The 72,089-nt window shown below is 35.4% G+C and overlaps 1 protein-coding gene across 1 annotated transcript; it reads right to left on the bottom strand.

The window, feature by feature from the left end:
• Window positions 1-5,344: 5,344 nt before the first annotated feature.
• On the bottom strand, window positions 5,345-45,913 carry FHIP2A (FHF complex subunit HOOK interacting protein 2A). Its single transcript, XM_074233597.1, has 17 exons — window positions 45,722-45,913; window positions 39,730-39,808; window positions 35,118-35,287; window positions 33,329-33,433; window positions 32,872-32,994; window positions 31,658-31,951; window positions 31,280-31,476; window positions 30,294-30,408; window positions 28,456-28,532; window positions 28,155-28,347; window positions 27,774-27,943; window positions 21,036-21,179; window positions 20,006-20,096; window positions 16,654-16,797; window positions 12,159-12,299; window positions 10,837-10,940; window positions 5,345-10,741 (listed from the first exon to the last, which is right to left on the bottom strand). Exons 1-17 carry the CDS (start codon window positions 45,764-45,766, stop codon window positions 10,636-10,638), a joined length of 2,298 nt encoding a protein of 765 aa, XP_074089698.1. The 5' UTR covers window positions 45,767-45,913; the 3' UTR covers window positions 5,345-10,635.
• Window positions 45,914-72,089: the final 26,176 nt, after the last annotated feature.

The raw sequence follows: 72,089 nt of genomic DNA on the forward strand, positions 1-72,089 counted from the left end.
GCATAATGGATAGAGTATAGCTTCCAGCTTTGGAAAACCTGGATCCAACTCCTGTCTTTGACAGATACTAGTTATGGAACCATGGACAAGTCAGGTGACCTCTTGGTGTCTACTTAGTTTTCTATATATCAGATTTAGATTTATAATTATTTAGCACTGTGTGTCAGATATGCTAAGGGCCAGGAATACAAATACAAGCAAAAAGGGAGTCTGCTCTCAAAGAGTTTATAGTCTAATGAAAGTTGACATACATTTTATGTGAACTGAAAAAGTACAACATTGGTGAAGAGGCAGGTGGCAAGGTTGAAAAAAGTCTGGAGTGTTAGGAATTGACCTAGATGAGAAGAAAACATAACTGCCCTGGGTAATTCTACAAATGGAGTTCCAGGAAGGAATTCTTTAGGGGCTAAGAGGGTAAAGGCATCTCTAGCATTAGGAGGCACCTGAGGCAGAGCTGAATCAGGTTAAAAGGCTATAAAATTTACGAACTTATTTCTTAGCTCAGTTGAAGTGCTTCCATCCTAGGAATTTTCTATACTGATCAAACTACTGGCTCAGACTAACATTTTTAAAAAGCAATATTTTCATGATGAAGATTTATAAGTTTTCTTCTGAGGCAGGTTCAAATTAGGCCAATCCAGTAATTCAGAGATCATGAAAATACAATGAAAACAACTTTCTTTAAAATAAAAAAAGCAGGGGGCAGAGCCAAGATGGCGGCATGAAAGCAGCATTTCCCAGAAACTTGTTCCCCAATAAACTCTAAAAGCCATCAAATGATGACTCTAGCCAAAATTTAGAGGGGCAGAACCCACAGAAAGACTGAGTCCCAGTCCAAGATAACTCAGAAGTTCCATGGGAAAGGTGTGTTTCACCAGGACTGGGGGTTGGAAAAAAAGCCATAGCCACAGCTCAGCGCAGTCCAGCCCAGCCCAGCAATCACCGGAAACAATTGAAGGGGAAGTGAGAGAACGCTGCTGCACCAGAATGAGTGTGGAGTGAGGAGCTTCAGCTTCAGAGCAGCCCTGCAGTGAGAACCTGCAGTGGGAATGTGGGGAAACCAGCCTGCACCTCCAGAGCACAGCCCACGGATGGTAAGGGGGGGTCAGGGGTGACTGCAGGGCTCTCCCTGGGGCAGGACTCTGCTGTTTGCCCACACTCAGATCCAGGTTGCAGTTTTGCCTTCCATACTAAGAAAGCAGGCCCCTCCTCACAGCTCCAGGGCAGAGGGGAGTGCCTGTGGTCATCTACATATCAAAGCACAGGCAAGAGAACATAAGACCTTGGAGGAATAAAGGTCCCAGTGGGATGTCCCAAAAAAAACCCAAAGCGGGTGTCCCAATAATACTCAAAAACTCAGGAAGCACCCCAAAACCAGGCACAGGCTGAAGAAATGAATAAACAGAGAAAAAAAAAAGGAACACCATTGAGAAATTCTTTGTATATGATCCCAAGAAGGATCAAAATACACAATCTGAAGATGAGGAAGTACAAGCTCCTGCATCTAAAGGCTCCAAGAAAAATGGAAGTTGGGCTCAGGCTATGATAGAGCTCAAAAAAAGTTTTGAAAATCAAGAGATGCAGGAAAAACATGAAAAAGAAGTCAGGAGCTTGGTCGAGGAGATCCAAAAAAATACTTATGAAAATAACATGTAATAAAAACCAGCATAGGTCAAATGGATAAAACAGTTCAAAAAGTTATTGAGGAGAAGAATGCTTTATAAAAAAGCAGGACTGGCCAGATGGAAAAGGAGATAAGAAAGCTCTCTGAAGAAAACACATCTCTCAGAGGTAGAATGGAGCTAAAGGAAGCTGATGACTTTATGAGAAGTCAAGCCATGATACTTCAACACCAAAAGAAGAAAATGTGAAACATCTCATTGAAAAAAATAACTGATCTGGAAAACAGATTCAGGAAAGATAATTTAAAAATTATTGGGATACCTGAAAGTCATGAACTGGAAAAGAGCCTTGACCTCATTTTTAAATAAATCCTACAGGAAAATTGCCCTGAAATCCTAGAAGCAGAGGGTAAAATAGAAATTTATAGAATGCACTTATCTTCCCTGGAAAGAGATCCAAAAGAAACCCAACCCCCAAGAATATTGTAACCAAGTTCCAGAACTACCAAGTCAAAGAGAAAATATTACAAGCAGCCATAAGGACACAATTCAAATATCATGGAGCCACAGTAAGTATCACATAGGACTTAGCAGAAACTACATTAAGGGCTTGTAGGGCTTGGAATATAATATTCTGGAAGGCAAAAGAGCTTGGAATGCAACCAAGAATCAACTACTCAGCAAAACTAAACATCCTCTTTCAGGGGAAAAGATGGACTTTCAATGGACCAGGGGAATTTCAAATGTTCCTGTTGAAAAGACCAGAGCTGAACAGAAAGTTTGACCTTCAAATAGAAGACTCAGGTGAAGCATAAAGAGTGGAGGAGAAGGGTATAAAATATGAGGGACTTAATGATGATGATGAACTGCATGTATTCCTGCATAGAAAAATGTTACTGACAATATTCATATGAACCTTCTCATTTCATTGAGTAGATAGGAGCTTTTATAGATGCAGCACAGGAGAGAGCTGAATTTGAAGATATAATATATTGCAAAAATGGAATCAATGGCTAAAAGGGGGAATGTACTGGGAGTAAGAGAAAGGAGAGGTGGAATAGGCTAAGATATTTCATATAAAAATAAATATATCTTTTTTTTAATATGGAAAGGGGGGAAGACGAGGGGGAATGAGGGAACCTTCGCTCCCATCAGAAATGGCTCAGAGAGGAAACAGCATACACACTCAATAGGGTATAGGTATCTAGAGTAAAAAAGAGAGAAGGGGGGAAAGGGGGAGGGGGATGTGGGTGATAGAGGAGATAGTAGAGTGTAGGAGAGAATAGTCAGATATAACACATTTTCTTTTTTACTTCTTGCAAGGGGCTGGGATTGGGTGGCCTGTCTAGGTCCATGGGGTTGGGTGGTTGCTGGGTCTCAGGGGTGGTATGTGGGCTCAGGGCCTCTTGGCCCCAGGGCCAGTGATCAGTCTGCTGCATCATTCAGCTACCCTACAGCACATTTTAGAAGAGGGACAGAGTGAAAGGAGAGAGAAAATATATGGCAGTGGGGAGGAATTGATGGAGGGAATCACAATCAGCAACAGCAACAGTGCAAAAATATGGAAATAACTTTTATGATGGACTTATCATAAAGAATGTGATCCACCTGAGACAGAGCTGATGGTATCAGAACACAGAACACAGCACTTTTTTTCCTCTTTCCTCTCCTTTATTTCTCATGAGGGTCTATATTTTTTGGGGGAGGGGGTATCATGTTTGCTCTTAGAGTATTTTAGTAATGTATAAAAAAAAATCACTTGTACAAAATATTCATAGCAGCTCTGTTCCGGGTGGCCAAGAACTGGAAATTAAGTAAATGTCCCTCAGTTGGGGAATGGCTTAACAAAATGTGGTATATGTATGTGATGGATCACTATTGTTCTATTAGAAACCACGAGGGATGGGAATTCAGGGAAGCCTGAAATGATTTGCATGGACTGATGCTGAGCAAGATGAACAGAACCACTGTAGCAGCAACATGGGGGTGCTGACCAACCTTGATGTACTTGCTCATTCCATTAGTGCAACAATCAGGCACAATACTTTATTTTTCTTTATTTTCTTGGATATGATTTCACTTTCATCACATTCAACTTAGATCAATGTATACCAAGGAAACAATGTAAAGACTAAGACTGCTTTCTGTGAGGGATGGGAGAGGGAAGCAAGATTAGGGGAAAAATTGTAAAAAATTCAAAATAAAAATCAAACTAAAAATAAGAATAGCATTTAGACAAAATTTTATCCTCCTTTGCCTCTTTTCACCAAAGGTGTACTGGCAGGGCAACTATGAATCCAACTAAACATTCATTTGTATTTTTTTTTTTTGGTAAGGCAATGGGGTTGTGGCTTGCCCAAGATCACATTGATAGGTAATTAGTATCTGAACTCAGGTACTCTTGACTCCAGGGCTGGTGCTCTATCCACTGGTGCAGCTGCCCCCCAAACATTGTTTTCAATGAACTTTATTGAACATCTGTTATGTACTAAGTACCAAGAATACAAAGAAAGGAAGAAGACATTCCCTGCTCTCTAGGAACTCAGTTTTAATGAGGGAAACAAAATGCAAACAACTTTGTAAAATCTAGTTTCCAAGAGGAATAAATTGAAAGTAATCAATAGATAAAAGGCTTCCATTAGAAGGTGCAACTATTGATGGGACTTGAAGGAAGTCAAGGATGCAGAAACAAGAGTATTCTACAAGAGTATTCTAGGTAGGAGAGAATCAAGTGAAAAAGCCTGGAGTCCAGAGATGGAGTAGTTTTTCAAAAAAAGGAAGTAATGTCAATTGAATGGGGGTGGAAGTGGAGTGCAGGCAGATTATAAAAGGCTTTAAAAGTCAGAGGATTTTGTATTTGATCCTGAAGGTGATAGAGGGCCACTGGAATTTATTGAGGAGAGATGACATAAATTTAGATTTTTAAATCTAAAAATGCTCTCCTCTTCTTAAAGGGAAACCTATCTAGCCCACATAAAAGATAAAATCCAAGCTTCCTTCCTATTTTAATTTGCCAAGATTAAGATGGAAAATATTTTCTCACTTCTGGGATGGTTCATGCAGGTATTATTCTCAAGTTTAGAAATATGTACAAGCATACCTCATTTTACTGTACTTCTCTTTATTGCACTTCACAGATATTACACATCAAGTAAAGTTATCTGTTTGTGCTCATATAGTGCCTGTCATATTTTAGTAATTCTTGCAACATTTCAAATTTTTTTCATTATCACTATATCTGACATGATGAGCCATGATCAGGGATCTCTAATGCTAGGACTCTAATTGTTTTGAGGCACCTCAAAGCAAAGTCCATGGCAAATAACTGTTAACTGGTCCACTGACCAGTCATTTCCCATCTCTCTCCCCCTCTCCTAGGGTCTCCCTATTCCCTGAGACACAAAATTAAAATTAAGCCAATTACAATGGCCTCAAGAGTCCAAGTGAAAGAAGAGTCAATAGATGAGGTAAATATCCCTCGTTTTATTTTTTGTAATGATGGGGGTAACTTTATTGTTATCTTATGAAAATGTGTTTAGTAGCCACCATCTTAGTCAGCAGCCATCAAAATGATAGACCCTCCACCAGCAATAAGACTAACCCCTGCTGAAGGTTCAGATTATCATTAGCATTTAATATCAATAAAGCACTTTGAAAAATTAATGTTATACACATTTTAAAAAGATATACAACCATACACTTCATAGATGATGGTAGAAACATAACTATTCCTATGGAGAAACCAAATTTGTGTGACTCACTTGTGATATTTACTTTACTATGTTGGTCTGAAACGAATTCTACACAGGTAGAGGTATGCCTATAATTATACCTGACAAAAATCAACTATGGAAGAAGTCATGAACTTACATGTCTTTTTGATCTATGCTCAGTAGTTTTTTAATTCAGCAGTACTGATTTCAATCCACATGACTGTTCCTGATCCTTGCTTCACTGACTTTTACAGGTAAGTGGATCTCATTTTACCAATAAAGAGACTTAACACCAGAAGCAAAATGACTTGTTCAAGGTCACATTGATGAGACAAATGGGACTTAAAATCAGGTTCCTTAACTCCTAAATCTAGTTTTCTTTTCATGAAACCATTATTGCCTCTTCCAAGTTCCCCAATGCAGCCTGGCCAATCCAAGCTCATATTTAGGAGCTAGAGTTCTGAGATGTAACTATAAGCAAAAGGGTCACTACGGAGACCTAACTAACCCAGGTCGGAGATTGCCTTTTAAACCAAAATATTACCTGATATCCAGAAAGGTCTAAGCCAAAAAAACCTACTGGAGCTGTTTGGGCTTACTTTTCATCTCAGATTCATTAGTAATTCAATTCACTATTTCTATTTGATAATGCAAATAGATGTACAGTCAATGTCCTAGGAAGAAATTCTTTTAAACTATAACTGCATGAAGGAAGAAGGTCATTAGTCCAGAAAGAGGCAGGAACCAGACTGTGAATGGCTTTTAAAAAGTCAAACTAAGGAATTTTTATTTTTTTCTATTGGCAAAAGTGAGCCATGAAAGTTCAAGGATGTATTGGAAATCAGAAAAAATCAGGAGGCTTTTGAAATAATTTGTGTGAGAGGTATTGAGGTCTGAACTACAGTGGTTATGCTCCAAGTGGACAGAAAATGATGTATGTAAGAGATACTTTGGAGATGGAATTTACAAGACATGACCATTGATTGGATAAGCAAGTCGATGAAAATAAAGATGACTTGTGAACATGCCCCTGGGCAGAAACATGGAATACAGAAGAAAAAGGAAAAAATGAGTTTAGTACTCATCATGGTGAATTTGAGATAAGCGGGTAGAAATACCTAGAAGGAAATTAGAAATGTAGGACTCAAACACAGAAGCGATGAGAGCTACACATATAATGTAAATTTGTTGGATACAGAAAAATGAATTAACTTCATTATTTTATTTAAAGTACTATGGAATAGTCAAATTAAGTATTAAAGACTAAAAAGTTAAGTGATCTCAATTCTGGAATACTTTCAATTTTGCCTCCTATAATATATTTTTAGGAGGCAGGGAAGGAGTACATCAGTTCTGGACCACCAGTGATTTCTTCATTGAGAGATCTTCATTTGGGAGTTGCCTCCATTGATGCATATATGAATTCTAATAAATGCTGTGGTCAAATAAGCAAAAAAAATAAGCAAAGGAAAATATACCTGGAATATGTTGTTCCTATAAATGGCTAGCATGGGCCAGAAACAACAATGACTCAAGCCTTTTTCTGTTTCTGGCAAAAATGAATACACACACAGGCACACGCTCACATTCATACACTCTCTCTCTCTCTCATCCTGCAATTATCTGCATAAATAGCTGGTAAAGAGAGGAGGAGCAACAGTTAAGGGTTTTTACTCACTAATACATAAATCTCTTCTGCTGGAGCATCATCATCATCCCATTCTCCTTTCTATTTTCAAAATCTAAAGCTTTAGTTTGAAAGGTAGGGGTGAAAAGATGTCAAGCAGTCTGAATAAATGGCTGGCTTTGTTTCTTTAAGACTGTTGTATACTGTATTTATTCCATTAAGTTACCAAATCAGAGAATTTTAAACTTAACTGAATAGCTAATCATTGGGCAAAATACAAATACATTTTTGGAATAAAATAGTACTTGGAATGAAGTGACATATTACCATTACAATGTTGTCATATGCAATAAAGAAAATACATAGAAATTAAAATTCCAAAAACAAATACACAGACAGTTTAAATTAAATTAATTTATTTTTTAGAATATCCCTCTTAGTCCTGCATGCACTTGTTAGCACAAAGTTGAACTTTTATCACAATTGTCTTTGTAAAAGATAAAGAACGTACTCTGATCACTGCTTGGGATAGTTTCTTTACTGGATAGCCCCATGACCGCCAAACCCTGGTAATACTGTTGAGTCAGTAATCTATACAAAGTTCAATAGAAAAAATTTACTGAATATCCTCTGTTTAATGTAAACAAAGCAGGAGGCAAACAAAGGGTCTTATTTATAGTAACACTATTTTACAGGGCCTGAAATGATTAAATGATGTGTTAAAGCACTGGATTATTACCATGGCTTAGATATATGGATTCATTATACAACCCAAAATACAAATGCCATGTAATTTTTAAGTTAACATTCCACTGTTTCTTCTATCAATACATAGAAATTTCATAATTAAATGGTAATTTTATATTTGTACAATAGCTTTTAGAAATTATCAATTCATTAAGTAATTCCATAGTTTGTGCCCTGTAAAATTAGGTGTAACAATTTTTACACTAGCAATAGTGTAAGCAAGCTAAGGATTTTGGTCCTTATATATATATATATATACACATAAACAATGTACAACCAGATTGAAAAGCTGTGTATTAACTCACAGCTCCCATATTGCACAGACAGATATATTATGAGAACTATACATAATCACAATGAGGCATTGCAATGGTACTAGGCTAAGACTGATGCTCATTATGAAAACTTCAATAGGGTTTGAAAACAGTAACTACACTGGTGGAGAAATTTATTTTTAAATGTGTACCCCTATTTACATAAATATGCAAAGCTAAAATTCAGTTTGGGATCTGCTTAGGTGATCATCTCAGTTTTTTAGTCCAACACTAGCTATTAACAATCTTTTATTCAAATGCTCACCAATAGGAAATAAAGAACCCTCTCTATATATAGAACAATAAAAACTGACTACTTAGTGCAACTTTCCATTGACAAGTCCAGATCCAACAGAGTGATTTTTTCCTAACTTTCTAAATACGAAAAGTGCATGTAAAAATTAGAAAAAATAACAAATAAAAGCAAAGTATATATCTTAATTGTTAACTTATTTGGAAGAGTCGCTGTATTAATATAACTATGGTTTCTTTTTTTTTTGAAAGGCAAATGGGGTTAAGTGGCTTGCCCAAGGCCACACAGCTAGGTAATTATTAAGTGTCTGAGACCAGATTTGAACCCAGGTACTCCTGACTCCAGGGCTGGTGCTCTATCCACTGCGCCACCTAGCTGCCCTATAACTATGGTTTCTTAAGCAGCATCCATTACAAAAAGGAGTTCTAAAGCTTTCAGCTTGATTTCATGGATTAGCTCGAACACCCATTTCTGAGAGAGAACTAAACTGCATTTGGCTTAAGAGGTAACAGCATCACAGTGACATTGTAAGCACTAAACAATTACATAGCAAACATAAAATATTAATAAGCAAAATTTATCTTTATGTACTAAATTTTATATAATCCAAATTAAATAAACAACTTCTACAATAGATCAAGAATGCAATACTTTGCATGAACTGACTGATAACAATAGCAGACTGAATGCAATTCATTTTCAAAATCTTTTAAAGAAAACTACACATGATGTTAAAATCTATAGTTTTAAAGAACTTGATTATTTTGGGTTGTTTGCAAATTTGGAACATCATTATAGATTTGGATTAAATTACTTAGAAACATATTCTCTTAAAAGGTGGCAAGTCAATTACTGTTAAAAATATTCATAATTGTTTGATATCCTGTTCTTCTCTAATAATGAAAAGAAGCTTTAAGAAACATAAAAGAACAAAAAAATGAAATCAAAGCAAAAGCCTTAAATACACAAAAATTTATAATTTGGTCCTATATAGAGGCAGTGCAGTCTTCATATGTGCTAAGTAATATAGCTTCTTGAAGAGGCAGTGACAGATTCCCTTTAAAGGATTTTAAAGTTAACTTCTTTCCCCCAAATATCTTTAAGTGGACTGGTAACAAAGAAAAAGAAAGTGCAACAGCTTAACTTTAAAAATGTTTACAACAAAAAACTCCTAAACAGACAAACTTAGAACTGATCTTAGTACTAAAAAAATCAATTACATTAAGAAAGGCAAGTGGCAGCAAATACCGCTTCATCCACACAGCACTCAAGACTAGTGCCAATTGGATAAACTGCTAAAGAATCCAAGAGATCCCTTCAGCATCCATTTTACACACACACACACACACACACACACACACACACACACACACACACAGCAATTTACCAAAATCCCTTGATATACAAAAGCAGGACATTGAAAGACTATGATTTTTTTTCCTTCTTTAGAATCCTATACAACAAAGACTTCAATAAAGAAAAATGTAAACATTGAGATGTTGGCAATCTGATTGCTGCTTACTAAAGTGTCTATCAGTCAGTTCTTTGCCTAGAAACTACCATGAAATTCAATAGGATAATAAAATCACAAAACACATTGCCAAGGCACAAAATATTCTTAACTCAATTTCTGTTAAATAAAATTCTTTAAAAAAAATACCGTTTTAGCAAACACAATGGCAAATATGATAAACTGCAACCAACATGAAATCAATCCTTAACATTGCTAAATGAGATTAAAATAACATTTCAAAAAATATGTAATTGATTAGATATATGGTACATGAATTAAGAATTCTTCACTGTACCAAATTCTTTTTCTTATAAAAGACTGAAGTTAATTTGTTCTAAAAATTAGTATCTTCAGGTACCACCTTCTGGTTTTCCCTACCATTTTTCTGTATTGAATGAATTTTTCTTTTTTATGCATGTACAACTTTTTCTGATTTCTACTTTTCTTTCATGTTTTGTTTGATAAGAATTCTGACATCAAAAAGTTACAAAAACCAGTTATTTTCTTTGCTACATATCAAACCAAAAGAACATATGCATTGAGCTTCAGAGTGTCAAAAAGCCTTGCTACCTAAAATGATATCAAAATAAGATCATCGAAGTTATGACATCAGAAATTTTTACAGCTTTTCAAACAGACATAAGAAATGTTTGTTTCCTGAAGTTCCTTTGATTGCATCCTGGGTTTAATGACGTGCAATTATATACAGAACCATCACAATAAAGACAAAACTGTACACCTGTTACCAAGAATGTCCTTTCAATTGTGTTCTCCATGGTTCTGGCCAGTGTAAGGCTTCATCCTTTCTTTTCTGGATGACATGGAGGTTTACCATAAAGCTGTTTCTCATGGTGTTGATGAAGTATGATATTTCACAAAGGCAATTGCTGCTAATTCCTTACAGAACTCTTCTAGAACAATCACACCCTCTAGTAATGTCATGTGATCAATCCTGGCAAAGAGAAAAGAACTAGTGTGGTTAAAAGGGAATCTTCACAAAATAGCAATATGCTTATAAGCTTTCATATGACAACACATATGACTTACATTGGGCCTTCAGGCTCCAAACCAAGTAGTCTTTTTCTGACCAGAAGAAGTTTGGGGGTGAAATCTGGAATCCGTTGGATTCGGACCATAAGGTCTCCAACAACCTGTAACAAAGAAACAAAGGACACCGTGTCCCTCAAATCCCAAGCAGAAGAATCTCCTGGGAAATAAGAGCAGTTCATGGCAATGTAAAGCAGGGGGAATAATGAATGCTAAGGCTAATTTCAGGAAAATTTGGTCTGAATTGGGTTCTGATCCTTAAAAGCTAAGTCTAGATGTAGAAAAGGGGATGATAATAATACATGCTCTATCTACCTGAAAGAGATAGTGAAGGTATTTGGCAAACTTTAAAACAGTGTACAATGGGAGTTGCTATTATAAAGCTTTCATATGACCTACTTAAGATATGGGAGAGGAAAATATCAGTTTTTTACTATAAAAATACCTGTCTGACCAAGTATTCACATATACTCATTTAATGTAAAAAAAGTTAAAACACAAAGGCTTTTAAAGGTCTACTTTCTAATATTCACAAGATCAGAGAATCAGAGTTGGAAGTAACCTTGGGAGGTACTGAATCCAATCCCTTCATTTTTTCAAATGAGAAAATGAAGTGCAGAAGTTAAGTGACGTGCTCAAAGTCACAGACATCATAAGGAGAAGTTGAGATTCAAATCCAGGACTTCTGACTCGCATATTTAGTGCCACAATAGTTTTTTTTAAATCTATAGGTAGAGCATAGTTTCACAAAATCAAAGTCTGAAATTAGCATGGTACAATGGAAACATGGAAAAAATATTTGACTTTAAGCAAAAGGTTCGAAGTCCAACTCATACTTGCTACTCTCAGGATGACCTTGGGGTAAGTCAACTAATCTCTTTAGCCTTTGTTTCTTCCTTGGTAAAATGATGGGAATGGACTAAGTAAGTTCCAAAGTCTCTTCTAGCTTTAAACTTAGGATCTTATGATTAATAGAGCTGGAAAGGACTTTAAGGCTTGTCTGATCCAAGCCTTCATTTTTAGAGATAAAGAAACTCAGTAAAAAGGAGGGAAGTAAATTGAATATACCCATATAGCTATTTAATAATCAAGTCTCAAATATGACTCCAAGTCCAGTGAATATATTATATAAATTAAGTATCAAATTATATATAGAATATTGGAGCTAGAAAAAATTTTGGAGTAGTGAATGTAAAATCATTTCAAGGAATATGTATAAAATTTCCTTTTGCATGTACTTTATTAAATCTTTTTTCTTTAATAATTTTAACAATAGGCTAGCACTTCTATAGATTCCATATAACATAGTATTAATCACTCACCCTGACAATAACAGAAAAGAGTGATCTACAGCCAGAAGCCAGATTCACATAGGGATCCAAAAGGTATTCATGTATATGAGGATGAGGGAAAAGAGAAAGCCTGGATAACACTGATGTTACTTGTAAATTTACATCATATGGCTGTGAAAAGGAAAAAAAAACAGAAAGAGAAACATTTTAAGTCATTTTTCTTTTATTTGATACCATTCTGCTTAATTTACTGCTCAATCTAAGTTCACCAGGAAACACAATCCACTATCTTACTTTTTCCATTATGATATTCTACAACCAAAGGCAAACAGATCTACAACCTTGGTCAAAAAATTTTAATCCAAAAAAAAAAAAATCTTAGCATAGATTTTTTTTCATATGTTACACATATACAGACACAAAGATATAACTAAGATACTTTTTTTTTTAGGCTTTTGTAAGGCAAGCGAAGTTAAGTGGCTTGCCCAAGGCCACACAGCTAGGTAATTATTAAGTGTCTGAGGCTGGATTTGAACCCAGGTACTCCTGACTCCAGGGCCAGTGCTTTATCCACTATGCCACCTAACTGCCCCTAAGATACTTCTTTAGTATTTTTCACTAATGTACAAATCCCACTTCTGACACTATTTTTTTGACTTTGAGAAAAATCACTTTAATTCTGTGAGTCATTTGCTTCTCTATAAAATGAAGGGATATTTTTTCTCATCATTTTGGCTAAGATTAAGCACAGGTTTGGACTGTATGAGTAAGGTCTCTTCTAATTCCTATAATGTTTTGTAGGATCTGTCTCAGTAAAAGCCATTTTCCCAAGAGTCAAAGAATATGATTGGTTTTCAAGAGAAGTAAATGGATAACATTGATATGAAAAATGTAATTTCTTCTCTCCCTCTATAGTGGGTAGCATGGACAGAAAGGAGCCATGTATATAATAGGGATATTAGAAGGGGAAGGAAGAATAATTTCTGATCGTGTTCAATGCAATCCTCAATAATATTAAAGATAATTCATAAGTGACCCAACTGAACAGCTTTTTTAAAAAACACCTAGTCATGCCAGATATAAATCTGGCAAACATGGTAGTTTAAATAACAATATATGTTTTATTGAGTGCTAAAAGAAACAAAACTGATACTCATTTGACTAAGGTAGAAGATTTTGGTTTTATGGTCTCAATAAAAATCTAGTTTTATCACTGAATTAATGAAGATTTTCTATGAGCCACTCCCAAAGTGTTTTTGCCAGAACAGAAGAAAAACACATATTCCTATTTTTTTCTCTGATAACATAACACAATTCCCAGTGAAGATAACAAGACCAACAACTGGCCTACAAACTTTAATTTTTCTTTAAGTTCAAATGAAATATTAAAAAAAATGAATTTTACTTAGAGATTATGCTCTTGGTATAAAAAAAATGAAAAGAAAACTATGCAGAATTAATCCTACTTTTAGTATGCAAGGGTCTTGATTTTTTTTAAGCTCACCTTAGATCTGCCATTAAGTACCAAAGAAAAATGTAATTAGAATGATAAAAAGAAAACAGTACAATCAAAGTCCAAAAATAATTTTGGACTCTTAGAACAATTTAAGTCTTAACTGTAAGATTAATGATGGCTGAAAAATAAATTAAAATTCTTATCCAAGAACTATATCCATGTTCCCTTAGGATACTCTGGCTTTAATATATATATCCTTTTTTTAAAAGGTATTACAGAAATCACACAAAAGAAATCTACAGAAAAAAAGGTAAATCAAAGGGGACTCAATTTGAATCCTGGAATTCTTGCTTCCTAAACATTTAGATTCTTAATTAGAAGAGTTTTCGGAGTATTTAATGATCAATCCATCAGTTAATAAATATTATTAAGTGCCTGCTATAAGCAAAGTACTGTGCTAAGCACTGGAATGAAGACAAATATCAGGTTGTTTACATATATACTAACTGATAACCTTAACTAGACAGCCAAGTAAAGCTGTTCAGTCATAATACAAGCAGCATTTGTGAAATGTTCAGTGCTCAGGTACTATGCCCAACAAATAATTGAAAGACCAAGTAGCACTGGTGCCTAGGAGAGATTTTTGAGCAAGATTAAGACAGTAAGGGTAATTAAAGAGTAACATAACTAATATATATATACACACACACACACACACACACACATATATACTAGACTCCAAAACATTACCCAAGTCATAACTTACTATATATATCTATATATATCTATATATATATATATATCTATATATAGTATAAATATATATATATATATTTACTAGACCCCAAAACATTACCCAAGTCATACAGAAACCTCAATCTCTAAAAGTTTATATCAATCAAATATTAGAGAATATTTTACAATAAACTTTTCAAAAGCTATTCAATATTAAGAGGCAATAAAAACCACAAAAAACTTATATCACATTTTAAAAAAGAAACACATGGTCTGACCCAATTCATAATATTATTTTCTTAATTTTATTTCCTTTACCTGATTTTCCTCAGTACTTAATAACTGTCTTTTTAAAATTGAGGGATGAAATTTTTGTAGTATTCCAGAATTTGTTTTAAAAATATAGGTATATTTTTTCAAAGGACTGTATTTTTTCAAATATAGGTACATTTTTTCAGAAAGAAACGGTTTGAAAAAATATAAAATTTTATTTTATATTGGATAACTTAAAAGTGTTCTCTCCCACTGCCCAACCAATAAAAATGTCACGTTTGAAAACTAACTACCCTGATGATTTTATAAATGGATAAGAAAGAGAATGAGATCTAAACCCACATTACTCACTGGTAAAGTGAGTAAGGAGTTAGAAAGTATATCATGACTGAAGTCAGAGAAAGACTACCAATGGATCAATGAAGTGATTTTTTTTAATTAAAAAATTATTTTTATTTGAAGAAACAAAGTAATTTTGTCATTTTTCCTCCCCTCACATGAAAAAAACCCAGAATCGTTCACAAGTTCTTTGCATAAAGAAATTGCCTAAAAACAAGGGACCCTGCATATCAAAATTATAAAGGTTTGAATATATCTTTATTTGTAGTCTAGACCAAATGTTAGCAAATTTGGCCTAGGAGCCAAATTCAATCATAAAGAAATGTAAAAACTACTCCTGGCTCATGTGTTATATAAAAACAGGGAACAGATCAGTTTGCTACCCTCTGGATTAACCCAACAAGCTTAGTTTTCTAATATGTTAGATAAATTTAAAGATAGTCTAAGTGCTGCAACAGCAAATACAAAATATTAAAAACTTAGAGGAGACACAGAGAAAGAGTTCTAGTGCACTGAGTAGATTCTCATTAGTAGATTTATGAAAGAAATGTAAATGGGAAGTGTTAGGTGTGCATGGGTTGAAAACTGGCACATTAGAAATAGTATAAGTATCAGAGAGCAATTTGGAATTATGCTCAAAGGGCAAAAAAACTTTGATTCCAGGAATGTCACTATTAGATCTGTAACCCAAAGAGATCACGAAAAAGGGTAAAAAATCCATATGTAAAAAACATTCACAGGAATTCTTTTTATGGTAGCAAAGAACTGGAAATTGAGGGGGATGCCCATCAATTGGTGAATGGATGAATAAATTATGGTATATGAATGTGATGGAGTGCTACAGTTCTGTAAAAAAATCACAAGGGACCAGATTCCAAAATAGCCTGGAAAGATTTGCATGAACTGATGCTGAGTGAAGTGAGCAAACATTACACACACCAACAGCAACCTTGGGTAATGATCAATCCTGATGGACTTGTTCATTTCAGAAGTACAATAATCAAAGACAATTCTAAAAGACATATGATGGAAAATACCAACCACATCCACAGAAAGAACTGTGGAGTTTAAATGTAGGCCAAAATTTACTGTCTTCAATTTTTAAAAGTTGTCTTATGTGTTATGTCATTTTTCCCCCTCTTTTATTTTCTTCCATTTGGATTTGATTCTTCTTTCATAATACGATTAATATAGATCTATGTTTAATGCAGTTCTACATATAAGAGCCTTAGGTTGCTTTCTGTCAGTCTTGTGGAGAGGGGAAGGGAAAGGCAGGAGAAAAAAATATAAAATTCAAATCTTGCAAAAAAAAATTGGTGAAAACTACCATTTCATGTGGTTGGAAAAACAAATAAAGATATTTAACTTGGAAAAAAAAAATACCATGGACTCAAGAAAATAAATGCTGAACTTAAGCAATTTTACAAGAAAAATAAACTAAGGAATATTAATTTACATTAAATGTCATCTCTAACTCTCTATTCCCTAATGTTCTTTTTCAATGTCCATATGGCTGCAAATTTAACTTTCATCGAAGGAAATTACTTAGAGTACCAAAGAGGTGGCAAAGTTGGGCAAGAAAGGTTCAGAAGAGTATATCAAGTAAGACAAACAAGGAATATAGCATTGTTAAGGTTTAAGATCTAAAGAAAACAAGTACCATTTATAGAAAATAGTAATTTGAAAGAACATAAATCCTTATATATGTTTACTTCTAATTACCTGATCAAGAATCCTTCCCATTCTGTCAAACAAAACTTTTAAGAAATGACCCTCAAAGAAAGCTGCATCTAGATTGCACTTTTCCAAAGCTTTTGGAGATCCAGGCCACTCCCATCTTAGGCAGATAGAACAATAGTCCCGGAACTAGGGGAAAAGACATATTGATAGTTAACTTGGGCTAATAAATTTTAAACAAAAAAGTAATTTCAAAAATTCATTAGTGCACATTTATTCAACAAAACAGGTGCTATGCTAGATAATTAGAGACTACAGTGGGGCACAATGAAAACAATTAAGTGTTGGTGTAGAACTCAAAAGTCTTGGGTTTGAATCCTGTCAGTGACTATGTGGCCTCAAGGAATGTTCCTTAATTCCTTAGAACTAGATTTCCATTATCTGTAAAATGAGGGGTTTAAAATAGATAATCTCTAGGGGGTCTTCCAGCTCTACATCTGTTTGTATTCTGATCTTAATTGGACTTTTCTTGGTACATTTATTATATAAGCCCAAAAGAAGAACATTTAACTGAAATGGCCCTGAAGTGACAATGGGGCAGAGGGCACAGAGGACAAAGATAACTGTCACCAAAAAGTCAGCTTTCTCACTTATTTCCTTCAATATTTCCAACTAGAATTACTTTAAAAGAAAGATAAATCCTGACCAAACCATCAAATTTACTATTGAATGGCATGAAAATGAGTAGAAAGATTTTTATCAGCAAAAAAGCAATGGCACAGTATCCATAATTGGGGCCTATAACTAGTTTCAAGAAAGAGGTGTTCTCAAATTTAAGTAAAAATTTTTCTTTCTCATTTCTGGTTATACAATTTGAAAAATAAAAAATAAAAAGAACATTGCCTGCTTAAATATGCAACTTCCAAAATTTACACAAAAGAATACTCCCAAGGGCAGTTAGGTAGTGCAGTAGATAGAGCACCAGCCCTGAAGTCAGGAGAATCTGAATTCAAATTCAGTCTCCAGTCTCAGACACTTAATACTTACTTAGCTGTGTGACCTTGGGCAAGTCACAACTCCACTGCCTTGCAAAAATAAAAAAAATACTCTCTATAATGTGCCTTCTTATTTTTACCTTAGTCTAGATAAAAGGCATTCATGACAAATTGCCAAACTACTTATTGGTGTTAAATGTAATCTTTAAAAAATAAGATGTGTCATTTTAAAACAGATAATTAAAATGCTTAAAATAATTTTCTCAAGTTACTATAAATTTCAAAGCTCACAAAATATTTGCATAGATTCAATTACAAAGTGCTTTTTAAAAAACAAACAACTTAATTAGCCTAAGGAATATCATAATAATAAAAATAACAATATCAAATGGTATACTAATTACCAAAAAGATACTTTTTAGGATATCACAAAATCATAACAAAACATTTTGAAAAGACCTAGACTATCAAGAGAAATAATGTAAGGAGGTGGGGGTGAAAAGGGAGCTATATTTCTGATTATATGTAGCAGGCATCAAAACATCTTAATACTGGTTAAAATAGGCATATAGATCAATGGAACATACAAGACAAAGGAGAATCAGAAACATGGAAACTCAAATTAACTATCAATTTCAAATGATTTGGGCCCTTAAGCTTTTAACATTTTATTTATATAACATAGATAAATCATTTTTACACTAAGTTCTTTGAAATTCTGATCCAGTAGTAGTTTTTAAAATCAATTTGATATCTAGGAAATATCCAGAGATCCTTTTATAAATTATATTATTTGTTCTATTAGAGTTTATAAATTTAAAGATATTTTATTCCAATTTGAAAAATTGTTTTTTAAACCAATTTGAAAAAATTGGTTTAAATATATTGCTTTAAATCATAAATCAATCACAGGTACATTTAGTTAACTCACAATTTGAGAAACTGAAAGATTTCAAGTATTTAATTGTTTAAAAGAATGATTCTATGACAAAATAAATTTGAATTTCAAATTAGAGAGGCTAAGAACACCTCTCCTTCCACTGTTTATTTGGCAGCTGAAATGATGCTATGAGAAAATGTATTTGATGTTACAACTTCAGATACAAAAAAGACCTCTCAGCCTGCTCTCTGTTGTACCAGTACAGAGGAAATGACAGTGGATTTGGGATAAAAGGACCCAATTTTTTTGAGTCCTGGCTCTGTCACTACTGATGTGACTTTGCAAATCACTCAGACTCTCTGGGTCCTATCTCCAGCCCATCTTCCACTAAAAGCTGTGAAGCCATGTTCTCAAAGTTCTCTCCTACTCACTTAACTTTAGGGAATCCTATCACCTCCATTATCAAATATAAAATCTTCTGGCATCCATCACCCTCCACAACTTAACTCTCTCCTATTTTTCTTTTTCTGATTTTTCTATACCTTACTCCCTCCATCCATTTTGCCATCCAGTGACACTGGCCTCCTTGTGGCAATGTCATTTAATCTTTGCATTTTCATTGATGCTCCTCATACCTGTAATTCTCTTCCTCCTCTCTGCCTCCTGGCTTACTTCCAAGTCCCAACTAAAATCCTCCTTTTCTAAAAAAAATTCCATCAATTCTCTCCAGTTTATTCTTTTTAGGCTTTTTGCAAGGCAATGGGGTTAAGTGGCTTGCCCAAGGCCACACAGCTAGGTAATTATTAAGTGTCTGAGGCTGGATTTGAACTCAGGTACTCCTGACTCCAGGGCCAGTACTCTATTCACTGTGCCACCTAGCTGCCCCTCCAGTTTATTCTTTATGGTTATTTGCACACAGCTACTTGCACCCCCCCCCCCAAAAGACTGTAAACTCCTACTCCTCAAGGGTGGAATCTATTCTTTATGTTTCTTTGTTTCGCCAGAATCCAGCACAGTGGCTGCCTGGTTTCAATGAACAATGAAGATTTTCCTTTCCCAGTCCTTCTCCAGTTTGGCTACTGGAGGAATGAAGATGTCAAGAGAGTTCCTTTCATTTTGGGGGATCAAGTGGTCAGATTTTCTTTCCTCACTTCTCCCTCGCTATAATGAGAGTTATAATTACTTCCTCTTCTGAAGGAAGGGAGAATTAAGTAGGGTAGGGAAGAGGGAGATGTGGTAGTAGAAGCATGGCAGCAAGATCCTATTTTTTCCTTTACCCGCCCCCCCATAGTGATGAGTTGAAAAGATCTGGTCTGGTGGGAGCTGGGGAGGAACGATGAGGAATGGCTAATTAGGAAGGAAGAAAGGAAGGAAAATAATTGAGTGGCAGGAAAGTATAAAGGGACACATGTAAGTCAAGTCTATATACACAATGAGGTAGAAATTGAAATATATACTATTCTTATTTCTGAGTCTGTACTTCCTTAAAGAATTATTGAAAAAATGAGTCGCTTCAACTTACCTGCCTATGTGCATCTCTGAGGTAGGTGTCATAACCTGTCCCTTCTACCTGGTAGGATGATTTTGCTTCATCAGGTACTAGACAGAGAAAACTTAAAACGAAAAAGTAAGACATTTGAAGTACTACTATTTCTTTAACAGTATCTTTAAAAGTAACTGCCTCCGCCTAGTGATGGCTTTTGAGCAGAGGTCAGTTACTTAAGAGGAGACTTAATTATTAATTTGAAAATTATAGATAATATATTACTAACTTGGATTTGGTTTCTTTTAACCTTAGTGACTCATGATAATCAGGCATAATATTTGTTCATCAGTGGAAACAGATTTTCACATCCCAAGTAAATTTAAGAAATTACTGATCTTAAGTAACATGCAAACCTACAATGACATCAAACCTAACATATTATGTGATCTCTAATTATAATAACAATATTCATAATAACAATAATGTCTGTCCTTTGATTTCAAAGACCATGACTTCAAGGGAGATGATGTTGATGACAAACACATGAATTAGATTTGGGTGAGGGGGGATGTGTTCAGTCACCAGCCTCACTTTCTCCTCTGGTGATCTCTAATTAATGTTTAAGCAAAGGAAGAAAAAGGTTATTGGTCATTGGGAAGCAGAGGCAAAAAACTACTTAAATTTTGTTGGCCTCATTTAGTAAAATCTAAACAAAAAAAAGAAAATGGACTGAAACATATATTTAGCCAAAAAAATTTATTTGAATTAAAAGATAATATTTCCTACTTAGACTAATATTTTAAGTTTAAGAATTCAAAAGAACAACTAATATTGGGGTTTTTTTTGCACATTTAGATTCTGGTAAAACTTATTTTCTCTTGGGCTTGATTCCTGCCCTCAGCTTTAATCTTTAAAGATGGCAAATAAGTTTTCTTATATTGTATTAAATAAGTAAAAGCTGTAGAAGGGAATGTTTCCATTGACTTTACAATATGTTTATGGAAAAAGTTGAACAGCTATAAAAAATTAAAATTAAAAACATTTAAATATTTTAACAGAAACTTACCTATTCACAATTTTATGGACTTCAGTTTTTCCATCATTTTTAGGGTGTTCTGGAGTAGTTGGTGGTGAAGAACTAAGCCACTCTTGATTTGACAAAGTATTTTCTGGTGAAAGATCAGTAAATAATGGATCTTCTTCCAAATCCCTAAATTAAATTTTAGAAATTAGGATGGGACTGAACCTTAAGAACATAAGATGCTGCAGAGCAAAGATTTAGATTTCTTAAAAAAGACTTCATATATAAAAACTAGAGACTCTTAGGTAGATCAAATGCATTTTTAAAAAGGCAGTAAAATATATTTGTTTAATAATTTATAGATACAGAAGTTGGTTTTAAACAGGAAAATGGAGAAGAAAGAGTAAGAAAACAAAAACAAAAACCCCACCTCTCCATCCATCCACTAAGTCAATACCACAGAGAATAGGTAATATAAGAGAAAAGAAAATAATGGCTCAGCAATTAATTCACAGAAGATTACATTCAAAAAAAGGAAGCCAACAATACCTGTGATCTCAAATTAGAGCAAGGGGTAAATAAAATAGTAAATGAATTTATAGATTTTAACTCAAGAATAGGATGTGATTCATACTACAATACAGGAATAGAGAGGTACATTTTATCCAAAAGGAAGACAAAAAGGTTAATCAAGTAGCATTGTAGACCAAGATGTACTCAAGCTAGGAGAACTACAAACCAGATGTGGGAGACATAAAAGAGAATATTTGGCTTAGGACTAACAAAGGTATAAAGTAACACTGTGGTAAGAATGCACCTGCTGGAAAGAAATGGACAAAGAGTTTCAGAAATAGCTCACAAATCTGCTACATAGGCATGAAAAGGGTAATGATAATGGCAAACAGGTATTTGGACATCTGCTTCAGCATCCCCTTTGCTGAAGCAGCAGCAGGATTAAAAGTAGAAGTTGGCTCAAAAAAAAAGATAAACTGATCTGAGGAACAAAATTTCCTTGATAAATGAAAATATTTAAAATAAGAAAGAGAATGATAATGTACTGGTCCAACAATGGTAGACATGTACAGAAAGATAAAATCAAGGGCAGATAAGCCGAAGAAAACTAACTAGCACAATCCATATCTGTCAGAAATGCTAAAAGTCAGAGTGAGAAGAGATTGGAAATGAAAATTAATATCAAAAAAAGTGGGGTTTTTTAGTGGGTTTTTTTTTTACAAACTATGTTGGAGGCAAGAAAAAAAATCAAAGGGACAGTCCTGCTATCAGTATTGGAAAGAATAATAACAGAGAATGGGATGACATAAAGAAGGTGGACCTACTCAATTCTTTCTCTGTTATCATTTTCTCCTATAAAGATCTTTAGTCGAAGAGATAAGTGAATGCATGGTAAAACAAAATAAGGGCCCTTAGACCTAGGCAAGCAACACCCTGAGGAAACAGAGACTTCTTACAAATGCAACTGCCAATGGCTGTTCTGTGCTATAGCTAAGAATGCTAAAGGTAGTACCAACTTTCAAAAATGGAAGCTCGTATTTCCTAAATTACAAGATGAACCTGACTAATTTCTGGCAAAATTTCAGAATGGATTGTTAAAAGCATGATTTTTCTGCACTTAGAAAAGGGTGAGTTGATTATTAAGAGTACATCAAGAACAAGTTATGCCAAACCAATATCATTTCCTTTTTTTGTACAGGATTACTAGAATGGTGAAACCAAGAAAAGGTGATAAATATGGTTACTGATTAAGTATATGATGAAGTCTTGGAACTATGTAGAAAAGATAATGAATATGGGCTGGATGATAGTAAAGTTAGATAGATTCAGAACTAGTTTAATAACTAAAATCAAAGAACAATGACAACCTGGATTGAAATTTCTAGTGAAGCAACCTGCCTTTGATTTAGATTTGTTTTGTTCACTATTTCTTTCATTTACTTCCTGAGGTATAAACAGCATGCTTATCTAATTTACAGATGGCAAGGGATCATCAATTTTGATTCAAGATCAGAACAATTTGTTAACTGAAAGGGGGAAAAAAGAATAAATATAGTTTTCAGATAGGGTGTAGGAAGTTTGCCAAGAAATGAAGAAAATAAATTTTATACAATGATAATGCCTAAAACAACTTGGAAAAGACAGATAGCAACTATTCTTTCAAAGGTGAAGAGTTTGGTAGCTAGAAGGGAAAGAAACTTTTATTTACTAGAAACTTGTGGAAGGAAAGTTCAGATGCTTAAAAGGTTAAAACAAACCAAAATGATAAATCATTTGTTTGGAGATTATTTGAGACCTAGATTTAATAAGTAAAAGAAAATGGGAGTTTGACATACCTGAAGCCTGAGTCAGGATGAGAAAAGTCTGAAGAGAGCAAGAGAGAAAGAGAAAGCAGAGTACAGTACAATCAGCTTTGAGTTTTGTGAAGAAGCCAGCAATAAGACAGTGAGTTACTTGCTTATTCCTTATCAGCTGAAGAAAATGGATTCTATTAGGAGACCACTATTGCTCATTATAGCAATGTAAAGCTTGGCAGTTGTGAAGCCTCTCACAACTATCTGCAGCTCTCTGCTGCTGTCTCTGGTTTGCAGTGGAAAAACAGGCAGAGGAAGAAAGGCTTTGAAGCTGATTTTCTGGTTTGATGAGCTGGCTAACAGCTGATTACATTGCTCATAAAGCAAGCAGGATGGTTCAGCTGTCCATCATCAGGGAATTAGTAACCAATAAAATAGTTTGATATTTTTTCAATAATGAGTTAAGAGTTTGGAAATGCTTCATCAGTTAAGAGGAAAAGAGAATTAAATTAGGTCAAAAGGGCAGCAGTTAGAAACAGGAAATTATTGATTAGAATAATGGCTTTCCATTACATAGATATTTCTGAATGGATCAATGATATCAAGGCATGCAATTTGGAGTTCTTGTGAATGACAGCAAACACATAGTTTTGCTCATTCATATTAAGTTTCTGTGAATATGTGGGTGGAAGACCATGAACTCGGTTTATGCAATAGATTGTCTATTCTTACATTTGCTGATACTGAGTGCTTATAAATGCTACTCTTGTTGCTTTTACCATATTGCTAAATAAATTATTATATAAGCTCTAATATCATAATTTTGGGTGACTGGGTTTGTTTTTGTGGAATCAAACTGGTAGAGATTCTATAGCTGCTGTGTTAAGTAGGAGTGTGTCCTTTCACAATATGGTACCCCTCACAACTAAAAAAAGTTTAAGTATAGTCATATGGTGGTGGCACTTCTCTGGAAATTCAGACCTGCCAGTATAAGGTAGAAGTGAAGATGACCTATCCAGGGCAGGGAGAGAGAGTGGTTCACATTCCATGAAAGGAATTGCAATGTGGAAGTCCATTTCAGAGATGCCCCACACATGTATTACATAGAACTAAAAGGAATTTTATAGGGCATCTAATCTCATCCTTTGATTTTTACACTAAAGTCCAGACATTAAGTGACTTACCCATACAGTAAGTAGCAGAGCTAGGATTCAACTCCAAGTCCTTCAACTATAAACTGACTACTCTTTCTATTGTACCAAACTGCCTCCCATAAAGATAGAAGTGATCTAAACAGTGATTCAAAAATATCTCAGTGGGGGTTGAATTAAGGGACAAATATAATAAGATATGGTTTAATAGGAATAAATGTAAAGGCCTACACTTGGGGTAAAAAAAAATCATTGCTCTAAGTACAAGATGGGGGAGGCATGTCCATATAATAACTCAAATGAAAAATATATATGAGATTTTAGTGAATTTAAACAGAATGATCCAATAATGTATCATAGGAACCAAAAAACTCCTTTGCTCTTAGGTTGCTCAGAAAAATAGAATGTATAGTACAAAGGACTATACCCTGGTAGATGACATCTATAGTATTTCATTCATATCTGAGTATTTCCATTAAGAAAAGAAAATTGCTATCTTTTGTTTTCATATCACTTTTGAAAAATATGTGGTTCCCACCTCCTTCTTGCCCCTTTACTATCTAGGGAGGCAAATTATTGTTATAATTTGTTTTTATTTCACTCTTAAAAAAAAAAAACCTCTCCTCTCCCTTTCACTAGTCATCCCAAGAAAGAAAGAGAGAAAGGGAGAAAGAGAGAATGAAAGAAAGAATGGGGGGGGGAGTAAATTAGTAAAACTAGAGAACCATAACAAAGTCTGAAAATATATGTAATGTTCCACCATCCACCTCTACAAAGAAGGGAGGGAAGTTTGGTGGTTTTTTAACTTCTACTTCAAGGTCAAGCTTGATGATTATAATTTTAGGAAACCACATTTTAAGAAAGACAAGAACTGCATAAAGTTAGCTAGTCTTGAGCAAAGCTCATGCCAGTACAGTATCCCAGGACAGCTAAAGAGATGAGTAGCCTGTAAAGCTTTGTGGCCATAAGGACCAAAAGTAAAGGACTCCTCTAAGAAAATCCCATCTTGGGCCATGGAAAAGGTAGAGAGGAGAGGGAAGGGAAATCTTAGGAATCCTATGGAATAGCAATAGGAAATAAGCAGTGCTTACTAGAACAGACCAGACTCTAGCTGTTTGATCCCTAATACCTTGCTCTGAGATATCAAAAAATAATTCTGAAGATCTAGTGCTCTGAATGTGATGGTGATGGTTTATGGAGCTTCACACTGGGAAACGGAAAGCAAAAGAACTTAAGGATTCCAGGTGGAGAACAAACAGGGCTGATAATCCAAAAAAAGCAATGGGATCAAAACAATGACTATGTCTTTTGGGATATGTTACTCTACTCCCAACAAAGAATGAACTGCCATAAAATATAGTCATATATTTTTTGGATTATAGCTACTTCATGAATTTGTTTGCACAACTCTCATTTTATTTGTAATAAGTTATTTTTTCTTGAAATTAATGGTAGAGGAGAGAAAGAGGTCAGAAGAAGGTGGGTAGGAATAGTAAAGTCCCTCCCTTCAAATATGAGGGAAAATAACTTTTAAATGCACAGAAAAGAACAAAAGAAGCACAGGCAAATAGGACAATTTTGAGAGCAACATGTGGAATTAATGTTTTTAAAATCCAAACTTCCTTTTGTATGAAAATGCCTTTGAATTTAAGTTCATAATTTTAAAAAGCAAATTAAAAAATAAATCATAGTATTCAGGATGGAGGGGGGGAAAGGAATTTGAAGACATGTCATAAACATGACTGAAGAACTATTTACCTAAAAAAGAGATTTAAGGATGCCATGACAGTTACCTTTGTATGTACATGACAGACTAACCTGTGAAAGTGAGATTAAATTTGCTTTATCTAGACTCAAAAGACTTAGTAGAAGAAATAGATAAAAGTAGTAGATGGTACAGGTTAGCTAGATGGTACTCTGCATATAGTGCTGGGTCTGGAGTCCAGAATATTCATCTTCCTGAATTCAAATTTGACCTTACTAGCTATGTGATCCTGGGCAAGTCACTTAACTCTGCCTTAGTTTCTTTATCTATAAAATGAGCTGGAGAAGGAAATGGCAAACTCTCCAGTATCTCTGCCAAAAAAATCTCAACTGGAGTCACAAAGAGTTAGACATAATTGAAAAAAAATGCAAAGTGTCAAATTTCAGCTCAATATAAGCAAAATTCTTTAATGATTAAAGATGTTCATAAGTAGAGTAACCTGCTTCAGAAATGTGAAGACTTTAGTGATGACTAGAAAGGAGAAGCTAAACAATAAATCATTAACTATCTTGTAATTCATCATGAATTAAACTAGACATTTCCAACTCTACCAATTATAAGTTGTATATTAGCACTAAAATTCTATTTCTGTTCATTAAACAGCATGTCATTTAGCTGACAAAAAAAATTTGAGGAATATTGTACTACTATGTAACTGATAAGTTAGTTTTTGTTAATGCAAATCAATTTTGCTTTAAGCTTAACGTAGAACAATTTTTTTTGAGATTAAAATATCCATGTTAATGTCTAGAACCTGTGATTTCATCAGTGTAAGTATAATTGTTGAGGGAATATCCTCCAATGATAAAGTCACAAGCTGCAGAGTTGCCTTAGGTTCAGAGGGATTACATGGCTTTTTCATGATCACATAGCTAGTTAAGTGGCAGAAATGGAGTTTGAACCAATGTCTTCCTAATTTTAATTCTGGTAATCTAGTAATAAGTCCAGTATTACTATGCTATGCTGACATGGCACCTACGTTTTATTCAACTAAACTTTTAAAATGTTTTGGAACAGGGTTTTCATCTCCCAGATAAAAATGAGACAAGGAGAAAGAGAAAGGAAAAAGCGTAATAGAAAGATTATAAGGAACATGAAACTAAGCCATAAGAGAATCAGGGAAGGTAACAAGGATGTTTATGTTATAGAATACTTATGGAGAATATATGGCTTTGTCTTCATATTTTTAAGGCCTTCATTAAATGAAGAAAATATCATTTTTTTATGAATAGGGAAAGAGTACAACCAATTATTACTTTTTTGTGGAATGGGGGTGGGGAGGAGCAGTGAAAATAAGAATTCAGCTTAAAGATAGAATTTCCAAGAATTACAGCTGTCCCTAAAACACAATGGGTTCCCTTGTCAAATTATGATTTCCTGTCATTGGAGCTGTTCAAGCAGAGCATGAATTTAATGATACTTATTTATCTTGTATATAGAAAGCATTCATGCATTAGATATGAAGTTGGACTAGGTTATGGCTCAGATTGTTTCAATTCTAAGATTTCATGTTTAAGAAACTGTCTACTTAAGATGCTCAGTTGACACATTAAAAACTTACACTGCTCCTGCTATTAATCCATTCTCCACCACATCTTTATCTTCTGGGCATAAAGGTTTATATTCTGTGTAGTTTCTTTCTTCAAGATTTCTCAGAACCAAGTTATAAAGAATGTGCTCATTGGGTTTTTGTAATAGATGCTCAAACATCCTTAAAGTCATAATGCTAATCTGTAACCAAAAGTATAAGAATGAATTTTAAAATATCTTAAAATTATTATTCTTGCCTTTGTGCACAGTTTTTGTTTATAATTTTAGTAACTAAATACAAGGAAAATATATATAATATATAAACATCTATATATTGGATATACATAAGCAGATATTAGTACCTTTAAACATTCTAAAGACAAATTCAAAATTGTTCTTTTTTTTCCCTCACCTCATCAGATATATGATCACAGTGCTCAATTAATCTATGCCGAAGTGGATGTCTGTTAATTTCTGCTAGTGTCTCTGGTTCCCTCTGCTCTCCAAGAATAAAAGAAACCATTTCTTGAAGTAAAACATCAGAGGTTACTTGTCGAACAATGCGATGGAGTAAAGCAGTAGATGTCAGAATACCCATCTCTGAACTGAACAAAGTAAAAAGTTAAAAAAATACTTAGTGATAGGACAAAAGACTAACCTGACATAAGATCACTGATTTTAATATTGATTTTCAATGGAAAGAAGCTACTCACGTTTGCATTAATTGTGGTTCCATAACACCAATGAAGAATCTCTCCCGAACAGCTCTGGCCAGTGCAACAGCAGCAGACTAAAATACAGTATTAGAGCAACATTTTGTAAATTGAAAAAAATAACATATTTTAAATAATATTCAGGAAATTTCTTAAAAACTAATTCTCTAATTAGGTAGGGGAAAATAATCTTCCTCTAGTATATAAATATACAATATATTTATATGAACTCAGACTGAGAAGGATCATGTATAAAACAAATAAGAGTGCTGGATTTGGGGTCAGGAAGATATAGGTTCAAAAAATGCTTCTAACAGATGTTGGACTACAAAGAATTAGACAACTCTCAAAGACTATAAATCTTGCTCTTGAAGAAAATCATGACATCAGGGGATATCATGACTTAGAAGTGAACTGGATTTAGGGGAGGGGGGCTATGCAAAGTCACCAGCATCACTCTCTCTCTGCCAGAGTCCTCTGAGTTCAGTGACCAAGCTATGGGGGTAAGAATGACTGAAGAAGATAAGTTGACAACGGCACTGGTGGAAGGGAGCTCCTGCATCAACAATGCCACTCACACCTGGTCAGTCCTCTCCTCCAAAATTCCATCTGCCCTGGAACTCCTAACACTTCCCGAGCCTCTGCCCCTACCTAATGAGAAGATGGAGAGTGCAGAGCTTCTCCCAGAGTCTTGATTTAAGAGGAGCACCCAGGCCAGTCATCTTTTATTTCCCCCTTGGCCACAGTCCTACCCAGGCACCTATCCCTGGGCTTTAATTTCCTTTGTGGGTTACCCTCCCCCACAGACTGGAGGCTTCCTGCAGGAAAGGACAGTCTTTTTTACTTTCTTTGTATCCCCAGGGCTTAGTCTAGCCTGGCACAAAAATAGTGCTTAGCAAGTATTTATTGACTGACCAACAAGGTCCCTGGTGCCCTCAACCCAGGCACCCGGATGATACATTCTTCTGGGCCAATGTCCAGAAGTAAGAGGGAGAAGGCATAAATGGCATCTATTCACCTTTTGAGTTTATGAACTAATTTGATGGCTGTTAAGTTCATGAATCTTAAAAATATTTTCATTTAAGGAAAAAAATACTTATTTGAAATAAATTATCTTCTCCAGGAAAATGATCTGATTCAGAAAACTAGTGACTAGACTAGTATGTATAGTGGACTTGGGAGTCAGGAAGACAATCATTTGAAATCTACTTCAGATACTCCTGTGGACAAGTCACAGACCCTCCCTTGAGTTTCAGCTTCCTCCCTTGTAAACTAAGAAAAATACCAAGCCCTTCTTCCCAAGGCTGTTAAACTGATGAAACTAAAGAATGCCTGTCAAGGGTCTGGAAAGTCCTGAAAGCTCCACATGCTTGCCACTAGAATTACTCTTTAAGTCATGGAAGGCAAAGCATCCTAGGTAAATGGTAGAAGTACTTGAAGTCAATCTGCTAAGTAAAAGCTAAAATGGAGTTTCCTTTTCAAGTGTAGAAGGAACACATGGGATAATCTACTGATTATCATAGGAATAAGTACAATGGCTCCTTCCTATTAAAAAGGAAGTTTTCTAAGTTTCTCAAAGAAAAACTTTACTTTCAATATGTTGTGTAATATCCCATTTTAGACACTAAAAAATGAGGGCAAAATAATTTGTTCAGAGTAATAAGAACCTCAGTTTGTTTACATCTTCCTAGGAAAAATTATTTGTTTTTTAAATTAGACTATGCAAACCTTATTAAGATACTTAAAATCTATCTTGGATTACATTCAAGAAGTTCAAATTTCACATTTATACAAATTTATATTTTTTGAATGATCTGTGAGTCAAAGATATTTCAAACCTTTTGTGCTTCTTTAATTAGTTGATCACAGTAATCAAACCAAGAGAGAAAGGAAATTAAGGCTCGTTTTCCTGGAAAAGCCGATGCATCTTCTTTATGACTATATGAATCCAAACTGTAATATATAGAAAAGTTTAATTACAGCTTTTAAAAAGCACACACTTCATTCTGTCACCTGCATTCATTTCTTGTTCATAAATAAGAAAAGCAAGAATAACTACAAAAAACACAGATTGTTTATACAAGTAGTGAAAGGGAAACAAACAAGTGTTAGAAAAATAAATCATTCCAGTTATCTTTTTTAGTGCGCAGAAATGGAGGCATTAAAAAAATAAATGGGAGTTTAAAATGAGTAAAGAAAATACGCTTGATTACTTCCTCTCACCTTTGGCATAATCTCTGGACACTAACAATAGAAAGTTAGGTTGCCTGGTTGTTGTTATAGAAGAGAAGTGAAAGAAGGTAAGAGATTTTGCAAATAAATGATAAAGAGATAGTGAAGTGTTATTTCCCTTTTCTGCTGTGCAGAGTGATTTTTGTTGTTGGAGAGCTAAATAAGAAGTCTCTTTTTTCAAATAAGAGACTAAAACAATTCTAATTTTAAAAAAAGTAAAGGAAGGGCAGAATTTAAAAGTAGATATCCCAAGCATGCAAGTAACCAAATATATGAAGATTCTCTCCAGAGTTAGGGAACTTGATTCCTGAATATGAGATTGAGAACTGTCTATAAAGATTATCTATTTTAATCAAAGATACGGAAAAGTGGTTTAAATATATAACTGCTTGTATTCTCCAATAGCCATTACAATAAATCATTCAATATTAGATATTTCTACAAAATTGAAACAGAGTAGTGAAATGTAAATACATCTGGAAGAGAAATGACATACAATTTTCAAAAGTAAAGGTCACAGTAAAACAGCAATTACTGAAGAATTTAGAATTTAAAATTTTTTTTATGGGGAAATATAAATGAAGTTTCTTACCCCCAGTTAATTGCTTCCACTGTTTCAATATCTAAGGGATCCACAGTCTGAGGTAAGGCCTTATAGAGAGCAGCAAGTCTATCTGTCAGTAGTTCACAGAGGCAAGTGCTCTGGGTAAGGCATTTGGCAGCTGCAGGTTCTGGCAAACTTACTAACAACATCAGACCCTCACAGGCCTTCACAGCAATTCGGCCATCCTATAAAAAAGAAAAGAGCAGCTCCTCAAATCACATACTGACTACCAATAAGCAGTTTTAGAGAAAAAATTTTGAAATATTAATCTATTTTCTTCTAATCTAAGAACAGATGTTTTCATTCTAAGTGTTATTTCACCTCTTTATTATCACAATCATGTGAGAGAAAAAAGGCAGAACTTACTGGGCTTCTAGTAAGATTCAGCAGAGAATTCACTAAATTGTAATCCTGATGGGGACGAGTAGCAGACCCCTCAGGCACTGAGGTGACATTCAGCTGATCTAGACGCGTAGAGAGATCATCAGGCTGATGAGGAAGATTGTCTTCTGACTCTGCTGGTACCATTCCAATCCTACCAGGTAGGTCCTCAGACAAACAGGATGGCATTGGATCTGTTGTCAAGGAATCCTGCCCTTTCACTGCATCCTCTGAAACAACATCTGAGTCTCCTTTGGAAGCCAATGATTTTAACTTGTTCTGAAAAGAATCACAGTATTTTCAAAGTCACACCAACAGTCTAAAAATGACCAAGCCTGGGGAGGAAAGCAAACTTTTCTATAATAAATATTTTATAAATACAGGTATTGTATCAATCAACAAGCTATTAATTATCCCCAGAAAAAATACTGCAAATATAGACATTCAAATAGATTTAATATATATCTTTTTAGCAGAGATAAGTGACTACGATTTTGGTTATTATTTGCTTTAACTTTATTGATACTGTGTGTGTGTGTGTGTGTGTGTGTGTGTGTGTATAAAATAAAACAGAAAAAATTTTGAGACTAGATCTAAATTTTATAGTCATGTCATTCTGAAGACCATATAAATTAGAATTCCAATAAGATCTTGAGCTTAACATGCTTCTAAATGAAGATAGAAAAGGGAAAATTTCAAATAACTAATATTACACTCAAGATTTTTCAATAAATCTAAGTTCCTATAAGGGTAAACATCTTCACATATCTTGATATTTGTACTCTTTAACAAGACTAAATTACTAAATTACTATCCTCAAAGATAAGATTCCAAACTTTCTGCTACTATAATTTGTTTTTCCTGAAACACAAAAAGAATTTTAAAGTAAAGGAAAAGATCAAAGCAAAAGTTTTCAGTTGGGGCACATAAATAGAGAAGCAAAAAAACTGTATCACAGATATAAATTTGAATCCATCATAAACTCTTTTAAAATGATTAGCAAGTGATTTCAAGATTTTCCTTTTGGGGAAGCTAGGTGGGAATAATTTAGTTGGGAATAATTTAGCAAGTGCTAAATAAAATGATAAATCTTAGCAATTGATAAAAGTAGTTTAAGTCTTCAGTATTTTCTTATAAAATTATACACAGAAGCCAGTATTGCTTAACTTTAGTCATAAAACATACTTCTTTCTACCTACCTCAAGAAAAAAATTGACCAAGTAGGGATCTTGTTTCAATTTTGCACACACTATACAGAGAAACTGGATTTCTTCATTTTCAGTTGGCGTTGCAAGAACTTCACCACAAAGTCTGATTAATTTCTGTTTTAAAAAAATGGAATACAAGTTACAGTAAAGATTTTTTGATACTTTAAATAATTAGATGTAAACCATATGTTATGTAGATAAGAAAAAATATTCTCACTTTTTGACATATTAGTTTATCTTCAATATTTGAAAAAATTGATAATTATATATCAGTGAACTTTAACATTATCTTATACATAGCTGGTACTCAAATATTTGATTAGAACTAAACATTCACTTTTAAAGGTAAGTTTATGTATTTTTAGAACATTTAGGAAAATATTTAAAATAATATCTGTATCAAACCAAATAAAAGAATTAATCTTAGGTTAGAGAAGGGAAAAAATACCTGTACTGGTCTGTGTACATTAATGTGTGGAAGCAGTGGCTGCCGGATTCTTCCTAAAAGTTTGGTATAGAAAGTTAGTACCTGCTGCTTCATTCCTGGAGGACACTAGATACAAACACAAGAAAAAAAGAGAAATATATGGTAAAAATGTATTTAACTTCACAGTGAAGAAATTGGAAAAATAATTTTCACTATTTTATTGCCTTTTCAAAATTACAACATGCAATTATATATTTAAAATATAAGAATGAAAATATCAAGTATTATAATTGGTATTCCAGAAATAAAATTCTGTAAATAGACTATATAGTTTGTAAAGTTAAAGACTTGTTTGTTGACAAAATAATGGTGATAGCTAAGTTAAGTACTAGCAAAGTCAGGTTACATATATATTCTAAGTGCTGGTCACAACTGAAGTGTTTACTATTTCCTAATGTGCAAACATATAAACAAATGGGATTCTATGGCATAAATTACACAAAAAGACTTACTACCATATTTAATATTGTTAAATAATCTGCACTGAACTTTTTACAACTTGTAAAGATCTTAATATGATTTTTGAAATACAAACCCAAATATATATATTTCTAAACATGAAATACTGACTAAAAATTAAAGAAAACTAAGAACTGATACTGTGAGATTAAATATAATAATGAAGTTATAATAGTCAGGTCTCCTATAAGCAATACTAATTATATTGCTTTTCAATGAGCACTTTCTAAGCATCAAAACAAAACTTCAGTTACAAGTTTATTCAGTTAATTCACATGTTGCTCTCATTTCATGCTAACTATGTGTAATCATTAATAAAAAATACATTGCCACAGTCCATATTATTTTGCTAAAGAATCATTATCTTTATCCAATACTTTTAGTAAGAAGGATTAAAAAAACAGTGAAAAATGAGGGGCAAAACCTCTAGGACACTAGGAAGAAACAAAAAATTGATTGAATATTGAAGAATTCAAAAAGACAATATATTATTTAGTACTGTCTATGTATATGAATGTTCACAAATATATAAATCAAACATATACACACAATATGTATTACTCTGCATTATATATAATCACTAATAATTTTAGTCAATTTAAATTTATGATATTTAAGAAGATATGCTTAAAGGAAATTTGACTTCCATGTGTACTTCTTTGAACATCATTCATAGATAAAAATCAGATTATAAGATTTTATATTGCTGGAAGAGAACAAATACATCATCTAGTACCCAAGTCATTATTTGAAAGGTGAGGAAACTAAAAGCTAGATTATCCTAATTGGTATACGTGGGTCAGTCAGTGCAAAAGCACATGAAACAAGAGATATATAGTCAGAATCCAGACCATTTCCCCCATCCCATCATCCTGTCTACCCTGGCCATTTTTTGACTGGCTCTTTTGTTTGCTGATGATTTCTTTTAGGTCATAGAACCTCCTGAGATCATGCACTGAGAGATTTAATCACCTTGCTCTAGAAATTTCACTGAGGTTCAATTTATTCTGACTAGTATGTCACATGATTCACTATAAGTCGCTTCATATTCTGTCCATCTGTTTGTCCTTCCATCCAATCTACCTAATCTTTCATGTAATACTTTTCAATATAGCTAGTAAATTATTTGTTATTCAAAATTTTGAAATGAATGCTCTCTGCTCACTGAGAAAAAGTCTACAGAAACAAATTAATTTTATCAAGTCTGACTTCTAGTTATTTCATATTCTAATTTCAAATTATTCATAAAGTATGATAAAATGCATCAGAACAGAATGAGTTAAGAACTTACATCAGCTTTTCCTAATGTGTACAATGTTTCCAGGATCTTGTGATGAAGTAAATATTCCATACAAGGCCCAGTCTCTCCAGAGTCTAGTTCATTTTCTTCTTGTATCAAGATATCAAGCATCTGTTCCAGGTGAGATGGAATGTTTGTATCTGTCACTGGAGCTTTATCATCTAAAGAGTAAAAACAGTATCCACCAAACTTATACATTAAAATACATCTTTTTAAAACTTTTTTTAAACTTTCTTACCACTATTCAGATTCTTTAACATGTGGGTGAATCCATATCATAATTTGTTTTCTTATTAAAAATAACACTTTTTGCCATAATTCTATTCAAAGAATCTATTCAATATTCTGGATAAAATTTTGTTCATCCAAAATAACTAACAATAAACTCTTTTGCATTTATCAAATTTGTAATTTTACTTCACTGTAACTGTTTTCCTCCCCCCACCTAATTATAAGGCCATGAACATTTTTTTGTTGTTGTTTTTGCAAGGCAATGGGGTTAAGGTGACTTGGCCAAGGCCACACAGCTAGGTAATTATTAAGTGTCTGGGGCTGGATTTGAACTCAGGTACTCCTGACTCCAGGGCCAGTGCTCTATCCACTGTGCCACCTAGCCTCCCCACCATGCACATTCTATTTTTATGGTCTCTATCTCCAATAGGTACAATGCCCCATGTAGGTGCTTAATAAATTATTATGGAATTAAATAGAATTGCAATATATTTTCCACAAGAGAACATGGATATAGAAGGAAATAGCAACACATTACCACAACACTTCCTAAAGTAACAACTAAAGTGCTGAACTTAAACCATAGTTTGAAAACCTGGTTTTTAAGATGAATTGTGAAGAAAACTGTCTGGCTGAGAGTACCCTTGGGGTCAGTGTTGGGAAGAAAGCTAGAGAGGTTTGAACTTATTTTTATATTATAATAGCAGATTAGAGAATGAGCTTGACCCAGAATTTAATAAGAGGAAGAAAGTGACCTAGATGACACCTGTAAAATTGTGCAACAATTTTAAAGATCTTAAGATTTTAAAATCAATTCTCTTGCAGCAATGTTATATATGACTGGAAATTATGATATACAGTCACAATGACTTGATTCCAAAGTAGGGGTCTTTTACTTACTCCCTATATGCTCATGTGTTCAAAAATTTTAATAGCAGTTCTTTTTGCAACAGCAAAGAACCAGAACATCAGAGGGTGTCCAATAATTGGGAAATGGTTAAACAAATTCTATAACAGAATAACACTAAACTTTTAAGATATGAGAAGAGACGGCTTCAGAGAAACCTGCAAAGCTTGTAATGAAGAGATGCAAAATAAGGACAATAAGTAAAACAATTTATACAATAATAACAATATTATAAAGACAAACAACTTTGAAAGACTCAAAAACTATGATCAACACAATGGCCAACCCTAAATTCCTGAGGTCCAATGATTACCTACCTCCTGATTGAGATGTAATAAGATTCATCATGAAAAATGAAACATACACTTTGAGCCATGGAATGTTTTGTTTGACTATTAGCCACCAAGAATCTTGTTTTTCTTATTTTGTTTGGGGAAGGTAAGGGTGTGAAAGGGAAAGAGAACAAAATTTTACTGAAGTAATTATATTTAAAAAATATATATAATTGGGGCAGCCAGGTAGTACAATGGATAGAGGACCCAAGTTCAAATCTGGCCCCAGACGCTTAATAATTGCCTAATTGTGTGACCTTGGGTAAGTCACTCTTAACCTCATTGCCTTAAATAATAAATAAAAATTAACTGGAAGGAGTTCACAGGATCATTGAATTAAGTACTGGAAGAGATCTGACCTTAAGAAGTCATCTAATTCAACCCCTTTCATTTTAAAAAATGAAGAAACTGAAGCCCAGAAGTTAAGTCACTTGCCCATAGTCACATTAAGTATTAGATACACAAAGAAAAATAAACCCAGGTCCTATGAACAAATCAGTACTCTTTTTAAAAATTTTTTTCTTTTAGGTTTTTGCAAGGCAAATGGGGTTAAGTGACTTGCCCAAGGCCACACAGCTAGGTAATTATTAAGTGTCTGAGACTGGATTTGAACTCAGGTACCCCTGACTCCAGAGTCAGTGCTCTATCCACTGTGCCACCTAGCCGGCCCACAAATTAGTACTCTTTACAATACACTATACTGCTTCTAATATAGAAGTGGAAGAAAGCTTAAAAGTCATAAAGTCTGATGTACATTTTTATTAAAAAAACAAAGAACTAGGACCCAAAACCATCAAATAAACTGTCGAAGTTTAAATAGAACTTTTTGGTATTTGAGGTCAAGTCCTTTGATTTCAAATTCAACACTCACCCCACTGTATTATTACCTCAACAGTCCTTTCAAGCTCTAAAGCTATGATTCTAGTTTCTCAAAATTGTGGGTCATCCAAAGGTCATAGAGACTCAACAATACTTTTAAGCTATATGCTTAATAAATATATGATACATGTTTCTTTTTTCAAGAAACATTACCAACATTAACTTGCCATCAAAAAGATGAAAAAGATGTCATTCCAGAGATGTCTGAATACAAAAAAAGATGGATTAACCATGCACTGAGAGTAAACCATGTTACACTGGTATCAATATAATGTTAAAAGACAGAGGAAAATCTTCAGCACATACTGGATAACCCTGGGAAATACTGATGGGAAGACATGCTTAAGAACCTCAGAAAATAAGAAGACAAGGATAAGTTTCTATCTACACTGTTAAAGAAGGAATGCCAGCATAGACAAAATAATGAATTCATGAAAGTTTTAAAGAATTATTTTAAAGTCCATGTTACTATCATAATACATTTATTACTTACCTGAATATAAACATAACACCAAATTCTTGCTTAATTCCTAAGTCTTCTCTGAAATCTAAATTTAATATACACTGTACCACATTGTTATAATTCAATTTGACAATTAATCATTTAATCATATATTTTCTATGAGTAAGACATGCTGCAAGAAGACAAAGGATCCAAACTTAAAAAAAACCCCAACAGTTTCCTATGGGTAGTGAGGTAAGACAGTGGATAGAGCACCAGCCTTCAATTCAGGTGGACCTGACTTCAAATCTGACCTCCACTCACTGATTAGCTGTGTGACCTTAGATAAATCACTTAACCAACTGCCTCTCAAAAGAAAAACATGTTTAAAAAAAAAGTCTTTTACCTTAAGAAACTAACATTCTAGTAGGAATATACTTGATGTAGCATTGATTTACATAAAGTGTGAGATTGTTTCATTCTTTTTACTAGTATCACCAGGTACTTGGCACAGTGTCTAACACAAAGTATAGGTGCTTAATGAATATTTGCATTTATACTGTGTATGACACATATGTTTAATAGCATTTATTAAATTCCTATTTATTTTTTGCCTGGAACCAAGGTACGTAAGGGGAGTTTGAAAGGAAATAGAAGACTGGTCCTTGTCCTTGTTCAGTTTATAAGTAATTCTTATGTGTTAATGTTTTATCTACCAAAAGATATGGGAAATTTCTTGAGAATGGAGTCTATACCATTTCTTTTTTATTCCCTGAGACAGTTCTGATGACAAGTACTGGAAAGATAGCTACTGGCTCTCTGTCTTTGCACTGGTGGTCTTGCTCATGTCTGAAAACTCATGTCCATTTCTTAGAATGTTTAACTCGCTTCCTTCAAAACTCACCTTAAAATCTCTCTTCTAAATGCACTGATCCACTCAGTTGCTATTGCCATAAAATACTTGCATTTGCTTATGTGTATATACTCTCATTTTCCTCCAATAGAGCTCCCTAGAGGCAAGGGCTGTTTCATTTTCCTCTTTATGTGCTCAGGGTCTAGGATAGTCCTTGGCACTAAATAAATGCTTATTGAACAGTTGAGTGAATGATTTTTTTTAAATATTGGTTTGAAAATTACTCATTTATTTCCCACAAATTCAACAGATAATCATGACTATTCAAAATGGACTATTTGTATTTCTCATTTAAAAAATTACTACTAGAAAAATTCCTTAATGTTGAAAAATGAATGAAAAGAAATTGAACTGTAGGGTCGGCTAGGTGGCTCAGTGGATAGAGCACCGGCCCTGGAGTCAGGAGTACCTGGGTTCAAATCCGGTCTCAGACACTTAATAATTACCTAGCTGTGTGGCCCTGGGCAAGCCACTTAACCCTATTTGCCTTGCAAAAATCTAAAAAAAAAAGCTGAACTGTATCATGGTAAATGTGTTAACTTCATGGTGCTGAGGATGAGGGGGAATGAGAATTCAAGTGAGAACAGTCATCAGGAAAGGTAGGAGAGGACCCTTAATAAACATTTCTGCAAATTTCTATTCAGATTAAACAGAAAAAAAGGTAGTTAAAAAATTAGAACCTACACTAAAGGACACATTTCCAATTATAGAGAATAAAGAATGATGGAAAATATTGATTAGTATTTGTCTTTGCTACCGTAGGACACTTTTCAAAATGTGAATACAAGCAAAGTCAGTTGTTTGGTGTTTTTTTTTAAACTCCTTTTGGAGGCAACTTAAGTAATGAAAAAATCTAGCATTTCTTCACATACAATTTCTATATATAATACAAAAATTACCTGAAGTCTCTATGTAGTAATGGGTAATTGCCTTCCAGTGATAAACAAAATCTTCTTGTAAAGGAAGAGAAGGTGCAAGCTACAAAAAAAAAACAAAAAAAAAACAGAAAAAGAAATACCTCATAATTTAGAATATAGGAGTATTTTAATTTTTCATAGACGTAAAATGATCACTTTTCAATGCCTTTAGCTCTAGGTCAATTATTAAAGTAAACCATAAAAATTTAGTTGAGAAAATAAAAATAGAATGTGTACAAAAGGTGGAAAATATAAATTATCAATACAAGGATCATGATTTAGCATTACCGTTAGGGTTTTTTTTAAGGTTTTTTTTTTTTTGCAAGGCAAATGGGGTTAAGTGACTTGCCCAGGGCCACACAGCTAGGTAATTATTAAGTGTCTGAGACCGGATTTGAACCCAGGTACTCCTGACTCCAGGGCCGGTGCTCTATCCACTGTGCCACCTAGCCGCCCCAGCATTACTGTTAGAAGATTATCTTTTCTTGGCATGGTTTAAAAATTTTTTTTTAATTAATCAATCTCCTGGTAAGGATGTACCATATTTTTAATAAAAGAAAAGAGTTAATACATCCTCATTTTGCCAATATTTATTCTTAAAAAACATATCAATATTATCAGCTGAATGAAACTATATCAAGGGAACTTTCTACTTTGGACTTTAAAACATAAAACAGCACTATTTCCACATCAGCAGAAAAAAATGCATAAAGCCAACTAAATAATCAGACTAAAGACAATACTTTTAGTGACACTTAAAATTAAATCTTTTGGGGCGGCTAGGTGGCACAGTGGATAGAGCACCGGCCCTGGAGTCAGGAGTACCTGAGTTCAAATCCAGACTCAGACACCTAGCTGTGTGGCCCTGGGCAAGCCACTTAACCCCATTTGCCTTGCAAAAAAAAAAATAAAATCTTTCCCATATGTTATATTAGATAATAAATGAATATCACTTATTTTAGCAAACTGTCACTTTAGCAATAATAGCTATTACCTTGTCACAATTTTATACCTCAAAAAGGCATTTTCTATTTCTACTTTGAAATTCATTTCAGGACATTTTAAGAATCAAAATTGCATATTTTTCATGCTTCATACATGACAGTTATAGAATCTAAGATTTCTACCAAGAGAAAAAGAAAAATTGATCCAGATCCAAATATTTTAGCAATATAGTTTGTATTACATAAATATAACCTGACATTTTGTGATGTTGGGAAATAATCTATCATTTCATAAAAATTTGTATCACTTTATTAAAGATAGAAAGGCAGAGAGCCCATTAGGATAGTGATAACATATGTCATCCTGAACATAAGACCCAAAATTCCATACTATTTCTCTTATTTTTATGAAAATTATTAAGTATAAGAAATGCCAGAGAAGACTTGAAATTGGAAATACCAATACCTAAGCGAATCCTTGAGTGCTTAACAGGATACAGATATTCAAATATTTCCCAAGTTTCCAAGTAAAAGAAAACATGCTTTTAACAAACTGTATTTGGTTATTCACATACATAAGTACAGACACGTGTGTGTGTGTGTGTGTGTGTGTGTGCGTGTGTTATTCTTACACAAGAGGCAGTCTAGTGCAATGAACAGAAAGTGTGATTTCAGTACCTGACCTACCATGGCTATGTGACCACTGACTAGTCACTTAATCTCTCAGTGCTCCAAGTAACTCTCAGACTATAAATAACAAATAAGGTAAATATAAGACTGAAAGGAACCACAGACTAATTTCTATTCCAAAGAGCAAGATCATAATATCTTATATTTACCTAGAGTTTTAAGATTTGCAAAGTACTTTACATTCTTTCTCATTTGATTCTTACAACAACCGACCTCTGTGAAATGTTTTTATTATCCTTAATTATAATGAAACTGGCTCAGAAATGTTAAATGACTTGTCTGCATCCTTACAGTTGGCAAACTTCTGGGGCAGGATTTGAACACTGGATCATTCAAGGAAACCCTTCAAGTCCGCCTTATAGATAATTCTAACAAAGGCAGGTTCTAAAAAATATTTACCCATAATTCACAACTTCTATTATTTTTAGTTATGTCTTTTTTCTCCTTCATCCTACACGTTCTCCTAACATTAGTGATCTAAAAGAAAATAAAATAAATCTAATCTATAGGAAGATGCAGATTTACACAAAATTTTTTGAAGTCATGAAAAGTTTTAATTACAGAAAATAAAAACATAAATAAGAATGGAGCAAATAAATAAATGTAAGGAAAACATCATACTATGAGGGGTAATATAAAAAGTATAGAAAGAGAAAAGAAGTTAAATAGGCAAAAGCTAATAATGAGACATGCCATCCTAAAGTCTTATTTTAGACTCTGATCCTACATTTTAAAGATTTTTCCTTCAAGATATGCATATTTCCTATTAATTTCTGTTTCATCAGAAATAACAGTTGTGTGACAGACCTCAAAACAAATTACAGAATATAGATCTAGGTTACTCCTAAGGATTTAGTGCTTTTATTTCATTTTTAATTCTTCATTGAGAATTTTAAAGAGATTTAGAAAGGACTGATGCATCAAAGGGGGCAGTAGTTGTCCTGGATCATTTTACCAATGGAACTCTCAATCTTTTCACAGGATGGGTCACTGAGAAAAAAAAAGAGTTCAGTATCAGACCTCAACTATAAGTCTAATTAACATGGATCATGTGTTTACTTTGTAAATACTTCTCTCCTAAGAATGAGAAATGAAACCAGAAACTCAGTTTAAGCAAAAAGTTAAATAGGTCCAAGTAACAGTTTAAGTTTAAATTTTCATTATTTCAAATAAGGTGTTAGCAGTCTCCCTAGTAAATCTATATTTCATTACTAATCCCCTTTGGACTAAGCACAGTACATTTTGTTTTGCAACTTGACTAGGGGGATCATATATCATAGTTATATGTGTGGTATCTAAAGTGATATCCTCCTCTCCCTTAGAACTGTCCAGAAATTTGGAATCAATCACTGAATAGAAATTGTAATTCTTCCACTAGAAAATAATGAAGTGTGATTAAGATTTCTTATTTTAGAGTTTTGCTTTATACTCTACATACAGATTAACTGTCAAACATTATATAACTTTTCATTAAAAAAAATTGAGTTTTCTTCAGGGCAATAAACACATTCTTGGCTTTGATAATAAGCACATGTTAGTCTAATACCAACATGTTGTATGTGTTTATTTCTCCTTTCTTCACTAATATAAGCAATGGTGGCATATTTTCTATTACTGAAAGAAATTAGAGGACCTATCTTGACCAAATAGTTCTTAAAAAAAAAAAATCATTCCTTCTTTTCTTTCTCTTATTGCTATGCTCTTTTTACAAGTGCTTTAATGTTCCTCTTCTCTCTCTTAAAATACTGTCAATCCTTTTAGGCCTAGATCAAGGCTACTCTCTGTAGAAGACCCTAAATAACTGGCCAATGATTTCTTTCCTAATACTTATTGCCTGAAGCACCCATATGACACTTTATTATATGCTTCCTTATAACTGAATTGAATTGATATATATGCCATCTCCCCAATAAAATAACTTTTATAAAGGCAAGGGTCATGGGCTTTGCTGCTTTTTAACCTCCAAAGCACATTGTTTTATACATGTTATAAGATGCTTCTGAAATGGAGCTATAGACATATTTAAGACAGAATAAAATTTTATCTTATGATTTGACTTTTAAAATCATGTTGATGTTCAGTCGTTTCAGTTATGTCCAACTCTTTGTTACCTCATTTGGGGTTTCTTGACAAAGAAATTACAGTGGTTTACCATTTCCTTCTCCAGTTCATTTTACAGATGAGAAGACTGAAGCAAACAGGGTTAAGTGACTTGCTCAGAGTCAGAGCTTCTAAGTGTCTGAAGTTGGATATGAATTCAGGTCTTCAGATTTCAGGCCCATGCTCTCACCACTGTGCCAACCTGTTGCCCTTTTAAATCCTAAATTAATAATTTTGGAGGTTATTCATGTCAAAAATCCCTTCATACCTAATTGGATGGGAAGACGATTTTATACAAATACTGAAAATAAATATAATTTCTCTTTCATGATGTCTTAGGGATATTACCCTAAGGAGAAACATACTCCTTAAAACTGGAATTAGACCAGCCAGAAAATTAAGGCAAAGGAGGGTAATTTAATTTCCTTTTAAATTGTTAAAATAATATATTCCCCAAAGCATCTAAAAATGTATCTCAAATGTGTAGCATGTAACACTGATCTGTTAACTGGCAGTAAACAGAGTATTTTGTTTAATATAACATGTGTATGATGGATGGTTTTTATTGGTTCACAGAAGCCAGTTAAACCTGAAGAAGGCAGACTAGAATTCTGTTAAAAGTATTTGGTCAATAGACTGTCTTTTACGAAATGTGAATTTCTCACCTAAACCCAAAATGGGATGTTCTATTGCAAATTTTAAAATAATGATCTTTGCAAATATCTTAGTTGCAATTAAGATTAAATAAGAAACCTTTATAAACAAGCAAAATTCCCATGATGTGCAAACTATTTTAATATAAGTTCACAAACTACTTGATAACCCTAATGATTCAGCAACAGAGAAAATAAATAAATTGAAAAAGCTGGCATAGAATAAAGAAACCTGGAAAGTAATCTTATCAAAAGGGCTAAAAATGATTTAAAAATTACTCAGCATAGGCAATGGAAGAAAAACAATACCATTTTCCACTACTGTATATATAGAATCTGCATGAAACTCCTCTAATTTAAAAGCTGCATTCAGACTGAAAACATCAGAAGCAAACCACAGAAAAGCAAAAGAATGATCTGAGAATAAAATCATTTTTAAGGAAAAATATTCTAAGAGTTTTTAAAAGCTGAATTGAAGAAATCTTAAAAATATTTAAATCTGTAAAATAAATGTATTTTAAATAAATTAAATATAAAGGATGTTAATTAAGCAGCCTAAGTGAATACAGAAAACTAACAAATATATATTATACTTGAATTTTAAAATCAATCCAATTCTTAATTGTTGAAAATGTCATACTGTACATACTGATCTCATACTGTACAAGTTATTGCTTCCAACAAGAGTTAAAAGCAATAACTGACAATTTAAAGTCTCATCTGACAAGTTGTATGTAGTTGTTTTTTAAGTTGTATTCTGTTAATTGTTCCAATGAAGGAATCATAACTACCGGAAAGATTACATTGACAATTTGATACTCAGTAATATGATAAATTCAAGATTTATGAACACTATTTTTAAAAAATATGGAATTAGACTATTATAACAAGAAATATTTCATGGAAAATTAGTCTAAACATTATCAGTTTTAAAATAAGGCAAGAATTATTTTTTTTTAAATAACATTTTTCTGTTTATTCATTATCTAACTCTCTTCTTCCCTATTTATGACAGCATTTTTGTATTGGTGCCTCTGCCATCGTGAAAACGTAAACAGAAATGCAGGATGAAAGCCCCGTGTCCTTACACGGGCGGCGTGGGGAAAAGCCAGGGTATTGTTTAGACCCGGCCTTCATTAAACCCCCCTCCCCACCAACCTCCGTGCCAGAAGGGCAAACACCCAGCAAGCGCACGGAAGGGCCCGCGGGGAGGGGGAAGCGGGGCGCCAGAGGAGGCCTGGCTCAGGCCGCCCACAAAGGTCGGGAGCGCGGCGCCGAGGCCCCTCCTCCTTCCTTTCAAGAAACCAAAACAAGCCCCGGGGGGCGGCTTCTTTGTTTCTAGGTCGGGCCCGGCCCCGGCGGCCTCGGCCAGGGAGGGTTAACGGTCCGGGCAGCCGGGGGGAGGGGGCCCGGCCCAGGTGGCCGGAGAACGGGGGCCCCCGGCCGCGCCCCCTCCGGCCGCGCGGGGCACGAGCCGGGCCCGCCCGGCCCCCGGCAGGCCTCCGTGGCCGAGCCCCGCGGGCCCCTCCGGGTAGGCCCCACGGGGATCCCCGGCCTGCCCCGCCGCCCGCCAGCCCGCGGCCTTACCGCCTCCACGGCGTGCTGCAGGATGGACGTGAACTTGGAGAACATCTTGTCCCGGGACTGCAGCAGCTTCTCCCGGGACGACCTGGAGAGCTCCTCGATCCGCCGCCGCCGCCCCTGCTGCGGCTGCCGGGGCCGCTCCAGAGTGAAGGCCGGTGCGGCGCGGGGCGCGGGGCGGGACGGACGGGCGGAGCGCGGGCGAGGGCGCGGGCGGGCGGCGGGGCACTCGGGGCGGCCGCGGGGCAGCCGGGGGCTACGGCTCGGCAGACACCGTGGCACTGAGCTCGCGGCGCGCTCCTTCCGCCCGGCCGCCGCTCCGCCCGCGCAGGCCGCCAGGGGGCGCGGCGAGGCCTCCCCGCCCCGCCCCGCCCCTCGGGAAGGAAGGAGGGACGCGCGAGGGGAGCCCCGGGGAGGGGGAGGGGCGGCCGACGAGCCGGGCCTGAGAGGTTATGGGGACCCGCCTCCGGAGGAGGCGCCGCGAGAGCTGGCCAATCCGTGCTTTCTTCGTGTCATGTTACTCAAAAATAATAAAGGTGGAGTGGGGAGAAGACCATGCTATGGTGGTGGAGGTGTGGGCTCTGTTAGAATGCCAGGAGTCAGGAGGACCTGAGTTCAAATGCGGCCTCAGACATTTAATAATGGCCCAGCTGGGTGGCCTTGGGCAAGTCACTTAACCCCCTTCCCTTGCCTTGCAAAAACCTAAAAAAAAAGGAATGAGAATGCAGGGTCTTCTGTGGCTAAACTAGTACTTGTACACTAGTAAGCCCTTGCCAAGTGCTAAACAATAGAAAGGCAAAAACTCGATGCCCCGGCTTTAAAGCGCTTATATTCCAATGGAAGGAAGGGAGAGTTGGAGATGTCAGATGAATATGAACGCGGGAAGCGGGAGCGAAGTAGATATTTTATGCATCTATTTTTTTTAACTAGGACTTTTTTTAATCGAACTCGTGAAAACTTGGAAGTCTGGGACAGTGTCAGTCAACAGGCATTTATTAGTCACCAGGCTCAGGACTGTGTCTGGGGAGACGAAAGACCAAAAAACCCAAATAAAACAAACAGAATCTTTGCTTTCCTAATGGAGAACAGCGTGTGTAAAACGAATATGGACTAAGATGGAAGATCAAGTATAATAATTTAAGTAGCGAAGAAAGAGCTTTGTAATATTTATTGGTCATTTAAATCATTGCCATGGGGGCATAGGCACAGAGAATAAGGGGATTGTGAGCAGTGGGTTAGCTCTGTGGATCCCAGTCAGCAACGTTGATACAATGTAACAGACTCTAATGTCATCAATTAAACAGACTAGAATGCCGAACGTGGTTACTTTGTTTCCCAGGTTGGGCCCGAGAAGTTTAAATGCCCTGTGAAGGCCTAGGGAAGAAGCTGGAGGGGGGGAGGGGAGCGGCGTTTATTAGGGGAAGAGGCAATAACTGACTCCGGACTAAATAAAACGTGCATATCCGAAGGGGAAGTATCAAGTATACTATTTGGAGAATCCCTAAAAGAGAGATAGAAGTCAGATCTATGGGAATTTATCTTGAACTGGTAAACAGAAATTTTCGCTTCACAAGAGCCCTGTGGAAGTTTTTTATTCTTTTATTCTTTACTGGTGTTTCAAAAATGAAAGCATTTTTAATCCCACTTGAAGTTCCTGTTGGGATGAAGAATCATAAATGTGAGGGACTTGTAAGTGTTTGAGTTCCACAACAATACGATGGGAGAATGGTTAGTTTACATTACAAAGATCTGCCTATATTCTTGTCCATGGGCAGGTACTGGGTTAAAGTCAAAAGATTTAGCCTCAATCTGATCAAAAACTGAGATTAGGCTGGGGTGTGCCCAATCTATTTCTAAATTAACCTAGGGTCTTGACCTTCTTTGCACCTGCTCAAATAAGTATTGTTCTTGCTTATTAGTATAATAATCAGGGAGGGGAAAATGTATGGGGACCAATGTTTTGATTAGATTGTGATCCCATCCTATGATTGGCATGAAGGGGCAGGAACATGGCCTTTCAAAGCACATAAAAGACCTAGCATTTGGGATTTCCTTGCTCCTCACCCCCCCTTGAGAGAAGTGTGCCATTTATTAAGATATCTTAATAAAAACTCTGGACTAAGTATTCTCAACCCATTTATAACAATAGGATTCTAAAATCATAGGATTTAGCAGTGAAAAGGACCTTAAAACCATATATTTCAATCCTTTCATTTTATACATGAGAACACTGAAGCCTATAGAGAATGACTTGCCCAAGGTCTGTGCCCTATTTGTAAGGTCACGATTAGTGAATACTGGATGAAAATTTGAAATTCTTTGTGATTGGAAAAAAAGGAAGATGAAATGAAAAGAAAAAGTCCGAAATGAAACTAGAGGTTGAGAAGTCAAGATTTCAGGAAAGAGAAGAGGTAAATGGGCCCTATTTCCCACTCCATTCCTAATTGTGCTCATTTGCAGGCACATTTGAATTTAGCTTTTTGTATCTTAAGTTGACAGAGTAGTCAGACTGTGGCCACTGTTATCTCTACTGTTGACAATACAGTTGTGTTGAAATACAGCCTTTCATCTGAATAATTGTGTCAGGCTCCATCCAGGTTTCCATACACCCATCCCACCCCCTTTTTAAAATCACACTACTTAACTTGGTTGGGTACAAGTACTAACTATATTTCCTGCCCTAATTATTATGCATTTATATGGCATTTTATATTTACAATGTGGCTTACAACCACTAATTGTATGGAGTGGTCTATTTAAAGCAGACCTCGTTTAGAGTTGTTTGCCTTAGACAATATCTATCCTGATTGTTACTCTTGTATACCCAACCATACACAATAAAATATATTTCTTTGCTTTACAATGATTCTCTACTTAATTTCTAGGTATGAAGACAGATAAATTGGGCTAAAATTATAATTCAGAAGGTGGAAAAATAATACATCAATATTAATTTTATGCCATGATTTGAAAAACAATGGGGAGGTTCCCTAAATCCTTAAGATATTTGGAGTTTGATAAAAAAATTTTACAATCTGGATTTTGACTTTTGTATTTTGTCCTCAACAAAATTGAAAATTTGAATGGAAGAAAACATTCATTAAGCCTTATCAGTCATGAGTTTTCCAATACATTTCTCTAAATGTATTTTGACAGAGAAGGGGGGGGATAAACATGAGGGAGCTCTTCCATCTTCAGTGAGAGACTCTTCAAAGGGATGAGGGAGACAAGGGAAAAGAAGGCAAATTTTGTTTTCTTTTCCATTTTGTTTAAATTTGATCCCTTAGACTGGGAAGTCTCATTACCCAACATATCCCTCTACCTATACTCTATTTCCTCTGGTGGTTCTGTTCTCCCATCCTAGAATGTTCTCTCTCCTCTTTACTATCAAGTCCCGGCTTAAAATGCAGCTTCTATGGGAAGTCTTTCCTAATTCCTCTTAATTTTAGTGCCTTCCCTCTTGACTATCTCCCCATTATTCTGTATACAGCTTGTATGTACTTACTTGTTGGCATATTGTCTCCTTCATTAAATTATGAGCTTCTAGGGCAGAGAGGGACTTTTACTTTTCCATATTTAATATCTCAGGTGCATGGCACAGTCCCTGGTAGACTATAGATGCTTAATAAGTGCTTGTTAACTGACCTTTAAATTTGCCCAAAAGCCTGAAATTTTATCACTAAGGAATCCTTGCTTTGTGTTAATGTATTGCCTTTCTACGTGTACTTATTTAATGAATGTTCTATTTTTCCAATTACATGCAGATAGATAGTTTACAACATCAGTCTTTTTGTAAGATTTTGAGTTCCCCATTTTTCTTCCTCTTTCCCTTCCCTATCCTAACTGAATAATCTGATATAGGTTATACATGTACAATCATGTTTAACATATTTCCATATTAGTTGTGTTGTGAAAGAAGAATCAGAATTAAAGAGAAAAAAACCATGAAAAAGAAAAAATTAAAAAAAGTTTTAAATATCCATATGTACTTTGTATTTTTATTTTATTTTATTTTTTTTTAGGTTTCTGCAAGGCAATGGGGTTAAGTGGCTTGCCCAAGGCCACACAACTAGGTAATTATTAAGTGTCTGAGGCCAGATTTGAACTCAGGTACCCTAGCTGCCCCCCACATGTACTTTTTTTTAGGTTTTTTTTTTTGCAAGGCAAATGGGGTTAAGTGGCTTGCCCAAGGCCACACAGCTAGGTAATTATTAAGTGTCTGAGATCGGATTTGAACCCAGGTACTCCTGACTCCAAGGCCGGTGCTTTAGCCACTGCGCCACCTAGCTGCCACCACATGTACTTTTAAAAGAAATGCTTCTTGGAAGTTAGATCTCTTTCCATTGCCCTATTATTCATATCCTTCATCCATATCCAGACCATTGTGGAAGTTTTCTAGTTTTTTCCCTTTATTTTCAAGGGATTTAATAACAGGCTCACATCCTTACTTTCTATCCCAACTCCTGCCTTTTTAATTAGGAAATTCAACATATATATTAACCCCACAAACCTATTTCAAAAATCCCCTTTGGCTTTCCTTATCATCAGTCTCCTAAATTCACATGACCTATACTTTTTTTTTAAAGATTTTATTTATTTTGAGTTTTACAATTCCTCCCCCAATCTTCCTTCCCTCCCCTCCCCCCAGAGAAGGCAGTCTGTTAGTCTTCACATTGTTTCCATGGTATACATTGATCTAAATTGAAGATGATGTGAGAGAATTAATATCCTTACGGAAGAAAAATAAAGTATAAGATACAGCAGAATTACATAATAAGATAACTTTTTTTTCTAAATTGAAGGTAATAGTCTTTGATCTTTGTTCAAACTCCACAATTCTTTGCATACAGATGGTATTCTCCATTGCAAAGATTCCCAAATTGTCCCTGATTATTGCATTGATGGAATAAGCAAGTCTGTCAAGGTTGGTCATTACCCCAATGTTGCTGTTAGGGTATACAATATTTTTCTGGTTCTGCTTATCTCACTCAGCATCAGTTCATGCAAATCCTTCCAGGTTTCCCTGAATTCCCATCTCTCTTGGTTTCATTTTTTTTCTTTTTCTAAGAATGTTTCAAATGCCTTTTTATTGTTGAATGTCTTTTTTAAATTTTATTTATTTATTTATATTAAAGATATTATTTGAGTTTTACAATTTCCCCATCTTACTTCCCTCCCCCACCCTCCCACCCCCGCAGAAAACAGTCTTTACTTTGTTTCCATGTTGTACACTGATCCAAATTGAGTGTGATGAGAGAGAAATCCTATCCTTAAGAAAGAGACAAAAAATCTAAGAGATAACAAGATCAGACAATAAGATACCTGGTTTTTTTTCTAAATTAAAGGGAATAGTCCTTAAACTTTGTTCAAACTCCAGGGCTCTTTATTTGGATACAGATGGCACTCTACTTTGCAGACAACCCAAAATTGTCCCCGATTGTAGTACTGATGGAATGAGCGAGTCCTTCAAGGTTGAATATCACCCCCATGTTGCTGTTGGGGCATACAGTGTTTTTCTGGTTCTGCTCATCTCACTTAGCATCAGTTCATGCAAATCCTTCCAGGCTTCCCTGAAATTCCATCCCTCCTGGTTTCTAATAGAACAATAGTGTTCCATGACATACATATACCACAGTTTGCTAAGCCATTCCCCAATTGAAGGACATTTACTTGATTTCTAATTCTTTGCCACCACAAACAGGGCCACTATGAATATTTTTGTACAAGTGATGTTTTTCACCCTTTCAATTAATCTACCCTGAAATTCTCTCCCAGACTGAGATAGTCTCTGCTCTGGCCTCATTTTCTTTTCATTCAGTTCTTGACCCTATTACTAACTAGCTTACCATATATTACTGTCATGTCTGAAATCTCTTGCCTCCTTTTTCTATTTTTGGCCTAATTTCAACCAAGAAATACCTCTGACTATCCACCTTTTCTTTTTCTGCTCCTGAATAGCTCTGAAAGTAGTGAACCTTGCAGATTAGGTCCCCTGCAAACTTACGGCTTCATCCATATAGCAATTAATTCTCTCTCTCTCTCTCTCTCTCTCTTCTCTCTTATGGATTCTACCACAGAAGCTGTTTAAAATCTCTTCCTTTTTCCTGAAGCCTTTTGCAACTCTCAAATAAGTACCTCATCTTATACTTTACTAAGTTAATAGAGACTTTTTTGTTTTGGGTAGAGCAAGATGGCAGGGTCCAGGAAATTAGCATGAACATGTTGCCTGGGAAGCCATGTTGGAACCAGGATTGCAAAAGTCTCTGGCCATGTCTTGACTTAGCATCAATGACTTTCCTAGTAGGGACTGTCTCTTCTAGTAAAGAGAAATCTTTTCTGGTTCATTCTAGCTGAGGAATGTCATCCCATTCCAGACCCTCTCAAGGCCTGAGCTGTTTTCCCTTCCATGAGAAGCCAATGTTATCACACCCATTGGTGAATGGTGAAGTTGAACTCTTTCTATAGTATGGACCGCTTGTAAAGCCAATTATCACCTAGTTTTAGATACTTGATGAATTTAAATTCAGCTGTTGCTGCATTGGATTACTTTCTACTAGTTAACATGTGAAACAGTCATATTGACTCAATAGTTAATTATAAGGAGTAAATTTCCTTTTTGAAAGCAGTGCCTACTGATAAGTTATTAATAATCCAGTATCATCTAAAGACAAAACTCCATTTTCCTTCAGTAATACTCTCTCATGATACATAATGCTGCTGTCAGACTTTCTTGTTTTAAGTGGTATCATCAGTTCTTAAATTTCAAGTTGTTTTGGACAATTTGGCCTTGCTGAAATTTCAAGTTGTTTTGGACAATTTGGCTTGCTGAATGTTCTGCCTATTTTTGTTCTTTGTTTTTGCTTAGGGGAGACAAGGAAATGAAACTGCATCTTGGAAAGTAATGTATATTTACATTTATTTACAAATTCCTGTACATACAGACATGCTTTTTTAATTTTATTTGAGGCAGTGGGGTTAAGTGACTTGCCCAAGGTCACACAGCTAGGCAATTATTAAGTGTCTCAGACCAAATTTGAACTCAGGTCCTCCTGAGTCCAGGGCCAGTGCTCTATCCACTGCGTTACCTAGCTGCCCCCAGATATGTTTTTAAAGTGTGAATGTAAGGTCATACTGTGAACTCCATCTTGATTACAAATGAGATTCCCTCAGTCAGTTACCTAATCAAACAAAATCATTTCTAAAATTAAAAAAACCTTTTTGTCACAAACTGTCTCTTCCTCAACATCATTTTCCGTTCCCTTTGCCTTTGCTTCTGTGAATAATGAAAAGGTGGCCCTTGTCATCAAGGCCAATAACCTCTACTTTTGCCCTTGATCCCATTCCTTCCTAGTTCTCCAAAAGTTTAAATTTCCCCTCCTTTCCTCTTTCTCTAATCTTCAGTCTCTCCGTAACTATTTCCTACTACCTACGAACATGTTCATCTCCTTCCCTCCTTCTCATTTCCTCAGGCTATCATGTTCTGACTCTTTACCTTTCACAGTCAAACTGGGGTGGGGGGGGGAGCTATCTTCATACATCTCTTCCCAGGGGCCATGCTATTTTTTTTCTTCTGCAACACTCACTTGCAATATGACATCAGATTGAAGACAGGAGGTCTTAAAGATCGATCTATGGGGGGATAGGTTAAAGTGCTTAAAAAGGAAAAAAAGAAAGAAAAGAAGCTTAAATCAACATAGTTCCAACCACATGGAACAGAGGTTACTTTGGTAGTTACAAACTGGGATAGGAGTAGTCAAGTTAAAAGGGAAAAGAAAAAAAGCTTAGATCAACAGCTGCATGGAGCTGGGACCATATTGGTAGTTACAAGCAGGGAAAATAGTCAAGTTAAAAGGGAAAATGGAAAAGAAAAAAGCTTAGAACGATGTAGATCCAGCCACCTGGAGCTGGAGCCATATTGTTCCAGCAGGTATCCTCCAATCCATGTGCCAAAGGACCCAAGGACCTAAGATAGCATTCATTGAAAAAGAGCAACTCTTCAGTGGAATGATGATTGCTCCTGCCCCAAAGGGTATGACTAAAAAGTTTTGGAGAACAACCCCCACAGTATAGTTCTATGTCCAGAGATCCCCTGCTACAGAATCATTAATGATCATTCTTTCCTTACTAATTCAACCAGTTCAAAATCCAGCTAATTATACTGTCATCTAGGCAACATTTCTCTACCTTTTCCCACAAGAATAACATGAATAATTTTGTAAACCACTTTACAAAAATCTAAGTAAATTATAACTTACAATATTCCCATTTTCATTAACAGTACTCCATAATTATGGTATTCCAATACAGAAAAGTACTGAATAAACATCTACCTAAATGTTCCAAGGCATCTCAAACTCTATATGTTTAATATAACTACTTCCTCCCTGCCCCAACAAACTCATTTCTCTTATTCACATATTTCTGTCAAGTATATTACTGTTGTTTCAGTTATACAAATTGGCAGCGTTATCTCAATATTTCACTTTCACTTGGTTTTGTCAAAGTATAATAATGATGATGATGGTTTTTCACAACTATATTCCTAGTAAAAGGGCTGCTTTTTTTAGAACAGTATCCAGCCTTCTCTTTATAGTAGGAAAGAAGTCAATGACTATCTTCCCCCCATATTAATTACAAACTCAGGAATGTCTTCACTGAGGATGAACATAGCCTCAAGGTCAGCTACCACACTGATGGCAAATTCTTCAACTTGAAAAAGCTACAAACCAAGATCAAAGTAGGAGTGTTGGTGCATGATCTTGTGTTTGCAGAATGCAAATTCAGACTCTGAAGCCAAGATGCCACAAAATATGGATTGATTCTCTGCTTCTTATGCTAATTTTATTCTTAACACCAAGAAAATACAGTTGCTCCATTAGCCAGCACCACACCATCCACATGTAGAACCATCGATTACAGCAAATGGAGAAGTTTTGAATATTGCGAACAAGTTCACTTATCTTGGCAGTAGTCTTTACAAGGAGGTATACAATGACAATGGGGTTGACACAGGCATTGCCAGAGCTAGCTCAGTATTTGGGAGACTCCAAAAAAAGTTGGGGAGAGAAGAGGTATTAGACTCACTATCAAATTGAAGGTCTACAGGGCTGTTGTGGTAACCTCATTGCTACATGCCTGTGAAATTTGGACAGTCTACCATGTCAGGAAGCTGAATTGCTTCCATTTAAATTATCTTGGGAAGATTCTGAAGATCACCTGGCAGGAGAAGATACTAGACACTGAGGAATTTTCTCTAGCTAAACTGCCTAGCATTCCAACTTATTGCAGATAATGCGACTGCAATGGCCTGTTCCTGTTGTTAGAATGCCAGAAGCATGCTTGCCAAAAATACTATTCAATGGAGAACTCACACAGGGCAAGTGCTCACAAACAGGTCAGAAGAAACCATACCAGGACAGCATGGTGTGCTCTCATCAGTGAGGGTGCTGGACTCTATGAGAAGAATAGAATTGACATATGTAAGTTTAGAGTACCTAATGCAGGTGTTTATATGGATTATTTGTGCTTGATCTGTGGTAGAGCATTCTGAGCTCATATAGGGCTGATCAGCCACAGTTGGACACACTGTAATTTGTCTCAAACATAGTGATGTCATTTTGGTCTTCTTGGATAATGAAGGATGAGAGCCAATCAACCAGAAGACAATGTCTAGCATGTTGGAACACTTGTCCTGCTGTCCTGACACTTCAGTTTAGGAAAGGTTTCCTCCCTTAGACAAGATAGCATTGTATAAGGATGATCAACTTAATAAAATTACCTCCAATGAGGTTTAAACTTTTGTCTATTTTTGTTATGTATATCCTGGTCCCTCCTCCCTTATTTCTGTATAAGTATCCTGATGTCCCTCAACTCAGAGTGGCCATCTTAGATGGATGGCCTCCATCTATATGTTAACAGTAAATCCCAGAGAATAAAACTTCATGTCTAACCTGTATATTCTGTCATTTCATTTTATTTTTTTTATTTTTTATTTTTTTTTTAAGATTTTTCAAGGCAATGGGGTTAAGTGGCTTGCCCAAGGCCACATGGCTAGGTAATTGGTTTTTGTTAAAGGTTTTTGCAAGGCAAATGGGGTTAAGTGGCTTGCCCAAGGCCACACAGCTAGGTAATTATTAAGTGTCTGAGACCAAATTTGAACCCAGGTACTCCTGACTTCAAGGCCAGTGCTTTATCCACTACGCCACCTAGCCGCACCTATGTCATTTCATTTTAAACACATATTTTAAGGTTTAAAGTTTTAGGGTTCCCAGTCCCCTCTCTTATCTAATTAGTTCCTAACTCTTGTTACTTCTACCCTACCCCCAAATCACATAAAATCTGTCATATTCACCCCTTCTCTCTATGCACACAACTATTACCCTAGTTCAGGTCCTTATTATCTTTTATCTAGATCATTTCCTTTATCTCCTAATCATTCTCCCTGCTTCCACTCTCTCCTCTTTCCAATCTATTCTTCCTACAGCTATCAAATTGATAAACATAAAGCGCAGTTCTATCCATATTGTGATCCTGCTCAAGAAGTTTTGGTAGCTCCCAAATACCTCTGGGACAAAATACAAATTCCTCTACTTGGCATTTGAAGTCTTTCAATATATCTCTTTCCATTATCATTTCATGTACTTCCCTCTTATATATTTTCTGTTCAGCTTGCCAGTTTATACAACATACTGTCATAGAATTCACTAGTTTCCTGTGAATATGACTCTGACCCTGGAGTGTAGGTATAAAGAGAAAACACAGATTTATTAAAAAAGTCATTGCAACACAAAAAGAAGAAAAGTGAAAGATAGTTTAAGAATTCCTTGAAGTCCATGCAGCAGTTTAACTAGGCAAGATAGCAACTGATTTCACTCTAGAGTTAAGAGGTTAGAGATCATAAGATTAAGAGAGAGTTAAAGTTCTTTAAGTTAGGGACCATAAGATTAACAGTTAAAGTTCTTTTAAAGGTCACACGATTTCCAATGCAGCAGTTTAACCAGGCAAGCCAATAGGTGATTAACTCTAACTGGAGCATTAGAAGTCAGAGAGGTAAGTGTGTAAGAGAGAGTGAGAAACCTTAAATTCCTCCTTAAATACCCACTTCAGGATCCATGGGGGGTGGGGGTGGCATTTGGGGAGTAGTCAGTGTATTAGAGAGATTGGTATAGGTGCTCCTGTAGAATGAACCTCAGCTTGATATAATGTGACATGCTATGTATGGCCCGCCCTCTTTTAACTTAACCCCATGGTGAGCACATGACCAGGATTGAAATAAAGATGCAGAAAAAGATCACAAAATTTATTTCCAATTACAATATTCCTCTATGTCCACAATTCCCTGCATTAATTCTATTTCTTATTTCCTAATTCCCCCAGTCTTTTGTGGCAAAATTACTAAGAATTTACGTATATCTTTTTATATAGACTTGTACATGTATCACTTTGTTATAATGTTAACTTTTTGAGAGCCAAGACTTTTTTGTTTCAGTTTTGGTCTCCCCTGCCCTTGTACAATACCTAGTAGGTAATTAGTACTAAATAAATGCTTATTGAAAGAATGAAGACTCATCTACCTCTCCCAACCCTGGAATGTACTTCCTCCTTAGCTCTGACTCTCAGTTTATGTCCTTCCTCCTTCAGGAAGCCTTTCCTGATTCCCCCAGCTGCTAAAACTTGAACCTTTAAATTATCTTATATTTATTTTTATATTTTGTATGTGTGTGCGTGCGTGCGTGTGTGTGAGAGAGAGAGAATATATTTACTTATGTCCCCTGAGTCCCTTTTTTTTTTGCAAGGCAATGGGTTAAGTGACTTGCCCAAGGTCACACAGCTAGATAATTATTGTCTTAGCTGGATTTGAACTCAGGCTCTCCTGACTCCAGGGCTGATGCTCTATGCATTGAGCCACCTAGCTGCCCTTCTGAATCACTTTTGAGGAACTCCTTTATGTTTGTTTTGAATTTCTAAAAGGGAATTAACTAATGTGGTCCAAGACATCCTTGAACAGTCCCCTAAACATATATCAGGCACCTAGCACAGTGTCTGACACATTAGTAAATTTTTAGTTGATTGATTCTTCTCAGCTAAGAAAAGGGTACTGAAAGGATAGAAATTTTAATGGAAAATGGTGGGTGTGATAACATTGGAGCATGAAGGAAGGCAAAGGATGGGAGATTAAGTAGATGAAAGGTAAAAGGACTTAGAACTGGAAGGAAGAAAGATGGTATTTTCTCTGTTTTCTGCCTCTGCTAAAGTATAATATGCCCAGTATTTTAATGAAAAGGAATGTAAAGGAATGGCTACAAATGGCCTTTCAGGATTAGAGCCACATCACTTTTTTAAAATCCCATTAAAATTCCTTTTCAAAGCATACAAAAGCAATAATCTTGAGTTCTATTCTTTCTTTGAATTGGATGTGAATATTAGGTGAAAAGGCATATATAAATTAAATAGGAATCAAATCGTTTTTGTCATCCTTAAAACACAAATATTCTATATGCATTCTATTATTTTATTGACAAACTAAGTCAGAATAGCACTCCTTTACATCTGGAGGACAACTTCTTCCCTGCAGTTTTAGACTAGGTGTGATTTCAGGGCATGAGGAGGGAAGGCAGCTCAGAATGGGCCAATGAAGCAGAAACACTGGTCACAAAGTAGGAGGAAATGGTTTGTCACTTCCTATTCTTCTACTGTACTTGTAAGACCTTTCATCTCATTTGACACCTCTTTCCACTGCTAACTTCTCCCCATCCTTATCCTTATCCATTTCATCCTTAACCTTCTTCAATTTCTGTGCTCTCCTATCATCTCAAATCCTCCTCTATTGACTAAAAAAAGTACCCATTTCTTTAGTTTTTTTCCTTTCATATAGTTCTGTTTCTAGTGTTTATTGAAACCCAATTTTCTTTTTTGTTGTTTTATTGATTTTTAACCCTCTTTTTAAAATGTAATTTAATTTTATTATTTAATTTAAAATTATTTTTGTTTTAGTTACATGTAAAGTTATATGAAAAGTTTTCAACTAACTTTTTAAGATTTTGAGTTCCACAATTTTTTCCTTCCTCAATTCTTTCCCCTTCCCCTTAACAGTGAGTAATCTGATATATATTATACATGCTACAACATGTTAAACATATTTCCATATTAGCCATGTCATAAAACAAAAATCAAAACAAAGTTCTCTCTCTGGATGTGTATGACATTTTTCATCACAAGTGTTTTAGCATTGTCTTTGTTCACTGTACTGCTGAAAAGAGCTAAGTCTATCGTAGTGGAACATCCCACAATGTTATTGTTAATGTGTACAATATTCTCCTGATTCTGCTCAATTCATTCAACATCAGTTCATGTAAATCTTTCTAAGATTTTTCTGAAATCCACCTGTTCATGTTTTCTTACAGAACAATAATATTCCATCACATTCATGTACCACAATCTGTTCAGCCATTCCTCAATTGATGAGCATCCCCTCAATTTTCAATTCTTTGCCACTGCAAAAAGAGCTGCTATAGGGGTGGCTATGTGGCACAGTGGATAGAGCACTGGCCCTGAAGTCAGGAGTACCTGAGTTCAAATCCATCCTCAGACACTTAATAATTACCTAGCTGTGTGGCCTTGGGCAAGCCACTTAAGCCCATTTTCCTTGCGCAAAAGAAAGGGAAAAAAAAGAGCTGCTGTAAATATTTTTCTTTATGTGGGTCTTTTCCTCTTTTTTTTTCCTGATGTCTTTGTCATACAGACCTGGATATACTGTTTTTAGCCCTTTGGGCATGATTCTAAATTGCTCTCTAGAATGGTTGGATCAGTTCACAACTGCACCAACAGTATTAGTGTCCCAGTTTTTCCACATCCCCTCCAACATTTATCATTTTACTTTTATGTCATATAAGCCAACTTGATAGGTATGAAGTGGCACCTCAGAATTGTTTTAATTTGCATTTTTCATATATCTGCAAATAGCTTTAATCTCTTCATCTGAGAAATGCCTGTTCATATTCTTTAACCATTTATCAACTGGGGATTGACTTGTAGTCTTAAAAATTTGACCCATTTCATAACATATGTTAGAAATGAGTCCTTTGTCAAAAAATGCTAGCTATAAAAATTGTTTTCCAGCTTTCTGTATTCCTTCTAATCTAATTATTTTTATTTGTGCAAAACCTTTTCAATTTAATGTAATAAAATTATCCATTTTGCATTTTATAATGTTCTCTATCTCTTGTTTGATCATAAATTCTCCCCTCCATAGATCTGACAATTACTTCTTTTTAGTAATTGACTTATCATCTTTTTTGTCTAAATCATGTACCCACTTCAACTTTATCTTGGTGATAAATCTAATTTTCTCATGAAAACCTTTTATCCTTCACACCTTCTCCACAATTTTATCTTCCTTTTATACTGCATGATACAGAGAATCAATTGAAAAATATGACATATTCTATGGTTTATTTTAGCCTTTTCTTTCCCACTATCACTACATAATCACTCAGCAATACCCTCTCCTTTAAAGATCATTCCATTTTGTTTGTCATTCTCATCTGTGAGCCTCTAGTTTACTTCGTCTCCTTCCCAATAAGTCCAGAACCCACATGATTCAGTTCCCCAGTTCCCTTCTTTGAAGGTCCTAGTCTCCCAAGAGAAAGATAAGAAAATGGTGGATTACAGGAATGATGACATAATAAGTCTGAGTGCACAGGATATGAAATGACCAAGTGTGGGAAATAAAAAGTGACCAGGTCAACTAGAATGTAGAGATTATGAGCATTAGGGTGGTAATATTGATGAAGTGTAAAAATATTTTACAATGTAATCTAGTTTTAGCTTCAAATGTGTGACAAATTCATGAAAGACTTGACACTGACCCTGAAGTATAGGGGCAAGGGTTATTTATGTATTACTCTGATTAGCAGAAGCTAAAGGAGAGAGAAAATAAAGGCAGGGGGATGATCCCCTGAGGGGGTATGAGCAAGAAAGAACATAAAGACAGCAGGAGCAGCAGCAGCCACCATAAGTAGTATAAAGAGGGAGAGCAGTGTAAAGAAGGGAAATAGCTACAACTGGCTTGATAATAGCAGCCTTCATCAAGGGTAAAGACCAGGTTTATATAGGGGAACAGCACATATTGTATGTGCTGGAAGATGGGTAAGGGAGGGTTGTGAATTTACATCTCAGAAGGGGTTGAGGTGATTCCCACCATCTCAGTATCCCTTTGACTGTGGGATTAGCCCTGGGATGTTTGGTATTTTGTTTTTTTGGTTTTTACAAGGCAGTGGGAATAAGTAATTTAGCTAAGGTCAGCACAGCTAAGTAAATATTATCTGAGATGAGATTTGAACTAATGTCCTCCTGACTCCAGGGCCTGTGCTCTATCTACTGTGCCACCTAGCTGCCCAACCTGGGATGAGTTTGACAAAGATGATAAAAGATTTACTTTGAGTTTGGGAAAGAAGTTAAGATATTTACATTTCAGTAGGGTTTGAGGTACTAGATAACAATGAAATGGAAATCAGGATATTTCTCCTAATATTTCCCCTATTTCAGGGTGAAATATGTCTAGAAATATTGGTGGTAATTTGCTTTAAATGCTGACTGAGAAATTTCTATTTTATCCAAAATTATTTGAACTAAGAAGTAATATAGTTTTTAACCTTTCTTTGTATTACCAGGTTTTAGCTGAGTTCCTTATGCTTAATAAATGCTTACTGAAGGACCTGTGCAATTTTAACACCTGCATGGATTGAAGAGGAGAGAGACTGGAAACAGGAAGATAAGTTAACAGACTATTACAATAGGAAAGGCAAAAAATGAAAAAAAAGGTCTGAACTCAAGGGCCTTGAGAGTGGAGAGGGAACAAATGCATGGTGTGCTGTGTTTCTGTGGCCCTTGCTTTGAAAGTCAACATCACAGAGACTACAGATTTTTAAAGAAGAAAAAGATTGTTAGAGAAAGTGGTTGATGTTGGTTAAAAGCCGGTTAAGAAATGGCTTAGTGTGAATGAAGCACCTCTTTCTATGGAGTCAGAGAGACAGTGTGATTATCTGTGAACCATGAAGATTTATGAAGAATATGTGCTTTGGGGGCCTTTCTTTTTAGATTCAGGAAGAGAGTGGGTGATTTTTTTTTCTATGGGAATATACTTTCCTAAATGATAGAAAGACACTATTAAAAATATTAGCTTGAGATAAATTAAAAGAAATATTTCCTTTCATAGTGAGAAAAGATAGAGGGGAAAGTGATTGAAGAATCTTTTCTGAAGAAGCTATTTTTCAAACTAATTTTATGATAAAGCTTAATTTGACTTTATTTGTTCTTAACCTTGTTAACAGACAGCTAGGTTGTACAATGGATAGAGCAAAGGGCTTGTAAGGGCTTGTAAGTAAAGATTCATCTTTATGACTTCAATCACAACTGGGCAAATCACTTAATCCTCCTTGCCTCAATTTCCTCATCTATTAAATAAAATAAGGATGGAAATGGCAATCACTTTAGTATTTTTGTCAAGAAAACCCCAAATAGGATCTTGAAGAGTTGGATATGACTGAAATGACTCATCCACAACAACAAAAAAACCTTGTTTGTCTCATAAAGCCCTTTGACAGGCTGGTGAAACCTCTGGAATATCTTATTAGAATAATGTTTTGAAATGCATAAAATAAAATTCAAAGGATTACAAAGGAAATCAATTCTATTGAAATACGTCCATCAAAACATTAAGAATAGATTTTTTAAAATATCTATCAAAACAAAAATAGTTTATGAACTCCAGGAAAAAAGCTCCTGCTCTAGTTAATATTTTGAGAGAATCAAAATGGATAGCATTTCCAGACAAATGAAAGGGAGTTAACTTTCAATATTTAAGGATTTGAAGTGACTGTGGTCCTAACCAAAATATTATAAGTGATTTATTAAATATCATTTATTTAATAAATTGGAAAAACTATCATCTAGGTGGTTCAGTGTTCTACTCCAGACCTGGAGTGAGGAAGATCTGAATTCAAATCAAGCCTCTAACACTATTAGCTATGTGATCTAGGACAAGCCATGTAATCTCTCTTTGCTTTAATTACTTCATAATTAAAATAGAGACAGTATTAGCACCTGCCTAACAAGGATCTAATGAGATAATATGTGGATAATGCTTTTCTAATCTTAAAATATTATAGAAATACTATCAATTATTATTATTATTAATATGCACACATGTATATATTTTATATACAAACACACATAAATATATATACATGTATGCCTGTTTCATGTATATGTTTAGAAATTTTAATATTTATTCCTAATTGCTACTGGAACCTCTTTGTCCTGTCTGAATATTCTAAGTGATACCAGGCCCTCTAACCATTTGGTTATGGGCATTGAGGAAAACTAAGGAAGTGTCAGGAGATATATATCCTGTCAGTTCAAGGACCTATTGTTTGAACATTTTTTTTTATTCTCTCCTCCTATCCAGTCTCCTTGATTGGAAGGGACCTGATGATGAAATTGGATGCCCAATTCTCTCTTGGTAAGCCTCCTAGTCCTCTTTTGCCCCTTCTTGTTAGGCCTTTTCATATCTCCTTAGAAGAATGGCATTCAAGGGCATGCCCATCAATTGGGGAATGAAATTGGTGATGGAAAATCATGAGCAGTCAGACTTCAGAAAAGTCTGGAAAGATTTGCATAAACTGATGCTGGGTGAAGTAAGCAGAACCGGAATACCATTGTACATATTAACAGTAAAATTATATGATGATCAACTATGATGGACTTGCTCATCTCAGCTGTACCATAATCAAAATGAATTCTAAAAGACTTGTGATGGAAAATAACATCTAAATCCAGAGATGGAAATATGAAATCTGAAAGCAGACCAAAGTATACTATTTTCAAGTTTCTAAATTTGCTTAATGTTTTATGTTTTTGTATCTCATGTTTTTTTTCCTTTTTTATTCTGATTCTTCTTTCCCAATATGATTAATATGGAAATATGTTTAGCATAGTTATAACATGTATAACTTATATTAGGTTACTCCCTGCTTGGGAAGGGAAGAATAAGGAAGGGAGAAAAAATGTAAAATTCAAAATTTAACAAAAAGATTATTGAAAACTATATATTTAATTGGAAAAGTAAATAAATAAATTTGTTTTTTAAAAAGTATGGCATTCAATTAAACCTATTCACTGGGATCACAGAATTCCTGGGCAAGTTAAACATATTAGTCTAGTTTCTGTTCATCCCAACATTTTCCTATCAGCAATAATATTCTATCAAACCTGAAGTCAGGGAAGGTCTAAAGCCATAGATTGAAAAACTCCTTAAGTATGAGCTCTTAGTTCCTAATCAGTTCCCCTGCAACACTCTCATTCTTCCTGTAAAGAAGCAAAAGGGGAAATATTGAACTGTTCACAATCTAAGGGCTGTTAAGTAGTTATTATTCCCATTCACACTTCCCAATCATTCACACACACATTCAAATTCTAGGAGATACCCAGTAATTCTTTACCTTGGACCACAAAGATATTTTATTTTATATTCCTCTTCTAGAGTACTCTAGATTTATTTTTGCCTTTGAGTGGATTCCCCCTGGAAAATCAAATCTACAACAGTTAATATGGCCAGTTTTGCCTCAAGGATTTCAGATAATCCCCACCTATTCAATCAGACTCTGGGAAAAGATTTACAAGAGTTGAAGCTAACTAATAGCAGTTTTAATTCAGTATATAGATGATATTCTTATCTGTAGTCCAACCCAGGAGGCTTCTCTGACAGCTGCTATTCAAACCCTTAACTTTTTGGTTTCCTGGTGCTAAAGAGTCTCTTTAAATAAGGTTGAAATTGCTTGTCAAACTGTGGAATATTTGGTCCCTGAACTCACTCCAACTTTTTATTTTCTTACTTCAGAAAGTAAAAAGGCAATCTTGTCTTTCCCCACCTGAGCAATTATGAAACACCTGCATATCTTTTTAGACATGGCTGGGGTTTCCTGGATCTGGATCCTCAATTTTGGAGTTTTTACAAAGCTCCTTTGTGATATTATTCAAGGTGCCAACTCACTCCCTTTTGAGTGGGGTCCTAATCAGGCAACAACTTTGAAGACTCTGAAAGCAGAGTTAACTTTCCATCCCTATTCTGACTCTGACTTACTTTGAAAAATCTTTCACTCTGTATATTGATGAGAGGTGCAGCCAAGTCTTGGGAGTTCTCACAGAATCTCTAGGACCTGGTCCTCAGGCAATAGCTTATTTTTCAAAATAGCTAGATTCAATTGCCTTCAGATAACTCTCCTTTCTCTGGGTTTTAGCTGCCACAGCAGTTCTGATAGAGAGGCTCCTGAACTTACTTCAGGTCAGCTTTGGATGTTCTTATTCCCTATAGAGCTCCGAGCATTCTAGAAAATAAAGGTCATCATTGGCTCTCTAGCAGTAGGCTCACTGAATACCAAGCTCTATTTCTAGATATTCCTGACTTGACACTCTAGGTTTGCCACACACTTAACTCCTCTACCATCCTCCCAGATAGTAATTCTGTTGATCTGGTTAATGACTGTGATGAGATCTTAGATTTAGTGTATGCCAGCTGACTTGATCAGATGAGGAATGATATGCAGATGATTCTAGTTTTATAGAAGAAAGGCTAAGGAGGGCAAAATGTGAAATAGCCTTCATGATATTATGGAAGCTAAAACCTTTCCCTCCTGGGACTTCTGTTCAAAAAGTTTATTTTATAATTCTCACTGGAATATTAGAATTGGGAAAGACAGAAGAATAACTATACTGACTCAAAGTATGCTTTTCATGTTTTACACACTCATAAGTCCATCTGGGGGAAAAAACGGTATATCTGTCAGTAAAGAAATTTCCTATTAAAAATAATCAGGAAATTTGAAAATTCCATCAGGCTATACAAAAGCTGCAGGAAGTATAGTCATTTTTGGTAAAGGCTATCAGAGAGTGTAGGAGAGCAAGCTATTCCCAAAGCTATTCCCTAACTTGCTGATACAACTGCAAAAGAAGTAACCTTTCAGTATGTTAAATTGTTTCCTTTAGGGGCAGCTAGGTGGCGCAATAGAGAACAAAAGAGAGCCCTAGAGTCAGAGGACCTGAGTTCAAATGTGACCTGAGACACTTAATAATTACCTAGCTGTGTGGCGTTGGGCAAGCCACTTAACCCCGTTTGCCTTGCAAAAACATAAAAAAAATTGTTTCCTTTAATTCCACAGCTCCTTGATGCTACACCTACACCTATAATCTATAGGTGTAGACCAAAACCAAAGAAAGGGGAATATAATTTCTCCTCCTCTGAGTGGTTCCAGACATCCAAAGGTTAACTTCTCATCCCAGAGGAGAGTCAATGGAAACTTCTTTTTGGACTTCATTAGGCCACTCATTTAGGAAAAGATACCCTTACTCTTTGATAAAATCTATTTTTATAGGTCATAAAAATTCAGTGAAACTATTTGGCAGGTTTGAAGAGCCTGAGCACACCAGGACAGAACTGTTAAGTCCCCCCTCCCTCTTTTAAAACTTGAAAAAGAAGGGGTGGCTAGGTGGCGTAGTGGATAAGGCACTGGCCTTGGAGTCAGGAGTACCTGGGTTCAAATCCGGTCTTAGACGCTTAATAATTACCTAGCCGTGTGGCCTTGGGCAAGCCACTTAATCCCGTTTGCCTTGCAAAAAAAAAAAAAAAAGAAAGAAAGCAAAGAATAGCCTCTTTAGGAGCTGGCTAGGTGGTGCAGTGAATAGAGCACTGCCTTGGAGTCAGGAGTACTACCTGGGTTCAAATCCAACCTCAGACATTAATTACCTAGCCCTGTGGCCTTGGGCAAGCCACTTAACCCCCATTGCCTTGAAAAAAAAATCTAAAAAAAAAACTTGCACAAAGGAGAGGAACTCATCTCACCTTGCAGTGGTTTTAAATTACTTCTGGTTTTCATGGATTCTCTCTCTTTTTTTTTTAAGGTTTTTGCAAGGCAAATGGGGTTAAGTGGCTTGCCCAAGGCCACACGGCTAGGTAATTATTAAGCGTCTGAGACCAGATTTGAACCCAGGTACTCCTGACTCCAAGGCTGATGTTTATCCACTACACCACCTAGTTGCCCCTATGGACTCTTACTGATTGGAAGCTTTCCTTTGCAAGACTGAAAGAACCTAAGAGGTCTTTAAAATATTGTTAAAGGAGTCATTCCTTGCTTTGGGCTGCCCTATTTATTACAAAGGGATAAATGTCCTGCCTTTACCTCTCAGATGACCCAGGCTGTTGCTAAGACACTTAAAATTACTTCTTTCACTCAATCTGGTACCCACAATCCTCTGGGAAAGTGGAAAAAAGTGAATCAAAATGTGTCTTAACTAAATTATACCAAGAGACATACATGGATTGGATAAAGAATCTCTTGATTGGGCTATTAAGACTTTGTCTTACCCCCATGAGAAAACATTAAATTTAGTCCTTTTGAGTTCCTTTATGAATGACCATTCCAGTGTCAGACAACCTTACAGACCCTGAGCAACACTTAGTTACTCAGTTTGCCATATATCTTGGTCCTATAAGTAAAGTCCTTCCTGAATACTTAAAATCTTCCAAAACCAACAGATATTTGTTTTAAACATATCTCCCACATTAGTCTAGGGGATATGGCATATTTGAAATTTTGACAGGCTCAGGGGACTAATAATTCATTGGGAGTAAAATTGGAAGGGATCCTATTGGGTCATTCTGACTGTTTTAATCTTGGTCATACTTGAAGGCCTTCCCCACTTGCCTCATGTCTCCAGAATTAAAGTTGTACCTTCTGTTTATTTTCCAGAACCTGCAGATTATTCCTGTGATTGAAGCATTTGAAAATATCATTCTGAAAGAGGCTTGAAATCTAATGTTATTTATTCCTCTAAAATTATTTTCTCTTGTTCATTTTGGTTCCAGTTTGTTTAACCTTTCTGTAAGATTTGTCTCCTTCAGATTTGCATGAACTGATGCTAAGCAAGATGAGCAGAACTAGAAGAACATTGTGCACCCTAACAGCAACATGGGGTTGATGATCAGTCTTAATGGACTTTCTCATTTCATCAGTGTAACAATTAGGGACATCCAAAGAAAGAATTGTAGAGTTTAAACTAAGCCCAAAGACTATTATCTTTAATTTAAAAAAATTATCTTATGAAATTTTGCTATCTCTTATATTTTATTTTTCCTTAAGGATATGATTTCTCAACACATTCAATTTTGAGCAATGTATAGCATGAAAACAATGTAAGGACCATCAGACTGCTTTCTGTGGGGGGTAGGGGGAGGGAAGCAAGATTGGGAGAAAAATTGTAAAATTCAAAAAACAATGAAAAAAAAGGATTTGTCTCCTTCAGATCACAATTAATGCATCCCCAATTAGCAACTGGAAAGAGAGAGAACACCAACCCTGGAATGAGGAGATAGACTGCACCTCAACTCCCCTTCAAACAAGAGCAGCTAGGCAATGACAACTCTACATCCCGCTTCTACCAGAAAGCAGTTCCAGATCTCTGAAATGAATTTGGGTTGACTTTTAGAGGGGAGAATGATAAAGGCAAAATGTTCAAAGAGCTAATGAGCTTAATCATCTTTCTTTAAGACACTTTCCCATAATAAGCTAATTCTGTGAAGACTCTTGCTTATATAAGTAACTTCCTACTTCCTACTCAGGGGAGGAGTCCTCATAGGAAATTCAGCCCATCCCTTTGAAGGAAATAAATGGCCCTTATATATCTGAAGACATTGTCTGTTGAATTTTTCATTTTTACTCAACCCCCAAGCTTTATCACAAACATTGGTGGATTTAGATATTAAATATCATTGTTATGTTTCTTGAATTTGTGATATCATGGGAAACCTATGGAGAAATTTTCCAGAGACGGTGATATGGAACTAAAGTTTAGAGAAAGATTAAGGTTGGGTTTTAGAGTCATCTGTGTAGATTTAATTCAACCCTTGGGAACATAAGAATCATCAAAGGAAAGAGTATAGAGGGAGAAAAAATGATGAGAGCACCAATTGGGACCTCAGGCAGCATCCTTAAGAAGGAAGGGTGATGATCTGGGAAAGGGAACTGAGAAGAAATCATCAGACAAATTAGAAAAACCAGCAAAAAATAGTTCATTTCCTACACACATAATTTCAGCTTCAAGAGCCTCTTTTACAGAGATTATAGATAGTCACTCTATCTTTAAGAGACAATGGATTCTTGGAGATAAAGTTCACTTGTCAATCTATGAACAGTCTGTAAGGAGAAAACTTTTTTTTAGGTTGTTTTTTTTTTTGCAAGACAATGGGGTTAAGTGGCTTGCCCAAGGCCTCACAGCTAGATAGTTATTAAGTGTCTGAGACCGGATTTGAACTCAGGTACTCCTGACTCCAGGGCAGGTGCTCTATTCACTGCGCCACCTAGCCACCCAAAGGAGAAAGCTTTTAACCATCATTCTGGAGAGCTACCTGTTCTGACTGAAGAAACTGAATGAGGTATGTAGAAGAGGATGAAGAGAATGTTTTTTTTCCAGAGAGAACTATTTATATCCTTATCTTGTGGATAAACATGAAAAAAATTTTTGGGAGCACCAGCCCTGGAGTCAGGAGTACCTGAGTTCAAATCCGACACTTAATCAGACACTTAATAACTACCTAGCTGTGTGGCCTTGGGCAAGCCACTTAACCCTATTTGCCTTGCAAAACCTAAAAAGAAAAAGAAAAGAAAAAAATTTGAAGAAAGATGTTCATTGGTGTCTTCAGAGAACTAAATGATGGTACAGAATTAAATATAAATAAATTGTAGTGAGCATTAAATTCACTTTAATTGTAATTTCTTAGCACTGGTATATTATAAATGATTATTACTTTGTATTAAGGTAGGAGATAGAAAGACAAAATCTTTAACTAACTGGGGTAGGGAGACCAATAAGCAAATATCAAAACATGCTTGTTGTTTGCCTTAAAAGCTAGGATAAAAATGAATGAAGAAAATGAGAAAATAGAACATATATTAAAAAGTGATAACCTCATGTAAAACAGTCAGGTGGTCAATCTAAGCCCTTTCTCCCAAGGGAGGATATCTAGGAAGAGAGTGTCAATGGGTCCAGAGAATGAGAAAAGGTATTGGGATTTGATGGCTCAAGAAATCATTAAACTTTGGGACAACAGATTTAATAGAGAAATGGGGTCAGAATCCAGATTACAAAAATTAGAAAAATGAGATGTATGGGATGAGGGAGGGAGAGGGGCCAGGGGGAAGGGCAGTAGTAGTAGTTTGTTTCTGTAAGAAATATATTATGCAACAACTTAAGGAAATATCAAGATCAAGTGAGGTTTTTTTTTCTTTCTCTAGTATGAGAAAAGTAGAAGAGCAGTAAGAGGAAATAAATTATTAGTTCTCATGAGATGGAATCAAAGCCATCAATAACTATTTGAAAAATGCTAGAAGTCACTAACAATACCATAAAAATAGAAATGACCATTAGATGGTAAAGATGAAAATGAGAATTGTTTAAGGGTTTGCAGTGTTGCAAAACACTGATACACTAGCTGTGAATTGGGCCAACCTTTCTGGGAAGCTATTAGAATTACATATCCAAAGTTACAAAAAATGTACAGTAACTTGGTGGGGCAGTCATGGTTACTGGAAACCAATCAGGAATAGCCTTGGTCTTCTTACCTACCTTATAAATCAAGATTCAACAAATCTTGAATAACAAAATATGCTCTTCAAATTAATTCAGGAATTTCCCCTATCCAATTTCTCCTTTTTTTAAATCAAAATTTGATGTTCTATTTGTAAACTGGGAGATTGTACAATCATACCTTTTTGATAAATTATATTCCTTTTCCAGCTGACCAATTTTACTTTTGTTTTGGGTTTTTTTTTGTTTTTTTCTTTTGCAAGGCAATGGGGTTAAGTGACTTGCCCAAGGTCACATAGCTAGGTAATTATTAAGTGTCTGAGGTAAGATTTGAGCTCAGGTCCTCCTGACTCCAGGGCTGGGTGCTCTATCCACTATGCCACCAAGGTGCCTCCACCCAATTTTACTTTTAAAGGAATTGATTTCTTTTCCCATTTGGCTAATTTTGCATTTAAAGGTATTGTTTTCTTTAATTTTTCAATAATTCTCCTGTATAACTATCATTTCTCCATTTTTCTACTCTTCTATGATTTTTAAAATCCTTTTTAAGCTCTTCTAGGAGGTCATTTTGAATTTAAGACCAATTCAACTCCCTTTTGAGGTTTCCCATGTGCTTCCCTCTTTCATTTTTCCTATTCAGAGATGATGTTTTTATTGTCCCTTTCAGAATAGTAGCCTTTTATGGTTTTGTGCATTGTAGGGTTTTGGTTTTTTTTGCTCTTTTTAACAGTTGAACTCTACTCCTAAGACAAAGGAATAATAGTCTTAAGCTTTTTTGTACTGGGTCCAGGGATCTGGTCCCTAGATCACTGTTTGCCTATGATGATGTCTATGGTATTTCAAATTCCTGGTAGTTTTTTTCCCTGCATTAGGATAACCCAACTCAATCCCACCTGTTCCCCCAGCATTCTTGGGGCCAGAACTTTGTCTTCCAAGCTTGGGTCGGGACCTTTACTGCTGGTCTGCTGTACCACTTGCTTGCTGAGCTTGAACCTGAACTGTGCTGTGGAAAAGAGCATTCCACTGACTTTCTAGCTTTCCTGCCTATGCTGAGCTTTGATCCTTTTTACCCAAATAATACAGACCTCTTCTGAAGTTCCTCCACAATATCTTAAGTTGAAAACTTGTTTTCCTGGTGTTTTTTTGGTGGGTTCTATCATTTTAAGAATTGCTTAGAGACTTCCTTTAGAGTTGTTTCTGGAAAAGCTCCTGGAACTTCCTAATTTTTCAACATCATCTTGACTCTGCCCTGGGAAGTCACTACAATGGGAAAATCTTTAAGGTGACTCATAAGTAGTTTTCATATATTTTAGGGCATGCTCTACACATGTTCTTATCCCAAATTAAATAACAAACTTAAGTAAAATTAGATTTCCCATGAAGGTAACTCAGATTATTTATTTATTTATTTGCTTATTTATTTATTTACTTATTCATTCATTCACTTATTTATTTGTTTGTTTGTTTAAATTAAAATTTTTTATTCCCCCCTGCTATGTTCAAAAACAAGTTTCCATATTTACTTCTAAAATTTCGAGTTTCAAATTCTCTCCCTTCCTCCGATCCCACTCCCCCTCATTGAGAAAGCAAGTTACTTGGAACAGGTTAAAAATATGTAGGCATAAAAAAAACATTAAACAATAGCCATGTTGTAAAAGTAAACATAACACTCCCCCCCACACACACACACACATTCCAAAAAGAGAAACCACAAGAAAAATAAAGTTGGAAAATAAAA

This window comes from Macrotis lagotis, chromosome 4, assembly GCF_037893015.1.
Source record: "Macrotis lagotis isolate mMagLag1 chromosome 4, bilby.v1.9.chrom.fasta, whole genome shotgun sequence".
NCBI lineage: Eukaryota > Metazoa > Chordata > Mammalia > Peramelemorphia > Peramelidae > Macrotis > Macrotis lagotis.

What these genes read in the sequence shown, in the direction of transcription:
- FHIP2A (XM_074233597.1), bottom strand. Translation starts at nt 45,766, where the DNA reads ATGTTCTCCAAGTTCACGTCCATCCTGCAGCACGCCGTGGAGGCG. An exon ending in TGAATCTTACTAGAAGCCCA is followed by an intron (nt 31,477 to 31,657) that starts GTAAGTTCTGCC and finishes TCTTTTTTATAG; the next exon opens with GATGGCCGAATTGCTGTGAA. An exon ending in GAACCACAATTAATGCAAAC is followed by an intron (nt 28,348 to 28,455) that starts GTGAGTAGCTTC and finishes TACTTTGTTCAG; the next exon opens with TTCAGAGATGGGTATTCTGA.